Here is a 72,089-nt window from a genome sequence, read left to right on the forward strand (position 1 = left end):
AATTATTTGGGTCTGGATTACTTAAGTCCATAATGTGGCCTACTCGTAATTAGCGAAAATGGCGATTTGGGTAAACCATTGGTTCGTAGGCTAAATGGGTAGCTAGGTTGATTTGGTTTGCTAATTAAAATCTGACCCCTAGTTGTCTTGGCTTTAATTAGGTTTTTATTTAATTACGGTTGTCTCAATTATTCAGTGATAAGTCGAGTAGATTTCGACCCTATATGAATAAATCACAAGGTTAAACTCAATGTTTAAGTGACCGGTCGAATTTGTTGGCTTCCTACAGTTGATTAATCAGATTTGTGCGGTTCTTTACTGGTACTATCAGCATATAGGCTCACTTCGAGCATCAAGGGTCAGTAAGTGACAACATAGTCTAGTCATATTGAAATTTTTTAAGAATTTTTTAAAGTCTAAAATAGTGAAAATATGGAACATTACATGGAGATTATTGATTGATGTCTTAAGTTTATAAATCAACAGGTTTATTGACGACACGTTTAATGCCATCGAAGTCGGTTTGATGCCATTGGAAAAATCCGGAATTTATCGAATTGGTTGCTAGACACTTTAGGTGCCCTGTTCAATGTCATTGAAGGCTATTCAATGACATCGAAGGCTTGCTCGATGACATCAAAGGTATGCTCGATGTCATTGGTAAAATCCAAAATTTTCATATCTAGTCGCTGGAATGTTTTGGTCATTAGTTTGATGTCATTGGTAGTCTGTCAATGCCATTGAAGTCCTATCAAAGGTGCCATCGAACGATTGTGCAGAGTTACGCAAAGTTGCGTATATATAGGATTCGTTTCCAATTTTAATTGTGATTCTTCTTAAGGCTATATATAGGGGTGTAATCAGGATTTAGGTGTATAAATATACTTTTTAATTCGTTTATAGGGTTTTCAAGAGCTTGTAAGGGGAGATTTGAGGCTTGTTCGAATCGGGTATTTTCTATCTCTTGTAATTTTTGCTTTCATAGTGATATTGGTCACTTTGTGCCATGGTATTTTCCCGTAAGGATATTTCCATGTTAAATTCGAAGTCTTTATGCTTGTGCTTGGTTATTGCTATTGGAATACTTGATTCGTCTCTATGTGCTTCTACAGTCCCCCGACATGATGTACTTGTCCTATCTTAAATTTAATTGTGAAAGATTGTTTAATGTTTATTAAACCTCACATAGAACATATTAGGAAATTAATAACTTTTAATTTTTTACTTATCCTGCTAGATATCAATACCTTAAAGTCATGTGCATGACAACATGTAAAAAAGCTAGAAAATTTTCATTGGATGTTAAACACCGGTGGAATTCCATATTTTCTTTATATTAGAGGCCTCATACGAATTTAAAGATGTGATAACTGAGTTTTACTTAAAAAAGATTTTAAGTATTCGACAACTAGTATAGACTAGGACATTGCAAAAATAATAAAAGAATTTTTACAAGCATTTTATAAAGCAACCACAACTTTGTCTGGTATTTACTATCCAATATCTAATCAAACTATAAACCATTTGTATAATATAAGTTTACTTTTTTCAAATGACCAAAATAGAAATTTGTACGGTAATGGAAAAAAAGTTTTTAAAATATTGGAGAGATATTCCTATATTTTTTGTATAGCTTCTATTATGGACCATAAAATAACATTACATGTTTTAGAAGCTTTTCTTGAGGAATATAACAAAAATATGAATACTAATATTTCAATTCTATACGCTTATTATTAGGACAATATTAAATGAACTTTTTAAAGAATATCAGAACTAATTAGGTGCTCAGGTAGCAACAAGTTTTACCCCTACACTACCATTAACTGGATCTGATCCATCCTGGTTTATTCTTAATAAAAGAATAGGTAGATTATGTAGTTATTTATCATAAGAATTAGCTATTTATCTTGAAAATAAATAGCTCATTTTTCATACTTTAGATGAAGCTACTCATTTCGATGTTTTAGCTTGGTGGAAGGGATATGAAGCTAGTTTTTCTGTTCTTGTTATCATTTTCTGTTCTTGTTATCATGGCCAAAGATTTACTAATGATTCCAGTTTTATAGTTGCATCCGAATCAACGTTTAACAGAGATAATCGTGTGTTAGATGACTATAAGAGTAGATTATTGAAAGAGCCAGTAGAGTGTTGTAGGTGCTTGAGGGATTGATTTAAAGCGGAGAGCATTGAGCAAAACTTGATCAATGAAGATGCTCTCGGAGATGAAATCTATAAAGTATAAATTTAACAATTTATTTAATTCAATATTATATGTAATATTTTATTCTTAATTATGTATATATTTTAAATTTTGTATAGAAACTAAAAAATGTATTATTATAAAGTAATCTTTTTTTTTTCTTTTTTTTTCTTTCTTCATGTCAATTGCCATAGGTGAGTAGGTGCCAACCTAGTTAAGATGCACTCAACCAATAATAAATTTTATAACTTTTATTTCAACATTTGATCAACATATTAAATGAAGCACGATATTTTAATCTATCGGTGTGTTTGCCTTCATTTTGAATTAGTGAATAAGCACGACACATTAGGTACAGTTTGACACAGTTGTTGATGCTTGAATCTGATCGATCGTTCTTCGTCTCTTGCAAGCCTCTTAAATACCCAGAAAGGAACAGAGAACAAAGAGACACTGGGGATGCTGATTGTGGCCGGGGCCCCTCCGATGCCTGCCGATTGTGGCCGGGGCCCCTCCGATGCCTAAGTCAAGTACAACTACTTCGAGTCTACTATACCTATTGTGAGTCAATACACTTGACTTAGACATCGGAGGAGCCCCGCCACAACCGACGCCCCTAATGTCTCCTTGTTCTCTATTCCTTTGCAGGTATTAAAGAGGCTCGCTGGGAGGAGGATTGAGCAGATTTAAGCATCAACAACAGTGCATCCCGTTAACATACGGCACGAGGCTCGATGGGGAGCGGATTTAAGCATCAACAACAGTACATGCCGTTAACATATGGCACGACACGACACGTCATGACACGATACAGAGTAGGGTCAAGGCCCGAATTGTTCAAGCCTAACCCGCACAGCCCGTTTATAACCCTAATCATACACACAGGGAAAATATACCAATACAAATTTCATGAAGTTGGGGAGCTTGTCTACGATTAATGCATTGAAGAAAAGTTCCCACGTATTCCCGGCTTTTTGGAAGGACAGGAGAATCCTCTTTCTAGCTCGTTGGGCACGTGTGCACACGTGGACATATTTGGAACATCTAAACCGTGCATAATGTGGCTCCCACCGAGAAGATAAGCTGGTTAGTCTCACCTGTAAAGATCACTAGGCACGTAAATAACTAAGATCTACTCATCATGTGGACCACACATGTACATTGAGTTAATCCATTGAATATACACGTGACAGTTGACTGCATGTGCAAGGTATAGCTGATTTCCTTTATCAACATGGGTCCGACCTTTTCGACCGTCAGATATCATATGGACGTGTAGATATGAAGATCAACGTCACAACAGACCACCGACGGTCTGATCCAACACACACATGGCCCACTTCATGGTGCGGTCTATTTTCAAAGATTCTAGTATACTGAGAAATGAGCACATACACAGACATCTGACCCTGCAAAATGAGATTCACGCTATAAAGATCAACTGCTATTAAAATAAGGATACCATGTTAATCATGTGGGCTAAATTTTTAAATCAATAAGCAGCCGTTGGTCCAATACAATGCGTATGTAGGGCCCACCTAATAAATGGATGAGCCTATTTTCACTGTCGGCGATCATCAACGCATGGCCCATCTTTTCGACGGATCAGATGTCCTTCATGCATGACCCGATGGCCGGAAAGAGTAGCTGCACGTGAAAAAGTTCCCATTAGGATCTCTACACAAGGCGGTTTTAAGATTTCTCCGAGTCTGATGCGAATCGTCCAAGTCGACTCGGACTTTTCACTCGTCCTGATCTTATCCGGTTCGAGACACGAGTCACCCCCGAGTCGGGCCGATTCAACCTCGATTCGACCCCGAACACGTCGGTCTATGTTACATTGCGGCCATTTCTCTAAATACTGACGTTAATTTGGTCATTCTAAAAATCTCAACTGACCGCTCTGGAATTTCTGTTCACCGTCCAGAGAAAGAGACAAACCTCCGAAATCCAACAATAAAATAAAATAAAATAAAATAAAAATAAAAAATAAAAACAAAAATAAAAAACCAAGAAAATCAGGAAATTCCAAAACTCGCCTTCATTCACCTCTTGCAATTCCCAGATTCTCAAGAAGATTCCCCTCATTCCTTCGTACAACGAATTTCTCCATTTCCCTCAAAACAGTATCCAACAAAATCAGGTCCCATCAAATGCCGTTTCGCCAGAAACTTGGATCGTACGTTTTGTGGGTCCCACAGCTTTTGAAATTTTCAATTCAAAATGGGAAGAAAGGCTGGATTTTGCAACTTTCGTGGCGTTTACATTAAGCTGTTTGGACCCACAAATATACATGTGTATAAAAAAAGAATAGGAAATAAAGAGAGATGATTGAGTTTTGTGCAACACGTTGGTATTTTTTAGGCTCTGGAAGCAGAGAGAGATTCAAAAGAAAAGAGGGTGTTTTGGATTGTTTTCTTGGAGAATTTTCCTGGGTATTGCTGGAATTTGCAAGTTGAGTAGAACCCATCTGCCAGGTAAGTTTCTCGACCTTGTTCTGTGATTTTTGTAGGTGTTCTTTTGTAGTTTTTGGGTGTGGAATTAGGAATTTGGTGTTTTGGATTGTTTTCTGGGAGTATTTTGTTTGGAATTACAATTTTAGGAAAACCCAATTCCAGATTTTGTTTTCGGGTCCTGTTGTAAGAGTTTTTTGAGGTGTTTTTTTTTTTTTTTTAGCAAAATTTGGGGGGCGGGCGGTGGTGGGTTGGGATTGTGTTCGTCAGGGGTTTTTGTTTGGGAATTGCTGCGTGTTGCAGTAAATGGTTAGAAAAGTCGAACTTCTGATGCTTTAATGGTTTTCACAAGGTGAAACCCATTTTCTAGAGATGCTTCTTAATCCTGTTCTATGAATATTTGAGGTGTTTTTCATGATTTTGGCTAGAAAAGTCGAACTTCTGATGCTTAAATGGTTTTATTTATTTATTTATTTAAATGGTTTCTTTGATGATTTTGCTGGAAATTTCAGGAAATTGTTAACTCGAGGAGAACCTGTTTCCCAGATAAGTTTTCTGATCCCTCGTTTTATGATTTTTTATTTTTTTTAATAGGTGTCTTCAGAGACGGTGTTCTGAGCGGATTGGGTCTTGTTTTTCTTAGATTTGGTGAAAATATCCGTATGCGAGGAACTCATATTGTATGAATTTCGAGTACTTCTAGCGTGATTCTGAAGAATTTGTAGAGTTTCAAAGGAAGAAATAGTGTTTGGAGGGGCTTGAATTCGTTTATTCAATTGAACAGATTTGGGAATTCGAGGAATCCTGGTGCTGTTTTTGTGGGTGGTAGAATTGAGATTCTGAATTTTTCTTTGGGGTTACGTCCTGCTTGTCAAAATCGTGATGGGGAAGCCCAGCAGCAAGAAAAAGCATCAAGATGGGGGGAAATCGGGTGATTCAGCTGTGAAACGGAACACAAAAGCCTTTGATGAGGACATGACTGTCTTCATCAACATGTCTCAAGAACTGAAAGAGGAGGGCGGCAAACTTTTCCAGAAGCGGGATTATGAAGGAGCCATCCTGAAGTACGAGAAGGCCCTTAAGCTGCTCCCGAGAAACCACACTGACATCATATACCTCCATTGCAACATAGCTACTTGCTACATGAAGATGAGCCCTGGAGAGTACCACAATGCCATAAATGAATGCAATTTGGCTCTCGAAGTCTCGCCTAAATATAGCAAGGCCCTCTTGAAGCGAGCCAAGTGTTATGAAGCATTGAACAAGTTGGAGTTGGCATATAGAGACACCAATATGGTCTTGAGCTTGCAGCCGAGCAATCTCAAAGCGTTGGAGATTTCGAAGCGGCTCCAAAAGGGGCTTGAGAAAAAGGGGTTGAGGGTGGAAGAGATCGGGTCGGCTTCGGAATACATGGGACCGGATTCGCCTCAGTTCAAAATAGCTAAAGTGAAGTCGAGGAAGAAGAAGAGTAGAAAGACCGAGGATAAGGGGAGCACGACTGAGGATAAGGTTGTCGTGGAGGAGAGCTGTAATGCTAAGGAAGAAGCTCCGAGGACTGCAAAGCTGGTATTTGGAGAGGATATAAGGAGTGCCCAGCTACCTGGCCATTGTAGCATTTTGCAGCTGAGGGAGATTGTTCGGAATCGGTTCCCAGGATCCACGGCCATGCTTATCAAATACAAAGACCAAGAGGGTGATTTGGTGACAATCACCACCACTGAAGAGCTAAGGTGGGCTGAAGCATCTGCCGATCCTCAGGGATCAGTTAGGCTGTATCTCGCAGAAGTCGATCCTGAGCAAGAGCCATCATTCTTCGAGGAATCAAATAATGGGGTGGAGGTCGCAGAGTCCGAGATGAACCAAAAGACTGTCTCTGAGAATGGGAGCACAAGACTTGGTGGTGAAAATGGGTCCATTTATGTTGATGATTGGATTATTGAATTTGCACGGATGTTCAAGAACCACGTTGGCTTCAATTCCGACACATGCTTGGATCTTCATGAACTTGGGATGAGGCTCTACTCAGAAGCTATGGAGGATGCCATGACGAGTGAAGAAGCCCAGGAACTTTTCGAAATCGCTGAAGGGAAGTTTCAAGAGATGGCAGCCTTAGCACTGTTCAATTGGGGGAATGTCCACATGTCCCGGGCGAGGAAGAGGGTGGTTTTGATGGAAGATGCTTTAAAAGAAACCATACATATGCAGGTTCAATCTGCGTATGAGTGGGCACATGGAGAATACGAGAAGGCAAATGAGAGATACAAAGAAGCTATCAAAATTAAGCCAAACTTCTACGAGGGTTTCCTTGCACTGGGGCTGCAGCAGTTTGAGCAGGCGAAGCTTACTTGGTATTTTGCGGTCGGAAGCAAGGTGGATCTTGACACGTGGCCTTATGAGGGGATGCTTAGTCTTTTTGACCATGCTGAGGACAGTATCGCAAAGGGCAGCGAGATGTGGGAGGTGCAAGAGATGCAGCGTTTGGATGAACTCGCTAAGCCTGATAAGGAGAAACAGCTGTTGAAGAAAATGGGGATGGATGAGCTTTACAAAGATGTATCCACAGATGAAGCTGCTGAGCAGGCCTCCAACATGAGATCACAAATCAACATTTTATGGGGCACTTTGCTCTATGAACGCTCAGTAATTGAATTCAAGTTGGGGTTGGACTTTTGGGAGGATTGTCTGGAAGCCGCCATTGAAAAATTCGAACTTGCTGGAGCTTCTCGAATTGACACTGCAGTTATGAGAAAGAACCATTGTTCAAATGTGACTGCTCAGGAAGGTAAAATGTGATGACTATCTAAGCAGAAGTGTTTTTTTCCTCCTACAGCCACAGATCTGCACACAACACACTTCCCTTTGTGTTGGACATGGGAGACATGTATCAAGTGGGTTTCACCTTGTGGATGATCTGGCCCGATATCTGGTCTGGTTAAGTCATTAGCTACATGCATTGAACATGGACAATTGGCATGCACCTTCCACCTTTTTTTCTTTTTTCAAACATGCATGGCCCACCTAATCAGTTGGTAGGGCAGATTTTTGGGCCAGTTCCTGAAACAGCAGGGCGCACGTGATGCATGGGTCAGATGTCACACACAAATGCTGGACTTGCATGCATGGATGTGCATGTAGACTTAGAAAAGCACTTATTTAGAATCATAGATTATTGTTTAAAGCCAGCTGACATATTTGAGCTGATTTCAGGGTTAGTGTTCAAGATTGATGAGATAGTACAAGCATGGAATGAAATGTATGATGCTAAAAGGTGGCTGATCGGTGCTCCATCTTTCCGGCTCGAACCGTTATTTCGACGGCGGGTCCCGAAATTGCATCAGATATTGGAAAACATATGATTTGTTTGTTGTCAATTCAAGTAGTCAAGGGATCAAAGTTGGAACCAGTATTTATAGAACAGTGAAAATATCGATTGTACTGTTCTGATGTCCACAAGCAGCACCAGTTTTAGGTAAAATCCTATTCATTTTAATTTGTTTAAGTTGAGAATATCTTTGCGACGTCCATGAACTGTGATATGATTTCCTTCTAAGGTTATTTTATAATCAACCTTTTCTTCGTGGGCGACTGCTATGATATAATCTGAGGAGCTCAAACTCGAGACCTGTTGTTTTTAGAAGCTTAGCATGATTTTTAACCTTTTTCACATTTTATTTTTGTTTTGCTGCATTTAATTGGCTATTTGCATCCGCTCATATGAATCGGGAGCTTTAGGGTCTACATTTCTGCGTGAGGGCATGTGCATGTGCATGTAGGTGGGTGTGGGTGTTTACATGGGCGTGTGCATGCAGTTTGAGCATGCATGCTAGCCTAATTTCCGAATTTGTCCTTTGGGGCCTGCGTGTAATGGTTGTGTTCGGACTTCAGAGTCGCATTGAGGCTAAGATGATGATGAACTTCTTTTCTTTTTAATTTTTTTGAAGGATTCCAAAACTTTATTGCACTCAAGAAGGATGACAAGGCATCATCCGATTACAAAAGGCTCCCCAGAGCTTACAAAAAGGCCTTGACAATCCCAGTCATCAAATAAGACTCTGCCCCATCCCAAAACAAAATGTTTCACTTTGAGAAAGACTGTGTCCTGGTGGTTTCCCAAATTACTGAAGACCCTAATCATGATGAACTTCACTAATATGCACAACACTAGCAAATCTAAGGAATAATACTATGAATAATTCAATTCGTATGTAAATTTCTGTTCTTCTTTTATGATGCGAAAACCTGACATGCATAAGGCGTTAGAATAACACTCCCATCTGGTAGAAACCTTCTGAATGCTTTTTAGCCATCTTAATGTTTCAAGAAAGCTCTATTATTTTTCCATGTTCCTAGATTTTGCACAGCCCTTTGGGATTCATATGCTCCATTTCTGTCGTAACATTTTCTATACCTCAGTTTCATATCCAATGTTTCAAATAGCTATGCTATGTAGCATGTAGCTTACGCTACATGGTGTAGCTTAGCCTTAACACTACTTAGCTCATGAAAATAGCTTAAGTCACGTGTAGCCTATGTGACATGATAATTTGCACACGCTACATGCTACATAGACTACGCTACGTGTATGTAGCTCACGTTACAAGTTATTTTTCACTATAACATTAAAATCAATTAATGTTTTCAATTATTGGTTACATTTTTCTATTTTATTTTTCTGATTTCAATAAAAATTAGTTAATCTTTTCATGCTTTTAGTAAAATAATATAGTAACAATATTAAATTAGTTATCATTAAAAGGAAATAGCATTAAATTATTTATCGCTCTACCCTTATACTTAATCATTGCCCTTTCCTATTACTCTTGGTTACGTTTGGTTGCACCTAATGTCATTAAATTTTGTTAAATTTCATTATTAATGTCTAATTTGGTGCAGAATATCATGAAATTGGTGCAACCAAGTGCAACCTTGATTAAAAATCTAGAATTAGCATGTAGCTTATGCTACGTGCTATGTAGCTTATGCCTCACGCTTCAAAGGAGTGTACGCTACGCTACACGCCATTTTCTGTTTAAAACACTGCTCGCACCTTTGCTATGAAATATATTTGTATTTTTAAAGCTTTGTTAGAAAAGGTCAAGATTTGAAGTTGCTATTGATAATCATTAGTATTGTCATTACCATTGTCTCTGTCCTCGTTATCTATGCTTGGGAATTTCTTTAGTCATTTGACCACGCATTCACATGTATAAATAAGCTTGTAAGGCTCCTAACCTAAATTAATCAATTTCATCTCCACTCAACTGAAGTCATCATAGTGTTGGAGCTGGGTTGGACTCATGAATAGCAGCAAAGGATCACAAAAACTAATGATGTACTTGACTCACAAACAACAGCTGGACACACCAAGCATACAACTTATAGGAAGTATTTTAAAAGGCAAAGGGTGGAGGCAAGGCATTTCCATCCCTTGTAAAGGATGTGCACAAGCCGTCAATTGTAGAAGGTGTGAGTCTTACAAAAAATTTAAGGCTCATACCTTGTAAAATTAAATTTGCAATAGTTTCTTTTTTCTTATTCTTTTTTTTTTTTTTTTATGGTAAAGGAATAAGAAGAGTTTAGATAAATGTGCTTTGTTTTTTAAATACATATTGTTAGTATACATTCATTTCTTTTATAGTTACATACTACACCTAGGAAATATTCACTATTAGTAGGTAAAAGAAGCAAGTTAGACACCCAACAATTAGAGCTAAACACGAACCGATCTAGCTCGGTTAACTCCCTCGGTTCGGCTCAGATAAGTTCGACTCGAAGCTGGGTTCGGGCCGAGCCGAGCTGATTTTTTTAGCTTGAAAGGATTTCAAGCCGAGCTCAAGCTAGCCTGAGTTTGACTCAACTCGGCTCCAAGCTCGACCTGAACTTGACTCGGTTTGGCTCGAGTTATAACGTAATTTTATATATATATATAACTTAATTAATATATTATATATAATATAAAGGGTCCGCTGTATAAAAACTAGAAAGAAAACTCTGGACTCGAAAGCATGAACTTGAACTCGGCTTGAAAGCTCAAGCTTGAACTTGGCTCGAGTTGACCCGAGCTGTTGACTGAACCAAGTCGAGGCGAACTCGAGCTGGTATAGGCTGCTAGCTGAACCGAGCCGAGTTGTGCCAAGCTTGACTTGGTTCGGCTCGTTTACTACCAACAATAAACAATCACTACAGATAACACATGCATTTATTGAGACTAGGAAAATTGAATAACTATGGCAAATGAACACTGAACAACGAACTTCTAAACAGTCAAGGGTAGTAATGGAACTCCATTAGTGTCTCATCAATCATATAGAAGACACGAATTGCATCCAAACATTTCTTTGGCAAGGAAAACATGATATTTTGAGTTTGTCAATGAGATATTTTGAGAAAGTTGGTGTAAGAAACAAATACTCCATGAGCTTGACAACAATGTTTTAAATATCGACAGGATCGGCCGATATATCCCATGATATATCTTGTATCCCACCTGTGTGATACGAAACACATAGGTAGTGCCGATATATCCCACATGTTCAATCCGGCGAGCATTTTCAATTTCCAATCCCCTTTTTTTTTTTTAAATTATGTTAAATTAGTGTCAAAGTGGTTACAAATCCATTGGTTCTTCATGTTTTGCATGAAAAATCATGGAGTTGGAGCTTTGATTTCGATATCCATTGGTTCTTCATGTTCTCCATTGTCTTTTTGAAATTGTCCTTGAACCAACTGTCAATTGAGACTAATTTCGAAGTATTTAGGTGTATTGGATGAAATGATCATCACATACACTCTAATTTCAAATTTTGAGAGTAGGCGGTCCGATTTGGGGAAAATTTTCCCAAATTTTCCCAAATTTTTTGCAATGTTGCACTCCAAACATGAAATCATGTAAGAGGGTTGATCTATTGATTCGTTAAATCCTTATCAATTTTTAATTAAAAATTATTAAAAAAATATCAAAATATTTTATTTTTTTCGAAATTTCCCTTCAACCAGCTATCAATTTACACCAATTTTGAAGTATTTAGGAGTGTTTGATGAAATGATCATCGCATACACTCTAAATGTTATGCATTCCATTTGAACATGAGTTCAGTCATACAACTCATAACTTAGGACACTATACAAAAGAAACCTATTATGTGCACTTCTTTTTTGAGATGTTATGATTTAAAAGTATTTATTAAGGTCTTTTTTAACAATCCCTGAAGTTTCATGAAAATTTCAAGAATTTTCTTATCCCCATGTTTCCCAAAAAGTGCGTTAAATTAACTAATACAAATGATATATCCCATGCGATAACCGATATATATCTTTATCCCAAGGGTGCGATGCGTAATGCAATATCGATATTTCGAACACTTCTTGACAGTTGAGATGGAACGTGTTTAGAGGGATTTTTCTTTAGCATGGATGGGGGAACACGCATTTGATTTGGTTAGGTTGGAGTTATGTGCTCCTAGAAGGGAAAGGGTGGTGGGAAATAGAAGATTCAAATTGCATTTGGATACGCAAGGAAATTGAAACTGAATTGTGGATTATGTGCGAAGTGGGAAATAGAAGATTCAAATTGCATTTGGATATTCAAGGAAATTGAAACTAAATTGTGGATTATGTGCGAAATAGAAGAGTAGACAGTTGATCACCTACTCATTCATTACAAGGTGGCAAGAGAAATATGGGTTTTCTTCCAGGTTCAAATTGGGTTAGAAATTGCACGTGGTCTAGGATACCACGGATATGCACAGAAGCTTGGCGGAGCTATAGAATGAAGGCTATGTCCTAGAGGGGGTGATTAGGACAAAATAAAATTTATGCCTATTTAAACACAATTGCTTACTTAAACTAATTTTTAATTAAATTAAGGCAATTAACTCTAAGACTTCCAAGCCAATAGAGAGTCTAAACATAGACTATAAATGATATGCTAATGAAGCAACTAGTCTATGAAAGATAGTGTACATGTGCGTATGGGATGTGTTAACTATCAACTCCTAGTTAAGGTGTCCCGTATTGGTATCGGTTGGCGTAATGGTTCCCTCCGAAACCGATATGGATACGGGGGCATAACGGCTCGTAACGATGCAAAATTTTTTTTTTGTTAAAAAAATATGGATTAAATCCGGAATATTCTAAGCATTCCAAATATGCATTCATTTATAAATTGGAACATGTTTATGGTGGTGTAACGGTCCACTCTTTGGTGAGAAGTTGTATCAGACTGTCTGATGAATTTATGAACCAGATAACTTGAATTTGACTACAAAATTCATATATTTAATTTTCTAAATATCTAATTTATATACTTAACAATTTGATATCATTTCTCCCAATAGTTCTTTTAAAAAATGAAATTAAATTCAAGTAGATCGCGTTGCCAATTTGGGGCTGACTTGGAGGACCAATCCATGCCCCAAATCAGCCTCAAATTCATGCAATTTATTGGCATTATCCTACTTATGAATTGGTGGACATTTATTGGATAGTGAATCATGAAAAAAAATCAAAAGGCCCTATTTTAAAAAATAAGCGTCCACAAATTAACAATTAAAACTATTTAAACAATTTGATTTTGGCATTTTGAGTTAGCAATTACAGTCCATAATTTAATTGGTAAATTTTAAGTTAATACATGTCTCATGTACAATTTTTTAAGGGCCCGAATTAGGTAGGACTCGGATTGTGAAGTGTAGCACACAAGTGTCAAAGTTTTTTGGACCTCACTCGTGATGAATGTATTACATCCATACCGTCCATCCATTTTGCCAAATAATTTTAGGGCATGAGCCCAAAAATGAGGCAGATCCAAAGCTCAAGTGGACCGCACCATAAGAAACAACAATAATTAAACGGCTATCATTAAAAATTTATTGGGGCTACAAAAGTTTTAGATCAAGTTGACATGTGTGTTTTTCCTTCATCCACGTCAGTGTCACCCTATTAACAGGTTAGATGGAAAATAAACATTGCAGTGGACCCTAAGAAAATTTTAATGGTGAGCATTCTATAACCACTGTTTCCTATGTTGTGGTCCACCTGAGATTTGGATCTTACTAATTTTTTGAATTATAACCTAAAATGATGTGGCAAAATGGATGGACGGCATGGATTAAATACATACATCATGGTGGGGTCCATGTGGCACGTGTACAATTTATTAAATTGGCGACGTGCTGCGTAACTCGTACGCATTCCATTCATTTGACGCAAGCAAGTCCTGTGGGTCTGATCATGAGGTATGTGTTATATCTAAACTGTCCATTCATTTGAGAAGCTCGTCTTAAGGCTTGACACGAAAAATAATACAGATCTAATTATCAAGTGGACCACACTGCAAAAAGCAGTGGGGGATTGAACGTCTACCATTAAAACCCTTTTTGGGATCACAGAACTTTTGGATCAATATGAAATTTGTTTTTCCTCTTCATTAAGGTCTTTTTGACCTTTTGAAAAGATTGGATGGAAAATAAACGTTACGGTGGGCCTACGAATTTTTTAACGGTGAAAATCATCATCTCCGCTGCTATTTTTGGTGTGGTCCAGAGGATCTTTGGATACGATTCATTTTTTGGCTAATGCTCTAAAATGATATTTAAAAATAGATGAACGGTGTAGATATAATAAATACATCACTGTGGAGCCCATGTAACTTTGATCTCCTTTGAACCGTTCGTACAACTCGGAGCTCGAGGAGTGTCAGCACTCGTCTCAGCATGACATGTACCTACAACAGCTATACTGGTGCGTGGTATACCAGTCAATCCGCTTCCGATTTCAAAAGAAAAAAATGGGAGAGGGAAACCGAAAAGAAAAGGAGAGAGAGAGAGAGAGAGAGAGAGAGAGAGAGAAGAAGAAGAAGAAGAAGGAGGGGGAGGAGGAGGAGGCCCAGGCTGCAGTCGCAGCAGGGCGAGAAGAAGAAGAAGGAGAAGAAGAAGAAGAAGAAGAAGAAGAAGAAAAGAAGGTATGTCTTTTTTTCTTTTTCTTTTTTTACCATTTTTTTTCATTTTTCTTTAGGGTTATGGACCATAACGGCCGTTATGAACCCAAAAAACAGAGTTGCCCTATTTCGGGGTCGAATCGCATAACGGTTGATGCCGTTACCGTTACGTATTGGCTGTTACGGCTGAAACATAACCGATTTGGGATACCCTGCTCCAAGCATTCATCTAATCATGCATATATATAATTCATCAATCAATCACATAAGCATAATTAAATAAGTGCTTAAAGACAATCCCAAATACAAGCTTATATAGTGGTTTGGTTTGCTTCACTCCCGGGGACACGTTCAACCCATGAGTGTACCGGATTTCACTATCGGAGGTTTTAAATCAGGTTCACCTCTAACCTTTACAACCCTACACAAGGACCTACTTAGCGTACATTCCTGTCGAAGGCTCTCGCAAGAGACTTTAGTTGGTTTTTTTATCGGCTAACCAACAACCTTGGTTCTATGTAAGAACCTATACGTACACACCCATGTTGGTGACCTACACAAGGACTCGATTTAGGTCCTACACAAGAACCTAATCGAGTTTAGCAATCAAACTCTTACACTCAATCCTACACAAGGAATGAGTGTACATGGACTCTATAAATGATAACCTTGTCGGATTGAGCCCCTTTGATGCGTCGCACTTGGGTTGCTTGATCGATACTCTCCCGTGTTCTAATCAACTCCCCTTGTGCTCCCTTGATCGTTGAAGTTGGTCTTTTTTCGCTTCCTTAAATCGGCTACCTTACAATCGATGCTCCAATGAGGCTACTAAAGTAATGAGAGGGGTTTGGTTGAATCTCCTACAACTAAATGCTTAATTGGTTTCTAAATGGGGATTCACCTAGATGGGCATTATAGAGGTTTGAAAGAAAAATGTTTTCTTATTAGATTGATGTTTATCTTCTAAAGAATGCAAGTAAACAAGATCATCTTCATAGAGAGCTAGGAATGCTCATTAGAGTGATTACACACATGTAAGATGACTTCAATCCCTTTGGGTGAGAGCCTATAAGTGTTGAGAAGTATTGGGATACACTAGGGCTTTAAACTCACTAAAAAACAAGGTGTTCCGTATCCGTTATGATACGCCCGTAAAGGCCGATACGTATAAGTAACGGCCATGACCGTTATGCGATACGGGGCAGTTGACTTTTTTGGGACTGTATCGACCATTACAGTGGCCGTAAAGGCCGTTACAGGGTATAACGACCGTTACCCCTGTAACGGTGGTCGAAAAACCACTTTTTTCCTATCTAAATCCATTTTCTCTTCATTTTTTCACTTTTCTCATTCCAAAAACTTTCCTAGATCATTTTACAACAAATTTCAACCCCTCTTACTACAGTTTTTAAGATAAAAACCGTAGATTGAAGTAATTTAAGTGAATAGAAGCTCCGAGTGCAATTTTATTTTATTTTTTTCAAAAAAATGAAAAGGTAGTATTTATGCCTCTTTTTTTTATTTTTTTTTATTTTTTTTTATAATGATTTCTAGTTTTAATGCTTGATTGTGATTTGTAAACATTTGTGACATATAATCATGTTCACAAATTCACCAGACAACTCGATACAACACTCTCACCAAATAGTGGACCATTACACTACCACAAGCATGTTCAAAAAAAAAAAAGGTGAACGCATATTTGGAATATTTACATTATTCTGGATTTTTTAGATATTTTTTTAAAGAATTTTTCAGGCAAAAGAAAATTTTCAACCGTTACGGAGGTAGTAATGGCCGTTACGCCCCCGTATCGATAATGGTGGTGACCATTACGGCCACCGTTACCGATATAAAATATCTTGCTCAAAAACCATCATCTTGCCCAAAGCCTGTATGCCCCTTTTAAAGGAATCAAGTTCCAATGATATAAAAAAACAGGCAAAAAATGGTAGGCTTGATCGATTGATCGATCGAAGTCGCCTTTAATGGGGATCGAAGTGTCACTCAATGGCATCGAGAAAATCCAGGAATTATGCATTTTAGTTGCTGGATGTTTTTCGAATACTCGAGCCTGATTAATCGAGATCGATCAAGGATCGCTCGATGGGATCGAGAACCTATTGAAAACTGCTGTTTTGGGCTAAAATCTTTACAGCAGCTTAGCACCTCTTTTACCCTTATCATGTTCCAATTGGGCTTCTAAGGCTAAGAAATGAACACCAAGGGTTTACCTATTAAGTTTAGGATCATTTAGATGTATAGGTTGTTTCGGGTCAAGGGTTAGGATCACCAAGGTACCTCATATACCTGTTCTTTGCTCCTTGCTACTCCACATCCTCTTATGTCTTCAGTCTTTAGCTTCTAAGGGCTCAACCGATTACATGACACATGGACATACGTGCAATGTTTTTAGTAGCGTTGTAGTGTAGCATACACTACGTGGTGTAGCGTACGCAAGTAGCGTAACTCCCTTGTAGCGTAAGCTACAATGCATGTATTGTACGCTACATGTAGCGTAGTGTGTAGCGTAGATAGCATAAGCTACCTGAAATCTTATTTTTAAGTGTTCTTTGTATGTTAGTTTAATACCTATTTTAAAATGCTGATGACTTATACCTATAACACATGACAAACTAATCCAGACCATCCAAATTGTGGTCCATATTGTGGATAGAGCACTTGGATCAATCCGGACCATCCAAAGTGTGGTCTATATCATGAATTTGTGATGTTTCAAGAAATGAAAAAAAAAAAAAAGAGTTCACACTTAGAGATGTCTAAAGGCAGAGAGAGAGAGAGAGAGAGAGAGAGAGAGAGAGAGAGAGATTTTGCATGGAAATAAGTGGTTGATGATCCAGGTTCGTAGTCAAGAACTCATAGAAATTATGCATTTTGTAAACTTTATATATATATATATATATATATATGTTTTAATTAAAAAATATTAAGGATTGTGTAGCTTACGCTACATGCTATAGAGGGCCAAAGGCCACTCTATACACTACACGCTATTTAAAACACTACTCAATTGATTGACAAACAAGGTGCACAAATCAATGCACTAACAGGGTTGTCTTCGAATTATTGTTAGAATGGTGTTGTGGGCCATTTATGGGGCACAAGAACACTTTTTGGAACTTGGTGTTCTTTGAGGTCCTTTGGGGACTAGGAGGAAATGAATAACAAGATTCTTTATGAGGAAGTTGTTCGGGGAAAATCCTTAGAAAGAAGAATAATGAATATGATATTAATTGGATGCTTCGAAGGCTGGATTTCAGTGGTTGCTCTATTGCAGATTTATCGGGGGATTAGAGTGGGGATTTTGGTGGCCAAGTTAGCTGGTTTTCATTTTTTTTGGCAATTGGGTCCTTTGTTTTTTCCTTTTTTTCTTTGGAGTGCATGTAGTGATGGCTCGTAAGGGAATTGACAAGAGGGATCGCCTTCCTGTTTTTGGTTGTCGTTTCTTTTTTTCTTTTTTTCTTTTCTTTGGTTTCATAATAAAATTCATCATCCTTCAAAAAAGAAAAAAGAAAAATATGAACATTCAGTGTAATCATTATGAAATGACAAACATTGATAACAATGTTTCCTAGTATTCATAATGAAGAAATAGCCCTCAAGTTGCAGTTACATTCTTTCAAGTCTAACTTGAACTTGACCTAATTGCAACTTGAAACCCCGACCTTCAATATGGATGCTAGGGAGGGACCCTGAACCTGAAAGTGGCATTTTACACATGTTTGATAGTTGGTGCAATCAATTTGTTATGGCATCCAAATGCTCCCTAAAAGAGGGGAATAAGGATCTGTATGTAAATTTTTTTCAAGATTTGTGCAAAAGCAAGTGGACCTTCGGAGGTCTATAGATGATATAACTGTGTTCTGAGGGATTATTTTCTGGTGGATGGGGAATTTTGAGGGATTTTCTTTGGCCAGGTGTGAGTTATGTCCTCCTAAAAGGCAAAGGGTGTTGGCAAGTAGAAGATTAAGACTTCATTGGGATGAACCAAAATTATTTATGTTTCCTAGTATCCATAATGAAGAACTAACCGTCCAATTTCAATTACTTTCCCTTTAAGTCCAATCTCAAAGTAATTTGCATTTTGAAGTGAATGACCCTTGGTATGAATACTAGGGGCCCTGAATTGGAAGTAATCTATTTTAATTTCCACTCATGAGATCGTAATTGCAATTCAATTCAGTGTTGCATCCAAATGCACGCTAAAAGAGTTGAATAGTGATCTGTTTGTGGGAAAAGCAAGTAGGTCTTGCAGGAATTTAGCAGTCACTTATGAAGCTATTAATGGTGGCCGAGGATGCATCCAAGATTTGTGTTGGGAGATGGAAAATCGCTAGTTAGGTAAGGGAAGAGCTTAGAAAGGATTGGATTAAAGAGTCGGTATGGGTTAGATTTAGGATTGAAGGATGAAGCAAATTTATTAAGGCTAGACAACCAAAAAAAAAACAACAAGAACAGGAAAAAAAAAAAAGAACTAAAAGAACAAGAAAGAAAAATGAAAAAACCAGAACAAAACCCCCTGCAAGAAACCCAAAACGAAGCTTAGTCCGACCACTCTGAAATAGACATGAAGACTTGATTAAGGACACTACCCAACAAATGACTCTGGTTATGGAAACAACAATTGTTTCTTTCCAACCATATAGACCAAAACACAAGCAAGGCCAACCTCCAATTAGGGTGACCAAGAGAGCCACCACATAGTCATGCCGCAATCTAAAAAGATCCACAATAGATTTAGGCATCACCCAGCATGTGCTCGCTGACCGAAGGATACTGGACCACACCACCTTCGCAAAAGAGAAATGGATGATCTGATGGTCAACAGACTCCTCGACATCCATACACAATAGGCACACATTTGGAAGGACCATCAATTGCTTCTAAAGATTATCTGTAATGAGAACTCTATTTCTCCCACTAACTAGGTGAACACGGAGTTTTGGAGGAGCCCCATACTTCCAAACAAACGAGGTGCAGTGTTGTTCTCCCTCTTGAGCAGACTCAGATAGAATCTGGTAAAAGGACCTGGTTGTGAATATGCCAGAACTCCCATAGCGCTAAAACAACGAATCTTCAACCCCCAGTGAAGTCGGAAGACCCTGCAAATGAGATAAAAGGCTCAACAAATCATCAAATTCACTATCAGACAAATCCCTCCTGCAAGGAGATGTCCAAACACCTCCCAAACCATCCTAGGAAAAATAGCTAGCTACTAACATATCATCCACAAGGCAAAGGCTGGCTAAACCAGGGAAGGACATTCTAAGTGTAGAATCACCACACCAATTATCATCCCAAAGTCTAACTGATGAGGACATTTGACACCCTTTAGAGTATACCAGAGGAGGAGGAGAGCTTTGGCCCTAGTTCCATAATCTCTATGGTTGGATGATCATTATATGGGGTCCGGATCAAGTACGTAGCCATGTCGGAAGACCTCACATGCATGTTTATGCATCTTTGAAGGCTCCACACTGGGAAGATGCGTGTGGGCTGCACATGAGAGTTGATTTGACACATCTAGACCGTTGGATTAATCAGATACACTTGTTGGAATGTTGAATCGTGACTGTGGACCATCTTGATTGTGGGATCATCTTGATCGTGGACGATTCGACATGATGGAGTTATTAGATGGCTTAGTTTAGTTGTTTTACTTATTTATTTTAGGAATCCTGGTTTATTTTATGTTTTAATTGAAATAAGGGGGTATTTTGTACATTTCTTAGCACTAAGGGTGATATTGTAAAAAAACATCCTTGGGCATGTGAATGCCTTAGGATTATGATGCATTGAAATAAAATTTTCTTTTTTACTTTGAGCAAAGAAAATCTCCTGTGATTGGAGTTGGTGTGAGGCCATGGAGTGATTCCAAGTTATCTCTCTCTTATTCTCTTCCTTTCTCTTCACTTTTCTCTTCTTCTTCTTCTCTCTCTCTCTCTCTCTCTCTCTCTCTATTACTCTCTATTTCTCTCTATTTCTTCCTTTTTCCTTTTATTTCCACCCAAATCCCATCACCATCATCTCAAAACCATCTAAACCTAGACTATACCCAAGCCGTACAGCTGTACGGACCCCCACTCTTGTCCGTACGACTGTACGGATGTGACCGTACGGCTAGCCCATCTTCTCTCCCTCTTTTGATCCTTGATCATTCCCTTTTAAATCCCATAACCCTAAGCCTAAAACCCTAATTTCCAAAACCTTAATTCCCAAATCATAGCTTACCTAATCCCAAAACCCTAATCCAATTCCCAATTTCCTAGCTCCTAAATTAATCTTAACCTACCAAACCCTACTAGGACAAGTGATTCCACTTGAATTAAAAGTAATCCCTATGCTAGATGGAAGTTCTACCTTCCATAGGTCCTAATTGATTAATAGCTTCTAAATATCTCATTGCGAGATTATTATTTGGTTTGAACTTGAGCATATTTATTACTTGAATTCTTCAAATTTGTGGTAGATTAGTTTTATTTGTGCTTTGAATTCACTAGTTAATCTGTTATTTGATTTTATTGCCTCATCTTAGGTTAGACCATTCGTCCTGCACCATTAACCATAGAACCCTCACCCATTGCAAAACTACAACCTCCAAAAAAAAAAAAAAACACACTTTTGGGGCCACTTTTGCAACAGCCTTCCAAAGATAAGAGGCACGTTAAAAGGAGGATTCCTTAATCCACCAACCCAAGGAGGTGGTACCATGCTTATCACCCACAATCTGCGTCCACCGACCCAAAACCTTCGCCCCAAAAAGCCATACCCACTTGCCAAGCATAGCCTCAGCCTCATTAACAGCCTCCAAGCACCCCCCATCTTGTAGGGATGACAAATTTTATTTTATTTTTTTCAATTCAGGAGATGGAATTTACCTTTAGAGAAATCCCTTCTCAATTTGTCAATTCGAGTAATAACTGACTTTGGGCATCGAAAAAGGGACATATAGTAGACAGGAAGGTTTGAAAGGTAAGATTTAATCAACTTACTCTTATCCCTAAGGAGAGAATTTGCTCTTTCGGGGGCTAAGCTTATGTTACATTCTCTCCACCACATTGTCCCACAAAAAATCTGCCAGCTTGCCTAGACAAAGGGTGAGGCTGAGATAAGTAGGGAAAGACGAAAATACCAGCCAACTGAGCCAATAATTCTACGGGGGTTTTAATGCTTAGAATCTCACTTTAAGAAAGGTTAACATTAATACCTGGCACCACCTCAAACTGGGTAATAGAAATCCATAAGTTATAAACCATGGATTCCTTATACTCACAAAAAAGGATGGTGTCGTCTATGAACTGTGAATGGTTGATTGGCTATGGGAAGTTCTGAACAACAAAACCCATAAAAAGCCCCATTGACTGACCTCTGGATAACATCTTGTTAAAAGCTTCAGCAATTATCACAGAGGGAAGGAGAAAGAGGATCCCCTTGACTAAGGCCCCGAGAGGCTTAAAAAAAACCCTAAAAGAGGACCCATTAATTAAGACCAAGAAGGTAGCTGAAGACACTCATTGGCAATCAGGGCATTGTCAATGATCTATCTACCCAAGACAGAGACACTATGGAATGGTGAGATGATCTTAGGGAGGACAACCATAAGTCTTTGATTCAAAACTTTTGTGACTATCTTATATGGGCTTCCAAGCAGAATGATAGGCCTAAAATTCTTGAGACAATCTACGCCTTCTAACTTAGGAATAAGGGCCAGGAAGGCGCACCCTAGCTCTTTTGGGAGGGCAGGGGACCCTTGTGTGTGCGTGTGTGCGCATGTGTTCACTGTGTTGTGCTTGTATCCAGAAGAAGCATATGATAGAGCACCTAGGGAGGTTTTCTGGTGGGTGATGGGAAGGGTCTTGGGAAGATGCATCGAGGACTGTAGACTTGTATGGAGGTTTTGTCACAACAGACGTGGATTCCTAGTAACAATGGGCCTTAACTAAAGGTTGGCATTAAGCCCTTACCTTTTCACACTTTTTATACATGAACTAAATTTCAATGTTCAGGATGAGTCCCTCGGTGTAATGCTGTTTGCAAGGGCATGCTGTTGGTCAACCAGACTAAGGAGGAATTGAAATGCCAACTTAGAGGATTGGAGGAAGACTGTAGAGTCTAGACGGTTAGAAATTGGTACATCCAAGACAGCATTTCAAATGCAGCTATAGTTAGAATAGTTATTGCGATAAGGCTTAAGCTACGATCAATGGCTGAAAGATGCCTCAAACCTTTTGTTTGCACAGGGCATGGTATTGGTCAATAAGACTAAAGAGGAATCAAAATGCTAACGTAGAGGTTTGGAGGAAGGCTGTAGAGTCTAGATGGTAAAATTAGCAGATCCAAGACAGCATTTCAAATGCAACTATAGTTAGAATAGTTGTAGCGATAAGGCTTAAGCTACAATCAATGGCTGAAAGATGCTCCAAACCTTCTTTTTTTAACCTTGTGACCGTTCTTCGGAAGGATGGGAGAGATTGATGAGGATGTTTCCAATGCAACTGAGACATAGGTGGATGAAGTAGATATGTGCCTTTGGAGTATTATAATGATCATTTCTAGTTAGGAAACATGTGGAAGTAATCTAAAGCTTTGTAAGATATATACCTCCCTCCCTCCCTCACAGTTTGGTCATGTGCAATGAAGACTAGAGATAGCTCCAGTAAGGAGGGGAACTTCGTTAGGGTCAAAGGAGAAAAACTATCACCAAATTCATAGGGAGAGAAGAGGACCTCCCTCACGGTTTGGTCATGTTCAATGAAGACTAGAGATGGCTCCGGTGAGGAGGGGAACTTGGTTAGGGTCAAAGGACAAAAACTATCACCAAGTTGATAGAGAGAGAAGAGGAAGAAGGAGAATGGGATTATGAATGTATTTTCTTACTAGTGGTAAACATCCTAGTTTTACTGTGTGTCGAAAATACAGGGACACTTTTCATATATTGCAAGAATGTTACTATTGAGTGTAGTGGTCCAGAGTACTTTAAAATTCAATGTACAAATGATATACAGAACTTATCCCTCAACAGAAGAGCTCTGAGAAGGATGCTAGGAAGACCTAAAATGAGTTGAGTGAGAATGGTTATGAAGGCTTTTTCACCTGCTGGAGCCTTAGGAACCATTGGCAAAACAGGATTCTGGCACTGAATAAGAATAGGTAGGACTAGGCTATGATGATGATGATACCACTATCCAGCAGCCACAACCTTAGTTGACTTGACCTTCGTACATAAGTTATGTCACTAACTGGTTTTTGGGTTGGTGGTATCATTCTCTGTCTATTGAAATGATTAAAGTGGGCAAATGATGCATTCATGAAGTTTCTAACCATCCTCTTAGTTATGGTGAGGTTGGATGCTCAATTGAACTGGATTGCACTTCATTTTTATTTTTTTACTTAATGTAATAAAAAGATGGACCACAACATTTTAACTCATAATGCTCTCCCCCTCTCCCTCTCCCTGTCCCATATATATATATATATATATATATATATATATATATATATATATATATATATATATATATATATATATATATATATATATGCGTGTGCACACGCACTCACATACCCCTCTCATCATGAACATTCATTTAAGTGATTGATATTCAATTAATTAAGCATCCAAATGCAACCTGAATTAGAAATTATGGTAAGAAATGTTGACTTTGTCAAATTGCTTAATGTGGCTTGTTCAGACCATGGATCAATTTTTATGTTCTTTAAAATGAACTCTTCTGATTAATCATTTCTTTTGATATTTTGTCTTGACTAATAAAACTCCAGAATCGTATCATTTTGCCTTTTTTGTTTCTTTTTCTGATATCCTCATTTGAAACTGTGACTTAGTATTTCTTTGCAGATTGTGTTGCTGCTTGGGCCATTGAATTCAAATTCCATTGTGCTGTTAGGGAAAAAAAAAAGAAGAAGAAGAAGGAGGAGGAGGAGGAGATGTTGGTTTTCAAGTGGGTTGCTTATTTTTTTAGACCAGATTGCTGTTTATAGAGATTACTCTTCACATGGGGGCATTGATCTCTCTGCAATTTGGACCATATAAAAAGAAGAGCAGAAGTTTCTTTTTTGTTGGTTTCTGCATGTGCCCCTTCTTGATTGATATCATGGTAAGTAGAGGATTGGATTTGTAATTTTTTTCAAATAATGTCTTTGATTGTATACATGTTTTCGCTGTGGTTTGTAATCCGTCTATCCTGTTAGTGTGCTCCATTTGTACTGTTTGTGTTTTTGTAGGAAATGGTATTCTTTTTTTGTTAATGTGAACATTCATGCATGCAGACAAACTACATTTTCATTTGTCCAAATAGGCATCTGATATTTTGATTTTGATTTTAATTTACAATATGTGATTAACAGGCTGAAACCAAGAATACCACAATTTGGGGTTTGGTAGCCCTGCAGGTAACCATTCCACACACACCTTTATACATGGTTCACGTGCCAACATGACTCTTGTACGGGTCATCAGAGCATTTCATAACGTGGACTGACTGTTTTTTTTTTTTTTTTGAAAGATTGGGCTGACCATCCATTGTATGTGACCTTTGGCAATATTTTCTTTAAACCATCCCTTGTTTCAGCTACCGGTGGCCTGCTTGATGAGTGGATTGTCTCCAGAATTTTTGCACAAGATCATCTGCATGATGGGGTCCATCTTATGCACGGTCCCACAGATGTACCATGTTGGCATGTGTATCACATGGAAAGGTGCTTGTCAGTCTAGCAAACGTCACTCTAATTTGGTCCCCTCCTTTTCATCAATTCCATGACTTTTAGTCATTTCATTGATCAAGATATTCCATTTTATCTTCTGAATTAGAATCAATGAAAACCCTAATTGGATGTGTTTTGCCTGTGCACTAGGTGAAGACAATGAAGACAGCATTAGCACTTTACCCCCCCTGCTTTCCCTTCTTCCAAATTTGAAGAATCATACCCTTTATTAATGTTCTATTGAGAGCCATAACTGCAAAAGAGGCATGGAATCTAAGATTCATAATTTAAAAGTTTGAAAAAAAAAAAAAAAAAAAAAGAAAGAACAAAAATAAAATTTTATTTTATTGACCCTAAGATTTGGCCAATGTTAGTTTTTGGCCCTACTTTTCAATTTCTTATTTTATTGACCCTCTGACAATTTTTGAAATTTTATAGTGACGAAAATGCCATATGCCTCTTTATTTCGAATTTTTTATTTTCTCAAACGAAATGCTTTTTCATATTTCATTCGAAGCTTCCTCGGTGGGACCCATCACCATTTTCTTGCATTCCATTCAATTCTCTGGTATTCCATTCTCCGAAATCCTTATTCTTCGAAGCTTCTTTCAGGAAATCGACCATCACTCTCTAGTATTCTATTCAATTCTATGGCGGACCATTCTCTGATGCCTTTTTTTTCTTTGAAGCTTTCTCCATGGGACTGACGACCACTCTCCAGTGTTCCATTCTCTGGTAGACCATTATTTGGTAATGACAACGGAGACCTGTAGTACATGATAATAAATATCCGTAATACATGAAAGTGGTGATGATAATGGAGACCTATAACGATATGACAACAGAGATCCGTAACACATGACAATAGAGAACCATAAAACATGACAACTGTGATCTGTAACACATAACAATGGAGATCCGTAGCACATGACAATAGAGACATGTTGACGTGTTATGGGTCTTCATTGTCATGTGCTACATAACGTCGTTGTCATGTATTACGAGTTTCTATTGTCATGTGTTATGAGTTGCCACTATCATATTTTACGGGTCTTCATTATGATGTACTACGGGTCACCGTTGTCATGTGTTACGGGTCACCACTATCATCTGTTACGGTTCTCCATTGTCATGTGTTACAGGTCTTTGTTGTCATGTGCTATATATATGTCATTGTTGTCATGTTTTATATGTCTCCGTTGTCATGTGTTATGGTCACCATTTTCATATTTTATTGATCTCTATTGTCATGTACTATAGGTCACCGTTGTCATGTGTTATGGATCTTTGTTGTCATGTGGTACGGGTTATCAGTGTCATATGGTGTCATATGTTATAGGTCTCCGTTGTCATCACCATTTCCATGTATTATGGATCTTCTTTGCCATGTGTTATGGGTCACCTTTATCAGGTGTTATAGGTCACCGTTGTCATCATCATTGTCATGTGCTACAGATCTCCATTGTCATCATCGGAGAATTGTCTGCCAGAGAAGTCATTGGTCTCATAGAGGAAGTTTAAAAGAAGAAGGGTTTTGGAGAATGGTTCATCGAAGAATGGAATGGAATGCCGGAGAGTGTTGGTCGGTCCTGTCACACGCCAAACTCGGAAACCGGGCTCACAGAATTTCCGATTGCCGAATCCGGCGCCGACAGCCTTGGTAGTACCTCATTCTCGACTCTCAGCGCCCATACGGCAGATTCCGATCCTAGGATTCTACAAGAAGGATTTTCAGTGTGATTTTTTTTTTTTTGTAAAGAAGCATAACCACAAGTGTACCAAAATCACAAGAGCAACATCATCATCACATATCCACTAATATAAATCGTTAATTACAATGCTGAAAGGAAATACATGTGTATAATAAAATCTTCATAAAGCTCTGCCATAAACTCCTACCTCAATGCTGCTGCGACCTAACGTCACCCGCACGCAACGGTCGTGCATAAGCTTATAGAAAGCTTAGAAGGTGGTGTACGTCTGTGCGCAACGCAAGTGCCAAGTATACAATACAAGTCCACAATTCATACAATATCAGAAATACTAGCAAGTTTATAAGTCATACAATATTAGAGTAAACAGAAATACTGACAAGTCCGTGAGTCATACAATATCAGAGTATGCAATACAGATTGACTATGTCATGTGCTGGGGATGCAATGCAATATGCAATGCGAAAGAAATGGCCAAGCTAGAGCGTGAAGTTGGGATAATAGTACGTAGTATCGCAAGCTGTGCGGTCCATCACAAGGGACTTCTATCCAAACTGGTTCATACCTGATTTAGATATCTAGACACAATGTAGTAAACTCCTAATCTCAGGTTGGTCGCATACCCAACCGAAATCATGACCATTGCGAGGGTTCACATAACAAATTAGTTGCGCACCACCATCCCGAGTAGATAATGAATGAATGAGTGAATGAGTAAAATGCTGAGTATGCAACTTCATTCAGTAAGTCCACATATTAGTACCGAACTTCTCTGGGATCACTACCGGGGTCTAGTACACTCTACGCCACCTACTGCCCTATCAAGCGCACAATTGGGTAAGTGGAAGAGACATCACTATCCGCCTACCAATATCGACCCGGCTTGTCGATAGCGGATCCATTTATGAGCTGGTCAGACTCAGCCTAACATTACCTACTCCCTCAGACGAGTAAGGCAACACCCCCTTCCAACCGACCATGACACAGTGAGAGACGCGGCCTACTGATATACGGCCCTTGTGCGCTCATGTATTTCCACTCGGTCTAGACATTGGAGCATCTCTGGTACAAAGGGGTTTAGGGACATTCACCCATGGACATATTAGATGCCCATATGTTAGAACCAAACATCTTCAGTGTCCCAACTGGCCATCCACGATATACCTGTGGAGGCCATGGCCTTGATGTCGTTAGGGCGTACAGTGATCATACTACAAAAATGCAAAATGCATGAGTCATACTATCCAGTCATGCATCAAACCTGCATGTACTGCGCGCTCATGTGGGGCTACTCCGCCTCACAAGGAGTCCCATAATAAACCATCCCAACGACACATGCTATGATTAGTTACTCCCCATAACAAGCATACATATGATGCGTATGGGCATGTATCATGATGTAATAAAGTACATAGGCATGATTATCTGATCAGGCAGACAACCATAATCCACAATTAATCTTCACCGGCATGTCACATACCAAGAGTATAAACTAAACAACATGCTCCTTCTACAACTATAAGAGTCCATGCGGTATGTCCCGCATTATACTAACATTAGCCTTCCAAGGTACTGATATATCATATATCTCAAGACGGGGTCCACTAGAAGAATGACAGATCTTGCTCATACATCGAGATAGGCTCTATATAGTGGATATATCAAACCTGATACCACATATTCTTCCATCTATGGCAAGGAGTGATGATGTACTCATCCTACAAACAATGGATGACTTAGATGACATACTAGCGTCAAGGATGGGCCTCACACTTATCCTAAAAGGGGTAACTGGACAGTGTGAATGATACAAATATAATATCGAAGTCCTAACAATTGGTTATGAGAGTAGAACACATCTCACAAGGCGAGTCAAGCGGGTGTACAAGAGGATGAATCTAAGTACAACAAGTGGGTTTCCTCACACTCTCTATTATGTAATAAACTGGGCTTTCCTATGGGGCCCAATATGTACACAAGGTGGGCTTTGGTGGGGTCCATACATCTAAGACTATATGTCCTTCCAAACGGGTTGGGCAGTCCACTCAACATCTAAGTGAGCCTTGGGTAAAGACACTAAACTTTGGGTAATCACATGTATCTAGGTGGGCCACATCTCCTATGGAAGGCCCGGTATGAATACAAGGTGGGCTCCAAGGTTTGGATAATCCTACACGGTATGGTGGAAAGCACCATCATCAAATGGGGGCCCAACGGATTGGGATAGCCTAATCAAGGGAAAGATGGGTATCACTAGCATCAATAGGGGCCCAAGAGTTTGGGTTAGCTCGATAGGGTGAGATGGGTATCATCAATGGGGCCCAATGGTTTGGGTTAGCCCGGTAGGGTGAGATGGGTATCATCAATGGGGCCTAATGGTTTGGGGTAAGCCCAAAAAGAGGAGATGAGAATGGGCCTTTAGGGAGATTACAACGTGGACATTTAACCATCATTGCTCCCAAGGTAATGGGCTTAACAATGGGCCCTAGGGAGGATTTCAACGGTGGACATTTAACCACTATTGTCTCCTGGTGTGTGGTCCACTTGGAATTTGAATCTAACTCTCTATGGGGCCCACGACCCTTATACAAATCAGGAAAATGGATGGACATCGTATATGTAACTCATACATCATGGCGGAATCACTTATCACAATTGGGCCTCATATAAGGGCCTTGTATACATCACATCGGGCCTCATACAAGGGTCACATATATATCACTTGGGCCCCATACATGGGCTGCATATACATCACATTGGGCCTCAAACACGGGCTGCATATATATCACATTGGGCCTCAAACACGGGCCGCAAATACATCACAATGGGCCTCAAACACGGGCCTCATATATATCGCAATGGGCCACATCTCATGGGCTCATATACATCAAGCAGGACCCACCGTCCTAACTGGACTATCTGCACCATTCATCTATTTTTAGAGGTCATTTTAGAACGTTATCTAAAAAGAAATGGATCATATCGAAAGATCATCTGGACCATACCCCAAATAGCGGTAGAGATCATGATTTTCACCGTTAACCATTCACAGGCCCACCAAAACGTTTATTTTCCATCCAATCTGTTCATAAGGTCTCAAAGACCTGAATTAAGAGGAAAACAAATTTCATATTGATCCAAAACTTCCGTGACCCCAAATGGTTTCAATTGTATACGTCAGTCCTCCACTGATTTCTGCGGTGTGGTCCACCTGATGGGCAGATCTATCTTATTTTTAAGCTCAAGCCTTAAAACGAGCTCGCAAGTGGGTGGATGGTTTGTATATAACACACCTTAGATCAGACCCACGGAGCTTACTGACGTTAGTACAGCAGCTATATAGGTGGTCCCCACCGTCCAATGCATATATCATGGTGTGGGTCCCGTCTAGACAATGGGATAAAATGCATATATCATGGTGTGGGTCCTGTCCCAGCTGGACGGCGCAGATAAAATACATACATTACGGTGGATCCCACCGTCCCGCTGGACTGTGCGGATACAACATATACATCAATGTGGGTCCCATGTCCACGTCCAGATGGATGGACGGCTAGGATATAACACATACTTCATGGTTTAGACCCCACAGAACTTGCTGACGTTAACAGCAGCTATATGGGTGGAGTTGGGTCCACGTCCAGATGAATGGACAGTTAGGATATAACACATTCATCATGGTTTAGACCCACAGAACTTGCTAACGTCAACAGCAGCAGCTGCTACTGTGTGGGACCCATACCAAATGGACGGTTTGGACATCACATAGCTCAGATCAGTCCCATAGGACTGCTAACGTCAATACAGCAGCTATAGCTGCCGGGGCCCACTTGAAATTTAGATCTATCTCATCCTCTCTGCAATGACATAAAACGATCTCCACAGATGGTTGGACGATATGGATTTCATGCACATAGCATGTGGGCCCCACTGCCGCTGACCAGCATGGGTAAAACACGTACATAAAGTGGCCCCTCCACCGTCGGAGGTCGGGACAGTGGAGATGTAAGGAACATACATCAGGTGGGTCCCATAGATGCATGGTGTAGATTAAAACACATATATTATGATAGGCCCCACCGTCTAGGGTCTGGACGGTGGGCAGATCACACGTGTCAGTGGGCTCCACCGTCTAGAAAATGTTGGACGGTGTGGATATAACAAATACATCTCTATGGTCCCCACCGTCCAGATGGACGGTGGGAATAAAATACATATATTATGGTGGGTTTCCACATGGATGTGGGCTGCACGTGCCATCAAGGTGGGCCCCACGTGCTATGCATGGACGGAGTGATACAGAATACATACAATAAGGTGGGTCTCACGTCCAGCCCACCTGTCAGCCATCCAAGCTGATATTTGTATATTTCCCTTCATCAGGGCCTATCCAAAATGGACAGGCAGGTGGGCCTGTCTGGACAGCCAGTCCAGCAGCCAGTGGGCCTAGCTGGCTGGACAGATGATGTAGATGGGGGGTACACGCACGGTGGGGTCCACGGATCAAGCTGATATTAGTGCTTTCCCCACCGTCCAAGCTTGCCCAAAAACGGGCAGCAAGGTGGCCCTGGACCATGACAACAAAGTTGTCCCACTTGTGGACAGCGTGGATCTCACATATACATCAATGGTGGGACATCAACTAGGGAGAGAGAGAGAGAGAGAGAGAGAGAGAGAGAGAGAGAGGGGACATGCGATGGAGGGCTCCGCCACTATGAGCCCTCCTAAGATTACAATGCATACATCATGATGGGTCCCAAATAGGATCCACACCATCAATCGGGAGGCTCCACTTGGTCCATCACAAAAATTGGAATCTAATTCTACAAAACACCCACCGTTTTTACTCCTTAGTTCCTTGAAAAGCTAAGCTCATTGGCTACTTCTTTGATGGTGGGAGATGAAGATTAAAGGGTTGGATGATGAGATCTTGGGGTAGGAAGTAGGCCACACACTTGGCTCTCCTTCTCCCTTGGAATGCTTAGATGATTTCCTCCCTTGGGTTGCTTGGAAATGGTGGAGAAAATGAGAGAGAGAGAGAGAGAGAGAGAGAGAGAGAGAGGAGATGAAAGGAGAGGAATGGGTGAGATGGGTGAGTGATGGGTGTACTCGACTTGAGAGGTATGGGTTGTGTTGACTTTGGGGAAGAGAGGGGTATGGGTGAGTGATGGGTTGTACTTGATTGATTGATTAATTTGAAAGGTGGTAGAGATTCTCTCGGGATCTCTCGAAATTTACAAAAGGCGGTATTTCTTCGAACTAAACGCGGGCCCACAACTCCTAGCCTGAGTATTGTATCGATGCACAAGTCGTGGCGTTGGAACCGCGGTGACGGCGCTGTCACTAGGGTACAAGTCTCAGGTTAAGTCGACTCAAATATACGGGATGTGACTTAGGGTCGCCCGCAAATGCCGATTACAGGTCGCGGTTTGCCGGAATTTGACAGGGAGGATTGCGGGAGTCTGCGGAATGGTATAGACTAAGATACGGGCCTTACAGGTCCCATAGAGCAAGCTTCGAAGAAGGGTTTTAGATAATGAAACGTCAAATAATTAAATGGGATGTCGGAGAATATAATGGCCAGAGAATGGTAGTGAGTCACACCTAGGGTTTGTACACGAGCCAAGCTAGCTCGAAAAGCTCGCTCGACTCGGCTCGATCTAGCTCAGCTTGAACGACAACTCGAGGCGAGCCAAGCTTCATATAACCTATCTCGTTTTGAAAATAAGCCGAATTCGATCAGTGGATCTGGACTCGACTCGACTCAAACTCGGCTCAGCTCGAAGCTCGAGCTCGGCTTTATATATATATATATATATATATATATATATATATATATATATATATATCTATATATATATATATATATATATATATATATATATATATATATATATATATATATATAAACTTTAAAATCTAAACATGAACTTGAATTCAGCTCAAAAAATCAAGCTCAAGCTGGGCTTGAACTGATCTCCCCTCTCTCTCAACACCAACAACAAGGTACCTCTATGGCTTTATTTAATATATATATATATAATATTGAATATTTAATTTAGGAGTTGGGTCAGTTGGGTTGAGTGGCTAGGTTGGGTCAGGTGGCTAGGTTGAATCGGGCATGGGTTGGGTCGGGTTGTTGGGTTGAGTCTGGTTGGGAGCAAGCTCAACTTGACTCGAGTAAGCTCGCCTCGACTCGATACACTAGCTCGCCTCGAGCTCAACTAGAAAGGTTTGGCAAACAAACCAAGCTCCAGTGGTAAGCTCGAGGCCAAGCTCGAGCTCAAGGTCGAACTCGAGGAGAGCACGAACGAATCAAGCCAATCTTGACCCACCTCAACTTGACTCGGCTCGATGTACAGCCCTAGTCCCACCAAAAGAAGCTTTAAATAAAGAAGAGTTTCATTCAATTTCCCTTTAAAGGAAATCAGAATTTTCAAATAAAGAGATTGGGACATTTTCATCCATGTAAAATTTCAAAGTTATAAGAGGGCAAAAAAATAAGAATTAAAATGTAAGACCAAATACTAGCATGGGCCAAACGTTTGGAGTCATTTTGGTAAAAATCCCAAAAAAGACAAATGCCTCTCAAGAGACGGTGGGTCCCTAACCATTGTGCCCACCTTGATGTATGTGTTGTATATCCACACCGTCCATTTTGTTTTGCCAGATCATTTTAGGGCATGAGCACAAAAATGAAGCAAAAATACAAATCTCAAGTGAACCACTCTATAGGAAAGAGTGGTGATTGACTAGAGCCCAGGTAATTTTAATTCGCCATCCAACCTATTGGTAAGGTCACACATACTTGGATAAAAGGAGAAACAAAATATTAAATTGATTCAAAACTTTTGTGGCCTATGGAGTTTTAATGGTCAATCACAGCTATTTCTTGTAGTGGAGTCTATCTGAGATTTGGCTCTCCTTCAATTTGATCTCATGTCCTTAAAATGATTTTTAAAAAATAGATGAACCATATAGATATATTACAAGGTGGCCCCACGGATAGGGCTGCATGGTGTGGGTGCAAATTGGGTTCCACCCCGCCACAACCTAGTAAGAGATGAACAGTCATATCAGGGGCTCTATGGCGCCCACCGTGATATATATATATATATATATATATATATATATATATATATATATATATATATATATATATATATATTGAAAGATCATTTAGGTAGATGGAAGGTTCGAGTGAACCACACCATATGAAGCACTGGGGATTGAACTCTTATTGTTGAATACTTTGAGCACCCTATTCATAAGGTCACATAGACATGTACGAAGGGAAAACATAAATATCAGCTTGATCAAATGGGCTGCAAGAAGTTTTCAACAGTGGCCTTTAAATCCCTACTACTGCATGTAATGTGGTTTGTCACACCCCGAAATTCGAGTACAGGGTGTGTACCCTCAGGACCCGAGCTTCAGTTCGTAACTCGTACACAAAGTGTACTAATTTAATTCCTTAATCAGTATAATCATAAGTGATAATTACATTCAGTGTAAGTTCTACCCCAACTCCGATCACACATACATAGCACTTAACACCAATCAATCAGACATATATAAATCTTGACGGTTCTTATAATAATATAAATATTAAAAATTATTCATTTATTATATCATCATACTACAAATATATTTATTACAGACTAATATTATTTTAATTAGATAAATCTAAACAATTTATTAAAATCTCAAAATCAAAACAAATATGCATTATATGCTAATTAAACTATTCTGGTAAATAAATCACATAATAAGAAATGGTTTAATGTCACCACTTCATCTTCAGATAAATATGACTACATTTTACATGGGTCGTATTCAGGTGCGGTAAATCCTTCTGGTTCTTGCCCCACATCATCTGCTAGTGTTACCTCTATAAAATTTTTTCATCAATAAAAACGTAAATTGGCCAGACTTAATAAAATAACTCAGCATGATTCATAATTATAGTAATTAAAATAACATAAAAATGTATGTACAATGATATGGATGCAAATGGTGTATGAATGCATCAGATAAGATGATCGTCCATCTGCTTGGGTTGGAGGTCGTCAACCCGCATCCACCCATTGGGTAGGCTTCCACATTTCGATAGACTTGGGCATAGCCCGCATTTGGTAACATTCTACCAGGATCGACATTTCTTCCAGGGAGGGCCCTCAGGATTGATCATGCATTATGTAAATGTAATGAAAGATGGATGATATTTAAATGCATAGTTTTCATATTTCGCATAGTTGTCTCGATCAGAATATTCACATATGAATTTAGCATATAATTATCATAACAAAAGACTCAAATCATTATATCAATTAATCAAACAATCACAAACGATTTATTTTAATTTTAATGAATTATAAGACAAGTTGGGTTACTCACCTGAGTCTGGTAGTATAGACTCCGCAATGTAATTAAGTTGGTTTAAATTCCGAGGTCCTATCAATTATATCAACGATATTATTATTCATCTATTTTTATTACATGATGAGATCCACCTTTAATTAACATTCTAGGTGGTCAAATCCAAAATGATCAAATAATTAAAATTTCTATTTTAGATTTCCATCTTTTATTTCCTTTTTAATATTATAAAATTGATTGGAAATTACTTAATTGGGGTGACCCATTGGATGATTACATCATTCAGATTCTTAAGGTCTTGTCATATTTTGCATCTATACATTGGATGAATGGTGTGGATCTAACCATACATACACTAATAACCCATCTCGACCTTCTATGCAAAGTGATACCAACCCTTGTGCAAAAATCTCAATTTTCCTTATTAAACATTTATACACCTGACTAGTGTGGCCCATCCGATGGTCGAATCGATCTTAAATTCAAAGCACTGTTATCTTTTGGTGCTTAGGATTAAATGACCCGTTCTTATCTATCTTAACACAATCAGATTGCACTCATTAAATTTATTCCTAAAATAATACTGAACAGATTTAAAATCATAAAGCATCACTTTGTTAAAATTGTCTCTACACACCTATACAATGGTCATGTGGGTGATCCACACCATCCATTGTATAGATCAAGAAGAAATTAACAGCATAATAAAAAATTAAAAAGATATAAGAGTTGGAACTTACCTGACCAAGTCTTCTTAGAATATCTTCTCCTTTTTGTCTTTAGGGCTTCTTATCTCTTTTTTCTTTTTCTTTTTTTTTTTTTTTTTAAAATTTTATGCAGACTTTATCCATTTTTAAAGAAAATTCTCATAAGATAAGATGAGCAAATCCTCCCTTATCCTGAATTTGAATTTTTTTTTAATGATATTTGATATAAAAAAAATTATTTTTACTAATCAATCCTTAAACCTCTCTCTCAACTAAGAATGTCTCTACCAACTCAACTATTGACTTATTCTTATTTTTTAATTAAAAATAAAATATTTAAATATTTAATTTAATTTTTTTTAATGCACCAAAATTTAGGGTTGTTACATGGTTCCCTTAAGCCTTCCATATGCCTCTTTTTTAGGCCTATGACCTAAAATGATCTTTCAAAATAGATGGACGGAATGGATAAAACATATATCACGGTGGGCTCCACAGAACCCCTGATATGACCGTCCGTCTCCGGCTAGGTCCTGGTGGGGATATTATTCCATCCTTGCCCGCATGGTGTTGGGTGAGGGGTCGCACCTAATCCGCTCCCAGTCAATCAATGACCACGAAAAGATCAGATAAACCAAAACTAAACTGAGGCCTTACGCTTGGGTTGGGACCTGGGAGCGACAGCCACCGACCATTTGCAACCACACCTTTTCTCTGGACGGGGCCAACACCATCCCTGTGATGGTGCGTTGATGTGTTGGATGCTGTGGGGCCAACGTGATGTATATGTTTTACATCCACGCCGTCCATCTATTTTCTCCCCTCATTTTAGAGCATGAACCCAAAAATGAAGCAGATCTGAAACTCAAGTGGACCACACAACAGGAACTAGCGGTAATTAAATACCCACCATTAAAAACTTCTTAGGGGCACACAAAAGTTTTGGGTCAAGCTGATATTTGTTTTTTCCATTCTTCCAGATCAGTGTGACCTTATCAACAGTTTGGATGGTAAATAAACATTACAGTGGGCCTTAGTAAGGTTTCAACGGTGGTTGTCATTATTCCCACTGTTTCCTGTGGGGTGGTCCAGTGGAGCTTTAGATCTGCTTCATTTTTGGGTTCATGTCCTAAAATGAGCTGTTAAAATGGATGGATGGCATGGATATAAACCACATACATCACATTAGGACCCACAGAACCCAATACATTGGCAACACCACCTAATCCGCTTCCCTTTTCTTTAGCTAAAGTGGGCCACTGGTTATTGACCTTTGGTCCATGGGTACAATTACAGTGAAAAACCTTTATTTACGGTATAATTACATTATCTACCATATTAATTTCAAAACATTCAACCTTTATTTATTACACTTATGCCATAAGATTTGAAAAACTTTCTTTCCTATGCTTGTTCCAAAAGTCAACAAAGAAACTTCATTTAAATAACCAAAATATATATTTTTTTAATTAAAACCTAAATTACTTTACCCAAGTAGTCTCCCTCCCTCTCTCTCTCATCCAATACATCCATCAGCTCACAACCTTTATGTTAAACATATATCCTGATGATCAGTTCCATAGAAAACTCAGATGGGCCACACCGCCAGGAACAATGTAAAATTACACCTAAGACCTTCACTTGTTGGCCTGCCTGAGTTTTAAATCAAGATTATTATTTTTATAAATTTTTCATTCATCCTGGTGAGTCACTCTTGATAAGTGGGTTTGATGAAATATAGACACCATGATGGTCCCACACATAAATTTATGGATGCATCCCATATCATTTATTCCATATAGTGTGGTCCACCTTAGTTATTGTTCCATTTTTATTTTTATTTTTATTTTTTTCACCACATGGCCGAGCTTTGATGGGCACATCTTATGGATAGAGTTGGTGTCCTACCAACAACGTGGCAAGCCCACAAAGCTTACGTGGGACGCGGATTGCGTCCTACCCCGCCCGGACTGCAATACGTCCGGACAGGGCTCCAGGGGGCCCACCGTGATGTAAGTGTTTTATCCACTCCGCTTCAACGATTTTCTCGGATCATTTTAAGATATGAACCAAAAAATGAGGCAGGTCCAAGGCTTAAGTGGACCACAAAGTGGGGATTGAACGTCCACCATTAAAAACTTCTTGAGAGCTGGAGAAGTTTCGGATCAAGATTATATTTTTGTTTTCACTTCATCCACGTCTACATGACCTTATGAATAGGTTGGATGGTAAAAAAACATCACGTTGACCCTTAAAATGGTTTCAACGGTGGGTGTCATTATTAGTGCATCTTCCTTTGGTGTGGTCCACTGGAGCTGTGGATCTGCCTCATTTTTAAAATCACATCTTAAAATGATCTGAGAAAATCGGTGAACGGCGTGGATAAAACAATTACATCACGGTGGGCCCCACAGATCCCTGCCCGGATGGATTACCGTCCGGGGGTAGGAGGGTGTGTTGTACTCCATGCATAAAACCATTGTTGTAGAGGATTCCTCTACTATTCCTAAATAGGTTTGCTCGTTACATTCCTATGTATTACAATAAGATACATTAGAACTTTAGCAGTTGGATTTGCGCTTTTCAATAACAGTAAATGGTTCATTTGATGGGATTCCCCTTCGATGGGGGATGCCCAGCCAAAAAGATTTAAAAAAAAAAAAAAAACTCCCAGATTTAATATTTCAACCCATTTATTATACAAAGATTAAGATAATTATTCATTTCGAAGGCCAAAGACCCAAATTATCAAAGGTTGAAATAATCCAATTGAATATATACACAATACAAAGTCATACATGTCATGTAAACGGTTTGATTTATTCGAAAACGAGATATTCAAAGCTTAAAGTCCCTCGTTCTGTAATAGGTTGGGATGTATTTCAGCAAAACTTTTGAATAAAAGACCTTAATCCTCTATAACATGTGTTTTACATGTTCCCACGACAACTAAGTTCTTTGGGGCTGGTCATGTTGTATACGTGAAATCTACTCCACCCATCAGGGTGCGATCCTCGATGGTAGCCCCTAGGCCAAAAAATAGCAAGATCCACCACTGAGGTGCACCATATCACAGGGAAAAATGGGAATGGGACACTGACCATAGATTCGTGTGTGGGGCCACCATGGTGTCTATATTTCATTAAACCCATTCATCAGGGGAATATTCAACAGTCATCTTGGTCCAATACTCACATGGGTGATAGTGATAAACTTAGATGCTTTATTCACAGTTTTACTTTATTTGGGTGGATGTTGCCCATCTTAACCTTTTTTATTGCATCGATGTTTTTCTTGCAAGTAGTACCGAATAAAATACCAAACGAATGGAGGCAAATAGTGATTTATAAGAATAAAAGTGACATATAAAGCTACACAAACTATCATGATTGAATTTATGACCCATGGTATGAAATTTCCTGAGACGTGATTAAGCAATGACTAAAGTATGAGATGAATGAGTAAAAAAATCAATTTGGCTTCATTCCCCAAAAGTCTACCACTGAAGCTATTTTTCTACATATTGATGGGGCAATGTAGGGAGAGGAGGAAGCACATCCACATGGTTTTTATGGACTTAAAAAAACATAAAATAAAGTCCTAGAGAGTTAATCTTACAGGGTGTTGAGAAAGAAAGGAGCTTCAAGAGGATATATTAACGTGATTAAGAATATTTATGAGGTAGTGGTAACAAATGCGATGGTCACTAATGGAGATACAAGTAAGATGTCAATTACGTTAAGCTTGTAACAAAAGTCAGTATCGGGCTTGTACCTTTTTCCATTGGTTATGGACAGATTAACAAGGCATTTTGCAAGAAGAGCTCTTATTGTGCATGTTGTTCATAGATAAAATAGTTTTCATTGACAAGGTGAGCAAGAGTATATACACAAAACTAGATTTATTAAGGGATGCTTTAGAATCTAAAGGATTTAGAATTAATCAAACTAGAACGAAGTATATATAGTGCAATTTTAGTGACAATATAAGTGAAAATGAAAATTTAGTTAAGATTGTTGACCAAGAAGTTTTGCAAGAGAACCATTTTCAATGCCATAGGTTGTTAACACGTGAGTGGAGAGATTGAGAAAAATGTTGCCCATAAAATTCAAACTAGGTGGAAGAAATGGATATGTGTCTCTGGAGTTTCATATAACCACCGTATACCACTCAAATGGATAGTGAAAATTTACAAGATAACTAAGCTATAAGATAAGCTGTACTTTATAGGATAAAATGTAGGTCAATTAAGTAACAACATGTCATAAGATAAGTGTAATTAAAATGATTGTTGAGATGGATGAGTGATAAGACAATGAATGATAGAATTATAAATGAATGCATTATAGAGAGCTTAGGAGTAGCACCAATAGCTAATAAGATGACAGAAAGTAGACAGATGGTTTGGTCATGTGAAATGGAGACCAAGAACTATATTGATTTAGAGTGAGTTGGTACAAGTGGAAGGCTCTAAAAAGACAAGGGAAAGACAAAAAAGGATGTGGATGCAGGTGGTAGGAAAAGACTTAATAGCTCAGGGCCTATTTGTAAGGCGAGATTAAATGGTATTAAATTGCATTTGATGTAATTAACACAATTATTGCACAACAATTATATGTTTGAAAATACCATGGTATTTTTACCGTCCAATCCCACATTTGAAATCAAATACTTCGTTTGAAAAAAAACACTATATTAAGTAAAACCTATGTTTTGTGGACCATGGAATTATAATCAACAAACCACATTTTATAACTAATGTTAGTCACCTATATGCATATGCAGCTCAATCATCACATGTAAATGGCGCATATGGATGGACAATGTGGATAAAACATATGCATTAATGTAGGACCCATAGATGTAGTCGATTTCAAAATCCACCCAAAATCCTAACATATCTCTTGTTGGTGGGATTAGCTGATATGATACCTGGATTAATCCAATCCTTCCCATCTTTTTCAAACGATGGGTGGAATTTATATTGGACTAAATGCAATTCCATACAACCTAATCCCACTTAATCTCACATTCCAAATAGGCCCATATGGTTTAACTAAAGATTTGGCCCTTGATAGATTAAATGACGGAACAAGATTCATGTAGCCAACCCTAATTAATTGTTATAAGGCTTAAATGATGATGACCTTTTGCTTACAAGATCTTAGTAGAATGCGTTCGATGAATGGATTGGATGGTGAATACACAATACGACATGCCTCCAAAGATGCTCGACTGTCTTCAATGTTCAGGTATCTCCTCCCGACTGCTCCTTATGGTGTGGCCACTTGAGCTCTATTTAAGATGACTTGTGGAGGAGGTGGTGTTTATGCCTAATCTGACTGCGATAAATCCAACGACTCAAATTATGCCATATGGCAGCAAAATCTCATCAAGAGATAGATGGAAGATTTCTTTGGTTGTTTTGATGATCAAATGATATAAGAACCTGCAAAGTCATAAGTAGCCCAAAAAGGGTAAGCCCAACTGGCTACAGTGAGGGTACATGTGTCGCATATCTCATCCATGTGGCAAAGCTAGCTACAATAACGGCCTCATGACCAAAGTTGAGTCTCAACTGAAACATGGTCATACCAAATGATGAGTTCGACCAATGTGCCATAAGGTTGTGCGTGATCTCTATGGCTAAAAATACTTAAGGAACACAGCAATGATTATGCTAAGTTGGCCTAATTTCACGTTGCATTATTCACGTTCGTGCGGAGAATAAGATGACTATTACCAATATATAAAAACTCAAGAGAAACTCACATCCACGTAATAGGAATAAAATGTGTGCAACCAATGACCAATCCATATGAACAACCCGCATATGTAGTGTTGTCTGATAGGCCATGACTATATTTGCGTCTAGATGGTTATCTCTACATTAACAGACAAGAGAAGTGGCTATAAATATCTCTATATGAAACCGTCCCAAAATTCTATAAATAGGAGGAGGATTGAAGAACTTCATGCCCTTGCCAACCCAACACATATCAAATTAATTCGATAACACAACACTAGCTATCTTTTATCTTAGATTATCTTAGCATAGGACAACCTGTCTATGCTACTATGCTAGACGACCTTTAACACAGGAGTAGTGTAATCATGTCCCTCTACACTACTATGCTGCACTGACCTAATGAGGAGTAGTGTAATTCCTTTCCATTTACGTCGAGCGCTAGATCACAAGGATGATCTGTTTCTTTTCTTTTTAGTAGTGCGATTCCCTTCATTTACACTTAAGTCTCGGACAAATGAAAACTTAGACCTAGGGACTTGCCATATGAGCCATAGATGTTGGGTCACTGTAACACCCCATACTTTCCAGTACTTGGGTGTTACCAAGTAGACCTAACTTAGTAACTCAATTCTAATTTGTTTATATGGTAGCCTTCATCCTAGCCTAAATCAGAATGTTGGAAGTAGTCTTCGCCCATGGATCTTTATCTAGACAAACCCTATAACCCTTAGGATTGTTGAAAGTAACCTTTACTCATAGATGAAGTCATCTAACCGTTACGTTCAGGATAGACCACCAGGTCATCAGGAAAGTTTACTTATGATTTCAATCACGTTATTAGACAAAACTAACCATACATCATCAAATGCAAGACTTAGATTAATAAATCTACTGCCCACTAGGATCGTGATATCCCATCAGTCAAATCATCAATTGAGTTACATAAGTCGATGATTTGATACGACGTAAACTATTAGAATTCCCTTAAATAATCCCTAAGACCCTCTAGGATGGGGTTGATCATAGTTGATAAAAATTTGACCGTCTGATCTTCAAGGGTCATGGTTAGTATCAGTTAGGTGCATAAATCAAACGGTATGGGCCACCTTAGCTTTAGATCAACCACATTGCAAGACTCATGGCCCAGAACAAATAGACTAATCGAGATGAATGGAGGGGATCTCATTCATATACACCAATGTGGGCCCCACCTTAACTAAGCGTGCATAAGGGGTGCATGGACTTGCTGCACACCGGATCTGCCAACACGGTCAAAGCCATGTTGACCCGATAATTGCTGCAAAAGGAGATTTTCTCCCGTGTTTCTCTCCAGCAAATGGACAACGTCCATCATTCAAATTCTAGCCCACCATCTGAGTCAGATCAATGATCCGGACCGTCCATCTGATTCGACATCAAGTGCTATCCAAAACCAAATGATTGGCACGTGTTGAAGTCCTCACACATACACACAAACTCAATTACAAATTGCGTTGTGGTGTGAAGATTTCCAAAAACGAACTATGCGTGAGTCATTCGATCAATGGGTCACCTACATCAATGGTAAGAAATATCTAAACCACCCATCATGCACAGACCTCAGATCTGACTAGGACCCTAGGTCTTATCCCATGCTGATGTTCGTCCTTACAATCTCTAATACAAACAAATCCGTATGCGGCGAGTTTCCAAGAATGGAAATCTCGTTCCTCTTATGAACTGGCAATCCGAGTCAGCTCCGCTTTTCCATCTCAACGTTCCATTCTGAGTAATCCCAACCTTCCATTTGTTTCCTTTTAGGGTTCTTTTCCTTAACTAGAAGAAAAGGTGGAAAGCATGGAAGCCCTTTCACTTACGATAAGAAGATCTCGGGAGAAAACTCGTCGCCCCGAGAAGATAGCGTGCGGCACGAGAAAATCTCGCGTACCATCAGGTGCCCATATGTTCATCCAAAACGTGGGTCCCACAGTGTTCTAAGATTAAATCCACACCATCCATGCATTATTGATCATGAGATCAACCATTAGGTGATGATTTGCCATTGGCGGCGGGATCATCTTCCCCGTTGAGTAAAAAACACCCACCATTGGGTTCGATCATGGACTGCTAATCTAAGACGTTGGATAGGTGGCTCAGGGTCTTAGAAGTCCATCTCTACCGTCCAAGCACATCCATGCAAGCAGGATTAAATCTCGTCATTACAAAACATCATATATTAAACAACTAAAGATCGTAACTAATCCTTTGATTAGTTACGATTCGAACCGTCTATAACAGATTAATAAAACCTATAAAAAGCCGCCCATTTAGGGCAACCCTTTTGAAAAATAGAAAGTTATACAGAAATGGGAAAAGGCATCGTCTATGATGCCGCACGAAGTTAAGTCGACTCGGTTCGAGTCATTGTGAGTCGCGGCAGGCCATGCTCAGTCCAGTTGCTGGACATGAATTGCAGGAGGGAGAAGATGGAGAGAAAGTAGAAAAGAAAGCAAAAGAGAGAGAGAGAGAGAGTCATACCGAGTTTCCGAGTCAGGGGCTGTCACAGCAGCTCGACTCAGTTGAGTTCTAGGGCTGAGCCATCATTACAGCAGAAGAAACAAAGAAGAAAATAATGGAGAAGTAGGAAGAGAGAAAGAGAGAGAGAGAGAGAGAGAGAGAGAGAGAGAGAGAGTGGAGTGGTGCGACACTCCCGATTGAGTTCGGGACGAGTCAACTAGCCATGGCCGAGACTCGCTACTGTGACAAGGGATGGCCCATACGAGTTGGGTCGATTTGGGCTTGGGTCTGTGCCTCGCTGGAGTTCCAGCAGGATGAAAGTAAGAGAGCATAAGAAGAAGGAAAGTGATGGAGAAATGAAGAAGTCATAGGAGAAGGTCGAACTAAGTCGACTTGCTGGTTTTTGACGAGTCGTGTCAAGCTTGGCCGAGTTCAGACCTTACTGGAACTACACATTACAAGAAGAAAAAGAGCGAAATAAAAGAAAAGGGGAGAAGAGAGAAGATGATGGAAGAAGGAAGAAGGAGGAGTTGGGGAGAGTTGTGGCCTATTGAGTCGAACGGGTCTGACTCGTTGGGCCAAGATCGGCCCGAGTTGGATACCTTGACGGGTCGAGTTTCGCAAAAAGGTGAGTCGATGTTTACCTATTATTATCATTTTTGTTATTATTATGGTGTTATTATTATCATTAGGATAATTAGTATGCTATTAAAATTATTACCATTATCATTGTTAGATAATATTGTCATTTCCATTTTGGGTTTGTATAATTATTAATATTAGCTCTTATTAAATTGTTGTTTTATCACTATTAATTTTATTATCATTTATAGCATTTATTAAACTCTTATTTTTATGATATTAGATATTGTTGGGAGATTAATACTAATTCTCAAAATATCGTTAGTAATATTATTTTATTCGTTGTGAAAAAGTTAGAGCTCAAGTTCTAAAACCTATACTTAGATATAGATTGCTGGATAAAGCCCAAAAATTTACATAATCCAAACCTTAAGCTTTAATCCTAATCATATAAATTTTGTTACATTGTAATCTAACCACTCAAAGTATTCAAATTTTGTTAGATTTTGATCCTAGGGCATGCACAACTATCTCTAGCATTACCAGGAGACGAACCAACTTCTGAAAGGTGGGGATCACCCTTCAAGCTTTTCTAAATCTTGATAATTAGCATAGCTCATTTATTTCATCTACTGCCTAAAATAATACTCAGTGAAATTGATGATAAATGCTAGTTTCTATTTAAGTAATTCTTCATAATGATTGATGGTTAGATTTACATTCAAATATGAACATGCGATGGATCTCAAATAACCCACTTTACATGTGTAAATACTATTAACATTGTGTTTGGTTTGTTTTGCCACTCACAGTTATTTAATGGTGTTTGTGGAAATCCTTGAACTAGTGGCCTTTCTGCCAAATAAATTAAATGGAATTTCCTTGTCGTGGACTTACCATCTCGTGGGTCCTTGGTGCCTTTGTGGCTTTTTTAGGATAATCTCATTTTTATCGCATCCTTGGGATGAAATATTTGCCCTTGTAATTTTGATAGAATATTCACCTATGTAGTTTTGACGAACCATTTTTGTACGACCTTGCGATGGTAAGTTCCACTTGTTAGACAATGATTGGCCACTAGTTGAAGATGTTAGCCTTAAAACATTATATTTGTTAATTTCATGAGCGAAAGATGGTAGAATGGGATACTATGCTTAAGCTGTCGCCTATGTTGGGTGATAAATCCCCCATAGTGACCTTAGAGCTTTCTTAAAATGGTTGTTTGAAATTGGAATAATAATGGTTGGGCTAATCATACATCTTCATGGCATACGGACTTTACCGGGTAGTCAACACAAGACGCGGAATTTTCTTAGGTTACTACGGGCTGTACCGTAGAGTATTTTACCTAGTGATCCTAAGTTTTTGTTGTGTGCATTCAACTTCCATGGGCTGTCCTTTTCACATAGGCTTTTCCGAGTGTTTAGTTTTTCCTGGACATATATAGAGTACTCTTCTAGGAAGCTAGGCCACTTTAAGTATCCTCGATGCATGGTCTTTTCCAGATGGCTAGTTCTCCTTAAAGCTTACTTTTGAGTACTTTTTTGGGGGCTAGTTCGGGTGACCTTTTGCGAGCTGGATATGCGTCCCCAGGTCTATGAGCATGTGCATGCATCCGTGCATTTAAACAAGATTATCTTTGTGAAATTTATTTAATGAATGCGTATCTGATGAACCTTATCTCATTACTATGATAATCATTATGAAATATTTGTTACACTATTCTTGACAACTATGCTTAACTATCGTGATATTTGTGAAATCTTTGGGGTTATACCTCACTGGGATAGTCGTTAATGCTATCAAACTGTATCCAGTATGCAGGACACATAGATGATGCGTATACGGGTGCTTATGGGGAGTATGAGTAGCTAAATGATCCGGTGGCTCTCCATTCCAAATTTCCTTCATGTTTAGTTTATACATTCATGTATCTTAAAGACTTAAAACATTGTATTGTATAAGTTTTCGGGTAACCACTTGAAATTGCTTGCTCTGATAAAGAAAAAAAAATGTACGTGAAATTTAAACTATCTTTAAAGGTTAACACTCGGGTTTTTGGAACACAAGTAGCGTACTCGGGTTTTGGGAACCGGGGTGTTACAATCACTAACGGATATTGTTATAAGTTTTTATTTTTATTCTAATTCAATATAATTGAGTTTCTTCTACTATCACATTGCATAAATTAGATTATCTCTGTTATCAAAGTAAGAAAAAGTCTTTTTGGCAAAAAGGCAAAAAGAACTCATTAGAATGATGAATCATTCCCTTTGCAAATTGCATGATTTCATTTATAGGTAGATGAATTGACGACCGAACTAACTTAATTTCTGTCATAAATGACCTCTCATGATTTCTCTATGTTTCTTGGCACTTGGGGTCATAGGTGTTTGGTTCAAATCGAGATGTAAAAGGCTCTGGCACGCTCGACATAATACACATGCCAACAATCGAATTTCGATCTAAAGACCTTCTTTAGTACACCCGATGGGACCCATGTGTAGTGTTTGATCTAATTCTATAATGAATGAGTAAATGGTTCACTAGGCTTTTTACTAACTCGAAAATCAAAAGATAAAAAATCTATAGGAAGAGATTCCTATAGAGGTTGGACATCAACTCCTTAGTTTATCGAAGCTAAATCCTTTAGAGGTTCGCTCATTTTCATTCAGTAATACATTCGAGAGCATTATAAGTGATTTGTATAGCATACATGCTATCTTATAATAGCTATTAGAATAATGACAGATCCAAACTGAGCAAGCATAGCTTTAAGCCGAGCAAGTAAGACTTCAGGTTGAGAACCTTAATAGGCTTATGGGCCTTTTATTCAAAAGGTTTCTAAATGGTTGGCCTGTTAATATGGATCCATACCCAACGAATCCTCTTCGGGATGAACCGATACCTTCTTAAGCTTAGATTAATTGATTCAACCAATATTAGTATGGCCAAAAATTTCCACTACCCTCGGTCGACATAAGGAGGAACGACCGCAACGGCTGACCATACAACCAGTTGGACCAAGAGGCGACAAACCTTGTAGCCCTTGGGACAATATGTCCCGGGACCCAAACATCCTCTAAGAAAATCTCCTACACATATAGATCCTCTTATGGGTATCCCGGTTCCTCCAACGGTTAACCCGATAGTTTAAGAACATCGAACACCTCGTTATTTCTAAAAGGTTATTGGACATTAAAAAGGTTGTCATATAAAAAAAACTAACTTATAGGAAGCCCTATCCAAAATGGGTAGATTGGTAGTAAGAGCTACTAAGAGGCTATTATCCTCTTAAATTCACCATATTTTCAAGAGAATGTGGTCAGTTGACTATTGAGCATATCAATCACTTCACCATCCAATGTGGTGAACTTTTGAACTAAGATTTTCTAAAGCTACGACTGTTCGAAAATTCTCTCACCGAAATGGCCTTTAAATGGTACATTAACCTCCCGCTTAACTCTATTAATACATGTTTGAAAATGGAAGAGAAGTTTCATGCGTAGTTCTTTAAAACTGGGCCACAGGTGTCTATGACCAATTTATCTTGTTTAAGGCAAGTGCTAGGAGAAATAATTGATAAATATATTTCTTGCTTCAAAAAGGTGAGAAAAATGTGCTTAGTCACCATGTCAGAGGTTGAATTTGTTAAACTGGCCTAAAACGGTTTAGATATTAAATTACAGAAGAAATTTGAGAGCATGAAATTTGAAGATCTGTTCAATCTATCCGCTCAAGTTACCTATTATAAATAGCTCCTTTGAGAGGAGAGCCAATGTAAGAATTCTTCAATGGGAGACATATTACTAAGACCTAAACTTCGAGTTGGACATGATAGAGGTCGTGGCGAGAAAGTCATTCATCTATCAATCTCTAGCTAAGAAGAATATGGTCTCTCCTCCTAGCCAAAATATGAGGAAAAATATATTCTAGGTTAACAAACAATATTCCTTTGATATAACTTGCATTGATAAGATATTCAATCATTTGGTAGAAGAAAATTTTATCAAAGTTCTAACAAACCAAAGAATTTTCTCGATTAAAAAACTCAAAAAGATCAAATATTGCAAATGGTATGTACACATCCTCACTTCACAGTTAACAACGTGGTTTTCAAGAACGCCATCTAAGCCAATATTATAGAGGATTGTTCAAGTTTTTTTTTTAATGAGATAAAAACTATGGTAGTTGATATTGACTCATTTTCCACACATGGCCAAAGTAGCCGTTATAGAGCGTCACTGTCAGAAGCTCAGTGCCCCAAGGTTGAAAGTTGATCTCGCTATAACCGTAAGCCACTAGTCTGTATGTCTAACCATGACTACCAGTCAATGAGGTGGAAGCTAGAAATCCTAACTGCTAAGGAGTCAGAGCTACCCACAACACATGGGGGCATGCTAGTGAAACCACGCGGTCTTTGCCTATGAGACCGTATCGAATCCTATGCAACTGATGCAACTGTGAAGTTAATTTGAATCGTCAACATCATTAATCAAATTTGGCGGCCAAATGTTAAAGTCACTCAAACCTGATTATTTATTGTGCCAATAGCCTTATTGGCCACCACGGATGGCTCTGCAAGCATGGTGGCCCCACAATCATAAAGTCATAGTAGAAAACCCAAAGAATCGGTCCGATGACCGTCCTAAAATGATCAAACCAGTTGACACTAGGGAAACCAGATGGGTTAGAGTGGTCCACCCAAAATTTTTTATGTAGTCTTTTAGAATGACTCACTCCCAAAAACACCATTGGCAATGACGACAAGCGGCATTAAGACTTCAAAGCTCGGGCAAAAGTACACCTTAATAGAGATCGCAACCTATAGTGAGCTCAACACCATCCAAACTTGTAACAGAACAGTGTAGCTCGCTCACATGAGTTTGATCTAATCTACAACCAAATCAATCACTTGATAAAGGTCATGATCAAACTCCGAATGATGGAGTAAGTTTAAATGACCTCATGGTTGAAGTCAAAGACGATCTGGCTCTAATGACTTCTCAAGTGATGAAGATCTATTGGAAGACTAGGTGCTCTTAATCAAGGAACTAATGGTAAATGTTATGCTTCTTATTAATGATACAGACACCTAACAAATGGAGGTCTACACGTTCCAACTCATTGATTCTATCATAAAAGGGAACCAAAATGAGGAAGAACTAGCTATTCCAAATTCATAAACAACCACCATAACTTTTGGCACCTGGTCGCCAATCATATTTGATAAATACATGGTGTTCACACTTCCCTTATTCTTTCGAGTCAAGCCTGACTAGCCTAACAACATGGAGGGAAATGTGAAAGAATAAGAGGTTAAAGTGACCGTTCAAGATGATGCTCTACCAAAAATTCTTGAGAATAAACATATTTTCCCCGTCACGATGGAGCCAATTAAGATTAAGAACGAGTGGTTTTAATTAATCTCACTCATCGAATGACTTAGTTCGAAAAATACCTTGTGACTAGAGTGCTAGTCAACAATAGCGTAATTATCAATATATTACTAGCTTCCACACATAAGGAGCTCAAAAAAACTGAAAGCAATCTTATTGCAACCGAAGTCACAGTCAATAACTTTGCTGGTGGTGTCACTAATACTTATAGGGTTGTGCTCATCAAATTATTAGTTGGAAACATTAAAGGTTTTTCCAACCTTTTTTGTGATAAATTCCTCAAGTTACAACGTTTACTTTGGAGAGATTTCATTCACTCCAATTGCTCATACCTTTATCCTCATATCAGTTCCAATCTTTTGGAGCAAAGATAAGGTCAATGTGTTGTGGGCTGGCAACCGACCTTTTATGGCCAATTTGAATTCGGCCAACGCCTATTTATACGAGGATGAGATAAGACCTCTTTATTTTACGGGTCAAGATAAGAATATAGCTGACCGACAAACGTCGCAACTTTTACTGACTTTTTGTATCACACCCCAAAATTTAGATACTCAGGTAGAGCAACTCGAACCTAAATCCAAAGCCTATGAGATATAAAATTTAAAATTCAATTTTATTAACACATTCATTTTTCTTTTCAACATGCCAAAATTATTATTCCATACATAAATATCACCATAAAATTTTATTTTATTAATATTTGAATTCAACAATCGAACGCATGAAAGGAAATATGATTCAATAATTACATCGGTCTTTATATGAATAAAATATATTACCATAAGCTTTAAAGAACTAATCAAACTATGCATAAATTAGATCAATAATAGTTTCCTACATCTTCGAAGTATTCTAACCTTGTACATGAAATGCTTAAATAGGGTGAGTATACCAACTCAGTAGGACCACTTCATTCCCAAGTTAAAAATTCTGCGTTCGTACCAAACAAAAGCCCAATGTAAAATCAATGCAAGAAATAAATCAGTACATCACATAATTAAATTTACGTTCAAAAAATTATAAAATGATAAGCAATTCTTCATAATCTTTTTGGAGTAATACAAAGCAAAGCACCCGTGTATGTTGATCTAAGGCAAAGCATTTATGCTATCCTTTTAGAGAATGATGTAGGGCAAAGCACCTGTAATAATCTTTTAGGGAAGACCCAAGGCAAAGCACCTATGTATGTTAATTTTTTAGAGAATAACCTTGGGCAGAGAACTCGTGCTGATCCTTTCAGGAATGACCTTAGGTAGAGCACCCATGCTAATATGCTGATCCTTTCAGGAATGACCGTAGGTAGAGCACCCATGCTTTGATTCACTAAATGTTTCATTAAAGTATGACATACATCATGTAACATGTACCATCAATCTAAAAGTTCAATAAATAGTATTTTCACAAGTTCATCAGATAAAGAAAGTACAACTAACTTCACATCCATTCTACATAATGTTACATCCAATGATGAGAATTTAATCAGCATGCTAAACATAATAGTAATTAATGCATCTACTAACATCAAGTGAGGAGACTATTAGTGCAAGCTAACAATTTAGAAACCATGCATCCACAACATTAAGTGAAGAGACAATATTTCATTTTAAACAAAATTGAAATTATTTCATCTACCAATAATAAGTATGAAAGAGTTAATATCTAAGCTTGACGAATGGTGTAAATGTAAGATTTTCAAGTCGGGAAGGATTACCTACCTTTAAACATGAAACAATTAGATGAGAATGTTGGAATATACTTGTAACTTTATGTTTCTATATAACTCTAACTCAGCTATAATGTGAATCGATGAGACTTAGTTAAGTTCAAATGAGAATTAATGATGCTTCAACCTGAGATAATGCACGCTGACCTATCGAATTTCGATCCAGGGTTCCCGAGTGATATTCTATTCTACAACTATATGGAGGTTTGACTCACTGAGTTGACTTAGTGAGTCCATAAATGGAACAAAAATCGATTAACTACTAGCATCAAAAGGTTGAAAAATGGAATACTTGATCAATGGTACGTCTGAGGGTCCAAACTCAATCCAAAATTGACTTTTCCTCAACACTTAGTAATCGACCAGCAAATCAACTCAGTTAGTTACCGAGTCCTCTCTCTCTCTCTCTTTCCTTCTCCTTCTTTTCTTTTCTTCCCTTCCTTCCTTTGTCCCTCTGATCTTTCTCCTCCTTAGGCTTCTTTCTTTCAAGAGCTCTCTTGCAGGCAGTTTTGATGCTAGGAGATGGTTTGTGAAGAATGTGAGATAAGGGGAGATGTAAATAATAAAATATAATGTGTAGAAAATGAATGGCTTGGGAGATAGATTGTGGGTATAGAGAATGGGTTTGAGATTTGGAAAGGGTAAAGGGATTAGAAAGGTTATAGTTAAGAGAACGGATAGTTTAGCTAATGCTAGCTAAGGAAGAGAATGAAAACGGCTTGGGTAGAGATTGGGGATAAGAGAGCTCCTCCCATTGGTGTGTGTTGGCTAAGAGACTTGACACTTTGTCTTGGGTTAAATGACTTAAAAATAAGGCTTGACCTAGAGGCTAAGGAGGGCTTGGGATTAAGGGAGGAAAGAAGAAAATGACAAATGTTGTGTAGAAAATGAGAGGGTGAGGGCTTTTTATAGGTGAGGGGATTGCAAGATTGTAATTAGGGTTCAAGTAAGAGGCAAACATACCAAGTACAAAGCTTTGATTGGTCAAGAGAGCTCATGAGCCACACAACATCTTATCATTTTTTCATAAGTGGTAAAGAAGGTGATTCAGTGAAAATATGAAGGGCACTTAAGGAAAAATCAAAGGTGGGAACCCATCTCGAGAGGAAAACTCTCCCCAAAATCTCCCACTAATTCCTCTCTCAGACGGCATTCTGAGTGCCACTTGCCACATGGCATGGATGACTCTGCTTGGATACTAAAAAATGGCTCAAATTTGATTTTAGAATGTGGGCAACACTTTGAATGCCACCTAGCATGCAGCTATAGTCTATGCTTCATAAAAATGTTCATATCTTCCTCATTATAGCTCTATTTTTTGTGTTCTTTTACTCGTTGGAAAGATAATTTGATAAGATTTTTAAAGAGATTAGAATCACCTCATTTATATGTTATTTGATGCTTAAGAAGCATGGACAAACTCACTTGATAGTGTGACCCTTGTTACTTGCAAACTCATCTTTACACAACTTCAATAAATTAGCATATATCTCTTGATATTCATAGGATTTGAGTGATTTTTGGCTCATTGGAAAGATAATTTGATCAGCTTTCTAATGAGCTATAAATCACCTTGCTCAAAGATTGTTTGTCGTGTCAGGCCACCTTTAGAAAATTGAGTAGCAAATAGAGAAGGTTCTGGGCTAGCTTGGATCAAGTTTGGATTGAACAGGTTCTTATGGAGTTTTTTTCCTAGGTTTATAGGTTTGGTTTTAAGCTTGGGTTAAGGCTTGAAGGGATTGGTTTTGGGCTTGGGTTGAGGATAATTACAAGTCACACACAGTCCGAATCTTGCTACAATTGGTCATCCCGCGCAGGGTAAGGCATTTACGCCAGGCAATAAGGCATCACTTGTTGATGGGTCTACAGTATTAAATACTAACATGATGGCTCAGTTGAGTGCCTTAAAGCGTGCCTTATTGCTAAAAGATATACTAAAAAAACAAGTTTGGACTATGAGAGAACTCTCTCCCCTGTAGTAAAATTAAATTTTATTCGACTGTTGATTTCTATTGCACTAACAAGTCCTAGCTACTTCATCAAATCGATATAAAAATGCTTTCCTTAATGGTGATCTTTTTAAAGAGTTGTACATAAAGTAACTTCCTAGATTTGTTACTCAGGAGGAAACTGCGAAATCTTTTAAGCTGAGGAAAGCCATTTATGAGTTAAAACAATCTCATAGTGTTTGGTTTGAGAAGTATAGCTGTGCTCTTTTAAACTTTGGGTTCCATTAATGCTTGGTCGATCATTCGATTTTTATAAAATATGGATCCATTAGAGTTGTGATATTGATTATTTACATCAACGACGTTATCATCTTAGACAACGATGAATAAGAAATTGTCAAAATTAAATGTTACATTCAAAAATAGTTCTAGACCAAAGACCTCAGTCCCCTTAAATACTACCTTAGAATTGAGGTAAAGAGACCCAACTCTTTAATCATGTTATCTGAAAGGAAATACATGCTCAACCTGCTAAATGATATTAGATTAATGGGGTGTAAGCGCCTTATGATACTCTCATTGATCCAAATATGAAACTGGTTGATGAACAATGAGAGACACTTAAAGATGCAGAGCAGTATAAAATGATAGTTAGCAAGCTCATATATCTTACCATTACTCGTCTAGATATTTCCTTTGCAATAGGAATGACCATTAGATTTATGCACCGGCCACATATTCTTCACTGGGATGTCATTCTCTGTATTTTATGCTGTTTAAAGGGTGCACCTACATAAGGTCTCATCTACAGAACAAATGGGTATCTTCGATAGATAGAAGATCTATCTCGGAGGTACTGCATGTTGATTTGTTAAAGAGAACCTTGTAACATGGAGAAGTAAAAAAAATAATGTATTATTGCAAGATCTAATGTTGAAGCAGAATATCATGGGCCACGTTGTATGTGAATTCTTGTAGATTAATTAGGTCTCTCCTTCAATAACACCAACTCTTTAATATGACCTAGATGACTTTGTAGAGTAACAATTAGGCTACAACCCACATTGTTAATAATTCAATTTTCATGAGATGACAAATCACATCAAAGTTGATTGCCACTTCATCCAGGAAAATGTTGCATTAAAGGAGGTTATGAAACACGTGTCATCTAAGGACCAATTAGTCGATTTTTTCACCAAGGTTCTACCATACGCATAAAGTGTAGTTATATGTAACATGCTACGCAGGATTACCATATATGCTAAAGCTTGAGGGAGAGTGTTAGAGAATATTTTTGATTGTATATAGGCTTGGACATTAGTGGGTTAGGCCCGAACTTGTAAATCTCTTCTCTTTAATAAAAGTGAGGACATGGGCATTCCAAACCCTAGAATCTCTCTCTCTCTCTCTCTCTCTCTCTCTCTCTCTCTCTAATGTTAGGCCCGAAACTTGTAAATCTCTTCTCTTTAATAAAAGTGAGGACATGGGCATTCCAAACCCTAGAATCTCTCTCTCTCTCTCTCTCTCTCTCTCTCTCTCTCTAAAGTTAGGCCCCAACTTGTAAATCTCTTCTCTTTAATAAAAGTGAGGACATGGGCATTCCAAACCCTAGAATCTCTCTCTTTCTCTCTCTCTCTCTCTCATATCCGTTATCTCTTCTAACATCTTCTCTTTAGTTCGTTGCAAGCTCTCCCTGCAATATGTTGAGTGTTCCACACGCATCTAAGGATTTCATGACATTGCTGACCCATGAATTCCAACTTTGAGATCTTGTCTAGGTATTAAGTGAAAATTTTCATTTTTGTGAGATAATGCTTATCTCTATCTTGTACCGAAAAAATTAGCTATGAAAAGTGCAATGATTTTTATCCCAACATAATAAAACACATCTCATAATGAAAAGTGTTTCCTTTCTCCTCTCTCTCTCTCTCTTTTTTTTTTTTGTTTTTTTTTGTTTTCCCTTAGTGTAATTACACCCTCGAGGAGTTTGTGCATACTTGATTCTGATCATGTCACCAATACCAATTGTTGAGGTTGCAACCTTGAGTGAGGGTAATCAAGAGTCCTCATACTACCATACAGTGGACTTCCTCTTACAATAAAATGAATCTACTCAGGGTTTCAAAGAAAACCTTTTAAAAAGTGGGCCCATCACCACATGGCAAGCTACCATCTACGTTAGATTGGATTGTCAACCTTGGTTGCTTAACACGATCACTTGTAGTTGGGATGTGAATTACCCTTAGCTCTCAACAATGGGAGATTCTTATAATTCTGATATGGCGTGGTAAAAAAGCGTCATGTATGTATGTCAAAAGTGAAGCTTACAGGAAAAAACCAAAAAGAATTATAAGTAAAATATCATTTTTACTTCTTCTTTTTTTATCATGCACCCCATCTCTAATACACATATGGTACTTTATCACTAGGCCATATCAAGATTGCAGGATTACAACCCATCAGCATCTCTCTATTTGAGCTAAGGTGAAACCTTCTTTATAAAAGAGCCTCGGCTAAAAGTCGTGAAACCTTACGTGTGTGGAGAGCCTTGCTAACATGACAAGCTCCCACAAGTCCACGGTTGGAGCCTAACCAACCAAGAAGTAGACCACTGGCATTACACGGGATATATTTCATAGGAAGGAACAACGTAGGGAATCTCATTTTCAAACAATCATGTGGACACGTGGCAACTGTCAAGAGGGACGGATCCAGCCTTGCAGAGAGAAATGCATACGTCCGTTATGGTGTGAACGCCTCTGCTGAGTACCTATCGTAACAAAGTGTCGCAAGGACTTTCTGAAGGTGATGTGCGCCAGACAGTACCATACATCACATTGATCATATGGAAATGACAATTAAGGGCCTAGTTTTTAGTGGAATTCCAAAAAAGAGCTTATTCTTTTACTATTTCCAAATAAAGGCCTAACTTTTGCACTGTTAGTTTTTATTTATTTATTTATTTTTTAAGTTACCTGTTTACATGATTGGTGGGTGTATTGAAGTAATTTCCAAAATTTCCTTATACTTGTAAAATAGATAATGCATGTGGTAAGCCTTTCAACTTTCGACTAGTGAATGAACTTCACTTTCAAAACCAAATCTCCTTTATTCATAGATCATACACATTAACATGGAATGTTATCTGAGGAATTTCTGTAAATAGACGCGGGAAGGGACATCTCTTGTATGGAATAAGATGATCTGAACTGTCCATTCAGTGGCTTGTAGAAATTGATAAATAATAATTTTCATTAGAGATGAGTTGAGAGTCACATATGCATGCTTACAACCATTTTATTGCAGTGGTTTTTGTACAGTAATGAAAGAATATTAGACTAGATCTAATGGACGGACCCAATAACTTGTGTGCATGATGACAAGTCTAAACGTAAAATATCATAGTGCCATGTGTACGATCAATGTGGATCAGCTAAATAAAGTTTATAAATAATGAAGCGATATGGATCGCAACATAAATGGTCACCTAAACAAGTTCATGTGGCAGTGTATGATGGCGGCAGATCACCTAATAAAGTTCCTAATACAGTGGGGTCCACATGCATGAATCTATATAGGGACACATGTACAGTGCCAACAAGGCAAGAACTATGTAGTTGCATATAGGGGTGTACATGAATTGAGCTAACTGAACCGAGCTAGCTCAGTTAGCTCGCTCAACTCAACTCGACTTGACTCGAAAAAGTTTGATTCGACTCGGTTTGAAGTTGAGTTTGAGCTGATTTTTTGAGCTCAAAAATGAATTCGAGCCGAGTTCAAGCTAGACCCAGCTCGACTCGACTCGAATCAAATCCAGCTCAAATCGAGCTTGGATCGAAGTGGTTCGGTGACTCGGTTACTTTAGTATTGATGTTGCTCACCAAGTGTTTAATGAAATGACTTAACAAAGTGTGGTTGGTGGCAGGAAAAGTATGTACATGAAACAAATATCCTATTTTTCTTAGTTTTTATGTTGCTTAGAATGTGTTTGATAAAACACTTGTAAAACCATTGCTTTTGTCTTACATATAGTGGAATTTTGAAGTTGCAATACAGGTGTTTGTGAAAATGCCTCAATGGCGAACTCGACTCGATCTTGGCTCAAACTCGGCCCGAGCGGGCCCGAGCTTCTGACCAAACCGAGCCAAGCTAGCCAGTCAGGCTTGAGGACCGAGCCAAGCCGAGTTCGGGCTGAGGTCAGCTAATGGTCACCTGAGGACCGAGCCAAGCCGAGTTCGGGCTGAGGTCAGCTAATGGTCACCTGAGGACCGAGCCAAGCCGAGTTCGGGCTAAGGTCAGCTAACAGTCGAGCTGAGTCGAGCCACAGCCAACTTGACTCGGTTTGACTCTATGTACACCCCTAGTTGCATAGCTTTGTATGATTCTTATATTCTAGAAATATATAAAAGTTCAAAATATTAATAAATGATATTTAAAGCAATTATTAAATATTATGTTGAGTCAGGTAAATACTCATCCGAGTCTTCGAATCAACCCAACCTGTCCAGACTCGAATGAAGTCTCATCCAAGCTTTTGAAATTTTTTAACTATGGCCCTTATAGTGCACATGGCCTGCTTTAACGCCTAGTAATAAGAATGGTAAATCTGTCATTTCAATCCGTACTTTTGCAACACCGAACACCGTGACTATATTTTCCTTGTTTCATGAGGTCAAAGTCAAATAAAATCTCTCTTTGTTTTTTTTAAACCATATTTCTAAAAAAAACTATCTCATATTTGAAATTCCATTAAAAGATAGGCCTTGTATGACAAAGACCTTAGGCCCGTTTGTTTTTACCGCAGTGATAACAGACAAATTGGTAATGATTAGTTTTTCCCCATCTTTGTACGGAGATGAAAATCCTTAAAATAAGGTTGTCGACCACAGCACCGACCTAGATGGTGTGTTGACGTAACCAAGTCCTATGGGTCCCATCATAAGATATGAGTTATATCCAAACCGTTCATCTATTTGGAGAGCTTGTTGTAAGGCTCGAGCTGAAAAATAAGATGAATCCAATGATCAAATCGACCACAGTGCAAATAGCAATGGGGGATTGAACATCTACCACTGAAACTCTTTTTGGGGTCACAAAAGTTTTGGATCAATATGATATTTGTTTTTCCGCTTCATCCAGGTTTGTGTGACCTAGATGGAAAATAAACGGTAAAGTAAGCTACTAATATTTTAACTGTGAAAATCACCGTGCCCATTGCTATTTGTGGTGTCGTCCACTTGAGATTTGGATATGACTATTTTCGGGCTCATTCTCTAAAATGAATTAACAAAATGGATGAACGGTGTGGATATAATAAATACATTACCATGAAGCTCATGTAACTTTGATCTCCTTTTTAAACCGCTCATTCAACTTGAGCTCGAGTCAGCCCTAGTCTTCGCATGACACGTGCTCACACCAGCCAGATCGGTGGTATATGTTACACCACCCAATCCGCTTCAATGTTAATCCGCTGCGTACCTCTTGGCAGAGAGCACCGGATGATATTTTGGTGTATATTATCAATCGCGCGTCTATGTTCAAATGACTGAAACGTCGCATCATTTTGAATTTTAGGGCTTTGCACGTCAAAGCAAGAAAAAATGCACTCTCAAATTTCACTAACAATAGGCAATCATGGCCTATTTTTATTAATTATGGAGGGCTTGTTTGGATGGTGGAGTTCCACGGTAACATGGCGCGGTCCACTGTTAATGGGTAATGATGATATATAAAGTAAAGTCGTATATAATCCCAATACCACTCTTAATAGCTTTAATATTTTGACATGTATGTAATGTACTCACCTGATTATATTTATGTAGGTATATTTTGCCTAATATGTATTACATCCACGTCGTCCATCCATTTTACAATATCACTTTATACCACGGCTACAAATATGAGTTTCATCCAACACTTTCGTGGGCTGTATATAAAGTTTTTAATGGCGGGTATTTAATTCAGACTGCTTTTGTGGTGTGGTTAATTTTTGTTTTAGATATGAATTTTTTTTGTTTCTTTTCGTAAAATGATCTTACAGGATGAATGGACAGCATGGATATAACACATATATCCCGGTGGGTCCCACAAAGCTATAAGAAGTCAAGAACGTTCTCTCACAGCTTCGCTTATTCCATAACTACAAAGAGTAATGGTGTGAGTTTTACATTGCATTATTATGGAACTCGTTGTCCAAATACACCCTAAAGTAAATGGTAAAACACATAAGCTCTTGAATCAAATTAATTCTTAAATGAACGCCACATAAAAAGTGGTCCAAATTTATGATCAATGTCTTTTTGTAATAAATGATCTAGATCATCAATCTTGTTGGTTATTGATCAGATGGCTAGATCATCAAATCAAAGTAGTTTTTAAGAGGAAGAGGAATCATAGCTGAACCACATGATGGAAGGTCTAAATATATGATCAAAATTTTCCTTGAACGGCTGGAAGCTATCCATTTTATTGGCCGTTGGTCAATTATCATAGTAGCGGATTGCGTAGTAGGTAACTCAGGTCTAAATGGGTTCCAGTCCTTGCCTCAGTGGTAGACTCCGAGGAGTTTTAACAAGAGGCCTTGGGTTCAAAACCCATTGGTGGTGAAATCGCACTACGGCATTCGTGGGTGTGTGTGTCAGGCGCTTCGCTTGTTTAAGAAAAAAAAACAAAAAGGAACGGAACGTCTACTGTTTAAAAATTAAAAAAACAAAAAGAAGTGAATGTCTACTGTTAAAAAATTCTTTCATTATGAAAATGAATTGCGTCTCTCTCTTTCTTTTTCTTTTTTTTATTCAATGGTTAGGATCATTGGTTCAAAATAATTGTTAAAAGTCATGGACAATCGATTCATGAAGTGCATGTTTCAGTTTATAATTAGACATTTTTGTATCAATGAGAGTGCTATACCCACCGTGAGGATGAACTGAAATAGTCTATGACACGTTTTAAGCTTAGACTAAAACACTCAAGCTCTTTGGGGCCTGACACGTTGTATATGTGAAATCCACTCTGATCATCAGGTTACAACCATCATATTCATCTTACGAATAAAATATCATCCCAAAAAACTCAGGTGGGCCACACCAATGAGAGCAATGTAAAATCACTCCTAAAACCAGTAAGTTTCCTCGTTGTGGGCCACCTTAGTTTCGGATCAGCCTAAATTTTGTATGTGTCTTTCATCCAGGTGAGAAAAACCTGATGAATGGGTTTGATGAAACATATGCACCATGGTGTCCACACACACAAACCTATGGTTAGCCTGCCATCCCACCATTCCACGTGATGCGGCCTACTGACTTGTGGAACTGGCTGATTTTTTAAATCATGGGCTAGCCTCAAGGAACGCCCCTAATAGACAGAATGGATTTCACATATATGTACCTATTGTTGGCCAAAGGAGTTTGAACGTTCCATGCACTCTGTAAAACAGGTTTGTAGACGATTTTATACGGTTCCGTTGAGATGTATCATTCCCGCAGCTCGATCGATCATCTGAAGTAAGAAATCTTTAACGGTAACATCATAGCATCTAACCTAGGCCGGAATTGTCTACAACACCCTTTTAACCACCAAGTAAAACACCTTTGGGGCCCACCATGTTGTTTATGTGAAATCCAATCCGTTTATCAGGTGGCAACACTTATGATAACTGTATATGTAAATGATTGACCCGATAAAATATTAATACGAAGCACAATACTGGGAACAATATAAAATTGCGTCTAAAACTTTAAATTTCACATGTGGCCGCCATGGTTTTGGATCTACATGCCTACCATAATATAATATCCACACTGTCTATCTATTTTGCAAGATCATTTTAGGACATGGGCCTAAAAATGAGGTAGATCTAATGCTAAGTGGACTACATCACATAAAGCAGTGGGGACAATGACGACCACTTTTGAAACCTTCCTAAGGCCCACCATAATGTTTATTTTCTATCCAAACTGCTCATAAGTTCACACAGACTTTGATGAATGGAAAACACAAATATCAGCTTCATTCAAAACTTCAGTGGCCCCTATTTGTTTTCAATGGTAGATGTTCAATCCCTGCTTCTTTTTGTGGTATGATCCACTTGAGTTTTGGATTTGACTCATTTTTGGGTCCATTCCCTGAAATGATCTCTCAGAATGGATGGAAGGTGTGGATAAAACAAGTACATTATGATAGGGCTACATAACTTGATGACTTCAACATAAAACCTAGGTGCCACACCACGCAATCTACTCCATTGAAAAAGTAAAAACAACTTTATAAAGGAATATATTATATAATCTTTGTGGCACCAACAAGTATATAATGTGAAATACACTCTGTCCACTAGGTTTTTTCCTCAATTTTATGCTCTGGCACAAAAAAAATAAAAAATAAATTAAATTAAATCCTTGTGTTGTGTCAATTTAATCAAACATGAGGTCACACATGTTGTTAAGGGCATCTATTAGGATTTCATGTGTAATTATGATGCGCAAGCATTCTAAAGTCTACTCGACTCAATGTTTGATTAAACAGTTGGTGCCTCCATATTGAGCTAGTCTAATTAAAGACTGGATGCAGGATTCAAATATTCTCTCAACCACTTATCGTAATCAGTGATGAGGCGATTTGTGAAAGGTTATGGGTAAGTCATTCCAAATGAATTCTTTTTACCTTGTGTTAATGACTAAAGGAATTATTCTTTCAACAATACTTTAGTTTGATATTTCTTAAAGAAATAGAGATGAACAGATAAATAAAAGGAATGCTAAACAATGACGATTTTATTCATATTTAAATTTATGGCCCCATTATAATCAACAAGATATTAAACAACCAGGTAAATAAATAAACGAGAGATAAATACCTGATTTGTCTATCGAAACAGATGATGAGGCAATTGGTCAACAGGATGTGACCGGATAAGTGTGATCACATAAGTCGGAACTCAATTGATCATGATCCAACAAATTAAGGTTGTTGACATTTAATTTACTCATATGGTACTGTAGCAGGAGCCGCTAAACAGTAGCTATCTATGTTAGAACTAGGTTAGGGTAAAAGAAAGATAAATAAAAGATAAATTGAAAAATAGATAATTGTATTTGGCCTACGGCCTCAGGCTCTTCATCTTGTGCTCTTTTTATAATATTTCTAGGAGCCAATGGCCTTGTGGTCTTCAACATGGTAAAGAATCTAGATAATCAGCTATAGAAATCCCATTGATTCTTCCATGTCAGCATAGCCTATTGTGTATCACCATGTGTACAATAAAGAGATTCTAGCTTCTTCAGATTATGTGTCATCTATCAATAGACTCACGTATAGAAAACTTTAGATAGAGATATGCTTTGATAAGATTTGGTCATTTAATGCTGAGAGAGAAACTTTTTTTAATGAGACTATTATTTTTCTATTGAGAGTACTTTTAATAGAACTTTAACATTTAATGCTCTGGATGTCTCTAATATTTCTCATGAAGTAATCTACACCACATATAGCGCGGCTACCACGTGACACCTTTACGTTCGATCTTGGCGTGCCAAACTAAGTGTGAACACTCGGTACGCGAGTAAGATTTCATCCATTATCTAGTATATAGTGTTGACACATGGTGGCATCTCATTGGTTCACGTAGGTATGCCAAAAACAGGTGTAAACACCATGGGCCCACTGTAGACACTGGAAATCGACGCCCACATTGATTTGGCGTTGTTATGTGTTTTGGTGGTGGGGATGACTAGGCTGATTTATGGATGTTGGAGTCGCCACTAGCCAATTAATCTAAAAATCTCGCGGTCGGATAGAGCCCATGGAATACATCAGGTTGGAGATATCCGAAGACTCTCCTACCTTTATTTGACTCCTGGTCTATGATCCGAGATTTCGGGTAAGGGACCTCGGTTACAGAGAGGGAAGGTGTTAGGCACCCTCTCTGCTTGTACGAACGTATGGTCTCTACTTTGTGTGGTAAAACAATCTCAAAGGATGGATGACATGATTGAGATAGGACTAGGCACACACGTGGATTTCTGGTGCGGCAAGATCCGAGATTTCGGCAAGCCACGGAGCATACGTCTAGCGGCGTGTCTAGAAGATGGATGTGATGATGCTCATGCAAAGAAATAAGAAAAATGGACTAGATCACTAGGAATTTCTGATGTGATAAGATCCGGTGTACAACAAGTCATAGAGCATACGTTCACTAGAGATCTAGAGAAGCAAGGAAGTTGAGAAGGGAATAAATGTCATGATGAGTGCTTGTATAAAATAAGAGGATCTTTGGCTAAAACTTGAGTATGCTAAGACATGGGTTGCACCATGACCAATCTAGGCTAGGTTAGGGATTGAGAAGGTTAGGAGGAGGCTAAGAGATGGCTAGAAAAATCTGATCTTGGAGGATTGAGAGCTCTCTCTCACCCTCACTCTCTTCCTTTCTCCTCCTCTCCCTCTCACTTAAGCTTGGAAGTGAGGAGTGGATCTTGTTGTGTGGAAATGAGAGGAGGAGAGGGCTATTTATAGCCTTCTCCAATGGCATTGTGGTAATAGTGAGGTTTAAGAGGGGTAAGAACTGAGGTGGCAAGTGGTGATTAGTTGAGGGGAGAAAGACGCCACGTGGCGTACTCTCATTAGCTATTAGGGTTGGTAAAATGGTAAAAAGGCTGGATAGGAGGGATAATTTCTAATTTTCAGACGCTGGGACAGCTGTCCCCAAAGGTTCACAAGCGGGCCACGACGAGAGGTACTCCGAGTACCGCCTGCGGTAGTCAAACTACCACCGGCAGTAGTTGAACTACCGCCTAGTAAGGGTTTGGGCCGGGCTCAAACATGTGGGCATGTTTGGTATGCTAGTTCATCCGATGGTCCTCCTTTGGGAGTTTTGAGGTTTAGATAGATGGACTTAAGTTTGGTTAAAGGGTTCCGGCCAGGGTTGAGAGTATAGGCGGGGGCTGTATGTGAATTGGATGGTTTGGATTAGGGCTTCAGGTTGCGGATTGGAAGTTTGTGTTAGGGTCTTAGGTTAGGTTTAGGTTTAAGCTGGGATTTGGGTTTTTGGGTTAGGTTTAGGTTTAAGCTGGGATTAGGGTTTAAGATTTAATCATGCTTCCCAGATGATCTTAGCCTTCTCAAGATTTTGCCTGGGTGGGGTGTCTACAGATGCCCCTCTTTGACCGAGGTTGTGAGCAACTGAAGGTCAAAGCGAGTGGACACCCTACCCTTCTGGTCAGAAAGGATGGTGATTCGAATCTATTGTCTGTCATTATATCATTGTCAGTTGATTGTTTGCAAAGAGATGACTTGCACATGTCATGAGGGTTGAGAAAAACATTGTGATTGTCCCTGCACGTTAGTGCGGCATTATGGGTTACCAATCACAACCCTTTCACGTCAGATTGTTAATAGTATTGGAGGGTAAATCTGAAAAGTAGGGCCTTTGTGCATTGGTGCGGCTTTACGAGGATTCCCGTACTATTTGGTCTGTCATTTCTTTTACTATGTAATCATCCTAGGAGTGTTCGTTCCATTTGATCGTCAAAGTGGTTAGCCGCCCTGTGCATTCGTGCGGCCTTACGGGGAACTCACTACGCCGACTTGGACTCGATCAAATTTTTCGAACATCCCGGACTAGGTATGTGCAGGTAATCTTTTGTCACGTAGTCTGCTAATTCTGATACTTTGGTTACAATGGATTGTTGTTACTTTGGGTTTGATTATTCTTTCCAGAGATAGATCCGCTCATTTATACTAGCATTCGTATGACTGTCTAGATATAGAGATCGGGCCAATCGTACATGTATCATGTTCGGATTTGATTATCCTCCGAGGAAACTGGGGGAGACCGAATCTTATTGAGATGTTAGCACTGACCGTAACTGAAGAATATGAAAGATTCTTCAGTGTACTACGCATCACGTGCGTTTTTTAAAACTATTCCCTATGAAGCTAGACTCCTTGGGGATTTTATTTGAAAATATTTTAGGTTTTTTGAAAAATGTTTGTTCGATCTCGCGGGTGTGCATCGTCGTTCAGTTTTTATTTGCATGAGTTAAGTAAACAGTCATGTTGCCTCCACTGATGAGTCTGTGGGGTTAACAGTTTTTATTTGAGGATATTTTTAGATTTTTTACATAAATCCGTTTGATCTCACGAATGATCATGATCGTCCGGTTTTTATTATAAAAGATCAAATGGCTACCACTAATAAATTAATGGAGCTAACTATTTATTTATTATGTTTTTTTTTTTTACAGGTGGCCTCCATTGATTAATCGGGATAATGGCTAGAAATACTTTTGGATTTTTTTTATTTTTTTGTTTTTTTGAAAGATCCGTCCGATCTCACGAAAGGTCGTGATCATCTGGTTTAGATCAAGTGGTCATATGGCCTCCACTAGATTAATGGGGCATTAAATACCATGCATTTTTCTTCCCTTTTTGTGCATTTTCAGCAATTTTCAATGTATGCTTTATTGAGATTCTCTATTTCTCGTGAGAAATTTAATTTATCGCGAGATTTTGGATGGAATTATGAGATTTTGAGAGAATCTCTGACTTTTGCTTTTTGTCTTTTTCCCTAGGTCTTTACCCAATGGACAGAGAGGGGATTCAAGCATCCCATCATGGCATAGGGGACCTGCCCGTTGTCCAAGAGAATCCGGTCGAGGTAGCAGTCGGACTGCCGCCGGCGGCAATTCGATTACCGCCGGTCAGCCATTTTGTCCGTTGGTCCATTGCGCGCGCTGGTCCGAACGGTGGCTCCTTCTCCTGTATTTGAAACCAACCCTTGGACATCCAAGGACTCCATTGTGGTCCCTGGTCGCTCCTTGGTGAAGATTTTTGCTGGTTTTTTTATATTATATCTTCTTCCCCTCTCTCATTTCAGGTGACTTGAATCATACTTTTTAGGAGTTTTGCTTGTGTTTTAGTGGATCACCATTTTCTCTTGTTTGAGGGAGCCATTGATGGGTTTGGATCTTCTCTTGGACTTTGGGAGAACCATGATCGAGACAATTGGACCGTTTGATTAGATCTCAACCGTTGGATTTTGTTGGATTTTTGTTTTGGGCCAAGTGATTGGCCGAATTTTATTTTTTTTTGTTAGATGGGGTGTGATAAGAAAGGAACCCCACCTTTTTATTTAGGATTTTTGTTTTTTTAAAAAAAAAGCAATGATCTGGACCATTGGATGGGTGATTTGAGGTCCACTTGAGCACTTTGAAGGTGTAGACCTTGACAATCGATTGCTTTTGTGGGTGATGTACGGATGGGATTTGTCAAGTGGGCCCCACATCATGATCTTGATGTAGTCAAATGCATTTATTTGAATATGGACTTGTGAAAGTGAGCCTGGATCATGGAGGAAGGACTTTAACAATGGGCCTTGAAATGGGCTTTTAAAACGGGCCTTGATGTGGGCTTGGAAATGGGCCTTGATATGGGCTTTTGAAACGGGCCTTAAAATGGGCTTTTGAAATGGGCCTTGGAATGGGCTTTTGAAACGGGCCTTTACATGGGCTTGGAAATGGGGTTTTTGAAACGGGCCTTAGAAATAGGCCTTGGAATGGGTCTTGAGATGGGCCTTAAAATGGACCTTGAAACGGGCCTTAGAAATGGGCCTTGAAACGGGCCTTAGAAATGGGCCTTTTGAAATGGTTCGAGGATGCTTACCTGTGGGTTTTGTTTATGCAGCACGCCTCGTCGTGGTAGGAGTGAGGCCGGTTCTTCCCATCAATCAGCCAACCTTTGTTTCGTGCCACTTGAGGGTCGCCACTTATCTGACATGGCTCGGGAGGGTGGCGCACCTGTGATCCTAAGGGGACGCAGAGTTAGGACACATTGGTCGGATTGGTTTCATGATCCACAGCCTCTTTTCTTCGAGGTGCTAGAGCACACCCCGTTTGCCAATTTGTTCCAGATTCGTCTAAATAAGATGAAAATGTCTCTTCTGTCAGCCTTGGTGGAGCAGTAGCATGCTGGGACTCACACTTTTCATCTGCCCTTTGGAGAGCGGGGGATTACCCCATATGATATCTACATGCAGCTGGGGCTTAGGTATGACGGGGGATCCGTCCCTTTCGAGGATGATCTCCCAGTACCTTCTGAGGATGATTGGATGAGTCTCCTGGGGATGATGTCAGATGCTTCAGATTTCTTTAGTCATCGGTTCAGGCTGCTTCGGCTGTCGTCGAACTTTGCTCGTCATATCCCTGAGACCGAGGCTGCAGCGATTGTGAAGGCTCGCGCCCTAATATTGTACACAATGGGAGCGATGATCTTCTGCCATGGGAATGAACTTGTGAGTTCCCGCTTGTTGACGTTGGTGGCAGACATCACCTTCCTCACTCCATACAACTGGATTGCGGCTCTTCTTGCTCATTTGTACGAAGGACTGGACAAGGCCAACCTCTGTGTTAGCCGATCTTTGACTGGCTTTTATCCAGTTGTTGAGGTATCCCCTTTATCTGACTCTTTCATTTTCGGGATGATCAAAATCAATTGCTGACTGGTGATCGCATTCAGGTGTGCTTCTTTGATCATTTCCCTCACTTGGCGCCCACCTTGATTGATCATTCACCTCATTTTCCTCGCATAATGCTGTGGTATAAGGATAACTGCAGCCGTACACGCATGTTTTCTGATGTCGCCTGGAGGTCGAACATCGATGCCCTGATTCGTGATGATGTAAGTGATTGCCCTGTTTCATGTTGCCCTGTGTTGTCTTGCAAATGTATTTCATGTGTGTCCTTTTATTTATGCAGTTCCACACTCGGCCATATCTCCAGTAGAATGCGGCCCTTTCTCTGGCTGCCCAGGAGGCTTTCCTAGTCTCAAAGCGGCGTCGTATCCTGAAGGATCCATGGGTGATCAAATGGTATCTTGGCAAGAGGCTCTTCTGGCAGTTGGAGGGAAGTCCTCTCGTCCCGTTCAGCCTGCCATCTGGACCATCTGATTGGAGGACGGTGTCGGCGCGAGAACTAGTTGCTGCTTTGAAGGGCTTTGACACGAATGGCTTTGTCGATCCAGCGAGAGAGTACAGCTCCTGGTGTGAGCAATACGGTATCGGTCCCATATTGCAGCCCGCTTATGCTCCTGGTGATGATGCGCGCTTTGCGGGTGCCAGTATCTTGAGTCCGCACGTCCATCGAAAGGGTAGGGATGAGTACATTCCTAACGAGGATGACTAGTCTCCATTGTATCTTATATGCTGCCTTTTAGTAAAACCTTTACTCAAATATATGCAAAAGCTTTTATGCCTATCTTTTTTGCCATTGGTTCTTCGAATATTATCGTTGGCAGCCCTTACCTTTATCCGGAGATGAAACGGGCTCATAGGGTCCCAAAATTGGACCCACCGTTGACTGTACATGATTATGGGCCTGGGCGGTAGTCCGACTACCGCCGCTGACTTTTACACGTTCCGCTCGTTTTGTCAAGTGCAGTAGTGATTGAGAGGTGTCAGTACCTGCAACGGTATTCCGAGTACCGCTAGCGGTAATCCAAGTACCGCCTCCATCCATCTTTTCTTCCAGCAAGTCTTCTTCTTCTCTGTTCATTCTTCCTGGTAGCTTTCTAAATATTCTTGTCCGTCCATGCCCCTTGATCATCCCTTTTGTCCCCTTCTCTGTCTCTTTTGTTTATTCTTCCTTATTTTCTTCTTCTTTTGTCTTTATCTCTTTCCTCTTATCTTTTATGGCCAGCCATGATGGAGGTGAATCCATGAATGAAGGGGAGGTGGGTGGTGGCCCCCTTATTTATGGTGATGAAAGTCCCTTTATGGATGCATTGATGAGGGTTGGTGGCCCTTTGGAACAGATAAATGCTATTTATGGTATGGATCCTTCTTCCATTGATGGTGGTTATGAGGATGAATTGATCGGATTAGATGGTTTTGATGAGTCCACACCAGATGGGCCACCAGGGTTTGTAGATGTTAGCATGATGAGGGTGGATGGATTTGATGGTGAGGATGATGCAATGACAGTGACGGATGGTTTGGTTGGTGGATCGGTTGTTATGGGCGGTGTAAATCATAGTATGGTGATGGTGGATGGTGTGGATGGGACGGATCTGGTTCCGATGGGTTGTGGGTCCAGTCATGGCAGTTTAGGTGGTTTGGATCTGGCGGGTGATGTACTTCTTGCAGATGGCCTGGGTCAGATTTTTGGTGTGGATTTCGGGGCGGTGATGGGACAGGCAGCTGTAGTCAGGGATTAGGATACTGGTCCGATCAGCTACTGGAACACTTTAGGTGCTGCAGCTCCTGGGGCCTGTTCATTTCAGACTGCTCCTAATGTGGCGATCATTAGTGGTTCGGGGCCTCCTGTTGCAGCTTTTCAGGATACTCTGCGGGACGCGATGAGCGAGTCTGGTTTCTTTCGTCACCATGAGATAGACCTGCTAGATGAGGGGATGCCCATCTTTAATGATTCTCCTATTGACCTAAGAGCCTAGATTGTAGAGGGTGTGCCCGTTCGAACTTAACGGTTGCAGCCTCGCGACACCTGTTCTAAGCGATTGCACATCTGGATCGAGAGCTTGACCGAGTCCGAGATCTTCGAGCTGGGCTCCTTGGGCTTCTAAGAAGTTCTTCACTTTCATCGAGTTCGCCTAGACTGGCGACTGTTAAGTGTAGCTCTGTATAATTAGGTTCCTGCGTTGAACTTATTTTCCTTCAATGACTTAGAGTTGGGCCCATCGTTGGAGGAGTTTTCGCGTTTATCGGGCCTTTCTCTTACCCGGGAGCCTTATATCCCCTCGTCTGAGCCGGTTCATTCTACCGATCTAATTTCCTGGTTCGGATTTCTGGCTGCTTTTCCTACTGCAGAGGATAGGGCTAGTGAGCTTTCGCTGGAGCTTCTATATGATCATTGTTCTACCACCCGATGAGGCCCCGGGTCAGATTGCCAGCTTCAATACTTGAATGCACTAATAATTTGTGTCTTGGCTAAGCTACTTTTTTTAGGCTGGTGACGATCATTGCTAGCTGTTCTGCTAGACGTGTTCCGCCACATTTTGTTCCGTAGGGGCGTCGCTTCTGTGGTGTTGGCAGAACTCTTTCTGGGCCTGACTGAGTGCTCTCTTGGAAACACCCGCATCCTTTGGGGTTGCTGCTTTCCTTCAGGTACCCTTTGCTCCTTTTCTTTCCCTTACATGATTTTCCGTTTGTGATCTGAACCTGCCCCGTGCCTTCTTACAGGTGTGGTTATGGGAACACCTATATATGACTCCTTTGCTTTTACGGCTGGATTCCTGCCTCGGCGATGTGCTGTCCCTGCTGCTCGATGGTTTTCCTTCCAGTGTTGAGGCCACTGAGTCGCTATATCGTTGTATGCTCTCTCAGTTGCGAGGGTGGGAGATTAGCTGGGAGGCTCCCTGGCTCTGTCGCTCACTACTGATTTATAGCGCAGCTTGCACTCCTTTGTTGTTGCTGGGTCTTCAGGGGTACTGTTCTTACCATCCGATGTGATTCCTCTGTCAGTTTGGTTTCTGGCAGGATGTCCCGGACTTTGCTTTCTTTGGATTTGGGCATGCCCCTCTTCCTTCTGACTTGACCTCTCTATATAGACGAATCTGGATTTCCTGGTAGGAATCTTTGGATGCGAAGATGCTGGAGTTCGAGTCTTGGGCTCCCCCTTTAGTGACGTTGCCTTATCAGCGATAGGTGGCAGAGCAGTCGCTCTATCTCCAGGTCCCCGGTTGGCATTTGGCTGACGAGGCCGATGATCAGGACGTGATTAGCGATACTGCTTCATCCTCTTCATGTGTCGATGATTCATTCGAGGCTTTTGAGGAGCGAACATTTGTTGATCCGTCATTTTTTCTTGCAACACATGGTCATTTAATTTCCGAGATTATTGTCCTTCGCCATACATGTAAGGATATGGCTCGCTGATTGGCAGTGGGACGACGGTATGATGAGAGTATGTTTGCGGCGCACTGCCTGGACAGGGATGAGGCCGTTTACCTATGCATGGAGATAAAGAGGCTCAGGCAGAGATTATCGATGTACGAGGGATAGGAGCTTACCTAGGGTCCCTGGTTTTGACCAGCTGTTTGTCTTGT

At 39.3% G+C, this 72,089-nt stretch overlaps 1 protein-coding gene across 1 annotated transcript; it reads left to right on the forward strand.

The window, feature by feature from the left end:
- The first annotated feature begins 4,220 nt into the window (after positions 1-4,220).
- On the forward strand, positions 4,221-24,832 carry LOC131254740 (protein PHOX1-like). The gene is made up of 4 exons (XM_058255455.1): positions 4,221-4,680; positions 5,251-7,438; positions 7,864-8,125; positions 24,471-24,832. The coding sequence occupies exons 2-3, from the start codon at positions 5,539-5,541 to the stop codon at positions 8,010-8,012; spliced, it is 2,049 nt and encodes a 682-aa protein (XP_058111438.1). The 5' UTR covers positions 4,221-4,680; positions 5,251-5,538; the 3' UTR covers positions 8,013-8,125; positions 24,471-24,832.
- Positions 24,833-72,089: the final 47,257 nt, after the last annotated feature.

The sequence above is a fragment of the Magnolia sinica genome, chromosome 9 (assembly GCF_029962835.1).
Source record: "Magnolia sinica isolate HGM2019 chromosome 9, MsV1, whole genome shotgun sequence".
Classification (NCBI taxonomy): Eukaryota; Viridiplantae; Streptophyta; class Magnoliopsida; order Magnoliales; family Magnoliaceae; genus Magnolia; species Magnolia sinica.

Bases quoted from the DNA above. Each gene is read 5' to 3' on its own strand.
- LOC131254740 (XM_058255455.1), top strand. From the start codon at position 5,539: ATGGGGAAGCCCAGCAGCAAGAAAAAGCATCAAGATGGGGGGAAATCG. The intron at 7,439-7,863 runs GTAAAATGTGAT...AGCTGATTTCAG, and splicing joins AAATGTGACTGCTCAGGAAG to GGTTAGTGTTCAAGATTGAT.